This window comes from Ambystoma mexicanum, chromosome 4q (genome assembly GCF_040938575.1).
Source record: "Ambystoma mexicanum isolate Mex_15411 chromosome 4q, UKY_AmexF1_1, whole genome shotgun sequence".
Taxonomy (NCBI): Eukaryota; Metazoa; Chordata; class Amphibia; order Caudata; family Ambystomatidae; genus Ambystoma; species Ambystoma mexicanum.
In genome coordinates this window covers 1,240,536,635-1,240,608,723 of record NC_090928.1, presented here as the reverse complement: position 1 = coordinate 1,240,608,723, position 72,089 = coordinate 1,240,536,635, and positions in this window count along the sequence as shown.

Below are 72,089 nucleotides of genomic sequence, written 5' to 3'. Positions count from 1 at the left end.
CTTTCAAGAAACCTTCAAGGCAGAAATCTTAAAACCAGGAAACCAGGCTGAAGAATCCAGCATTGTATGTCAGAGATTCCGAGGGCACTCCCGCATAACTGACAAAGGCGAGGAGGAGCAGCAGACACTGTGGTATCGTCCTTGGCTCCAAGAACAAAAAAGCGACAGAGAACAACACACGTCATGGCTCAAGCCTAATGCCTCACAGGGTTGCCGGTAATCTGGGTCTCAGTGGGGCACATTACGAGTTGGGCGGTAATACAGCAGTGATGCGGCCTCAGCGGAATTACCGTTACCACTGTCCTGTGGAGCCGAATCACTGCTACAACTTGGTCGGAGCGTGCACACACCTTTGGCGGTAACAGTAATTCTGTCAGGCGGAATTACTGCCAAAAACCAGGTCCACAAAAGAAATTGCATCCAAATTTGGCGGAATTACCGTTACCGCCGTTCTATTGGCACTATTTTCGCCTACGGTAATTCCACCGACAGTAATTGCATTTACGGAAATAGTCACATCATGGGAACGGTAAGCATGGCGGTGGCCATCTTTAAAAACCCAATCCACTCTCAATCTCCCATTTCCTGTTGCCATCCAAACACACAGGAGAGGGAAAGATGTTACAAGAGAAAGCAAAGGGCAAGGTGCCTGACCACAGGCTCAGAAAACAAAATCAATGAGGCAGAGCTTCAGGTCCTCATTGACAAGGTGGTGGCCCATGCAGAGGATCTGTATGGCTCCTGGCACCGCAAAACCTTGATGCAGCGTTATGCTGCCATCTGAGCTGACGTCTGAGAGAAAGTGACAGCTGTGGGGAGAACACCGCAGGAAGAGGTGGAATGACCTCAAGGGCAGTGCCCGCCTCCTCCTGTCAGACATCGGCAGGATCCAATTGGCCACAGGAGATGGTAGTATGGAACCCCCGGTCCTGACCCCATGCAAGGAGAAGCCGAGCTCCATCTTCCACATGCGCGGAATCGAGGAAGTCGGTGGTGCAGCCATGTTGGATCTGGTGAATTTGAATGTCTCCCCTTCCCATGACAATGCATAGGCCAAATGACCATCCCAAGCATGTGTCCTTACACACAGATGGGCCCAATGGACATGGAAACATGCCACCACATGCCAATGGGTAGTACACCATCAGCAGACACTACCCCCACCTTGCAGTGACCATATGCATAGGCATGCAATTGTCCATCCCCCTCAGACCACATGTGTAGGATGCCTGTCCACCATGAGACATGTGTGACTAGCAAACCCACGTATGCTTTAATAACAGCAGGAAGCACATCCAAATCCCATAGCAGGGCATCCAGGGCAATGTCAACAGCCACCACCCCTGCACCGCCCAGCGATGGGAAGGGAAAGAACAGGATCACAACACCAGGGCCTAGCAGCACCACATGTGCCAGCACTAGCATGTCTTCTAATGACACTGCTGCAGGTACTCCACCCCAGAACCTGCAACCGCCCCCAACAGCTGGCAACTCAGGATGTCAGAGGGGAGCCAGATGCTGGCCAGCGCATATAGGACACTGTGCATGCACCCACCCACCTGGCACATGATACCCCACATCACCTGAGCGGGACACCCAACCACTTGGCCAGTGTGGCCAGGAGTCAGAGGGTAACAGCAATGGCCGGTCATATGGGGCCCCATGTTTCAGCCCCGCCCCCCACCCCCCATAGCCCTCAACTCATCATCCATCCATAACAGGAAACCATATGGAGGAGGCTTGATGATATGGAGCCGCTCCAGATAAGCTTGGAGACACTTGCGGAAGCACAGGTCCAACATTTACAGGCCATCCGTGACTGTGTATAGGGAGTCTCACTGGGGATAGCGAGGGCCTTGGAACGGGACTGACAGCAGTCAGCCACAAAATCTGCCACCCTGCCTGTTGTCGGACAGAGGGTGAGGGAGATGACAGAGGGCCTTTGAGGAGGCATTGCTGGCCATGCAACACAACCTGGGGCCTGATTCTGATCATTCCACCTCTGTCACCCCACAGAGGGATCCCTGCCCAGCACCCCAAGGCGCCAGTCTGATTGCAATCTGGCTCTGAAGGTGCTGGAGGACACTAGTAAGGGCAAGTGACTGTTCATTTGTATATAATAGGCACAGGGGAGGGGGATGGTGTTGTGGGAATGGGGAAGAGGGGGAGAGAGTTTATTAGGGATGGTGTTGTGGGGAGGGTGTTTGCACATTTCAACATTAAATATGAGTTCACTTGAAGCAATGCTAAGACATTCCTTTTTTGTGTAGCTTTTGTTTCTTTCAGTGACAATATCTACAGTGGCGTGCAGCATGTGGATCTAAATGTGCTAAAAAAGAATTTTCCATGAGTTCTTGATGTACCAGACATCCATCCCTGCCCTCTTCCCGCCCACTGAGTGGCACTGCATCACCCACAGGCAGTGTGTCCTCCTCCTCAGGGGGTGGCATGTCCACATCTGAGGTTAAAGGGACATTCCGCCTGTGGCAGATGTGGTGTAGAATGGCACAAGCAAGCACAATTTGTCCAACCTTTTCAGGCCTGTACATGAATGCCCCTCCAGTCCGGTGTAGGCACCTTCAACAGGACAAAGGTCCGCTCAATACAGAGCCTGGTTCGGACGTGTGCGTCATTGTAGGCCTCCTCCTGTGGCGTATGTGGATCCTGCACAGGTGTTATGAGCCTTGTTAGCTGGAGGTATCCAGAGTCACCTGCAAGGGCAAAGGTCAAAGATGTCAGTCACACAGCATTGTCGATGCGTTGCCTTTTATACAAGCATGATGATGGAAATTCTGTGCATGCATTTGATGGGTATTATTGTGCAACATGTCTGACAATTACAGTATTAGCATGTGAAATCATTCAGTATTTGCATTATCTTGTAACACCATGCACCCAGCTCACAGCCAGCAGTTGTTGCTTTCAGGGTCTGTGATTGTCATGGCAGGTTGCCATGGCGTCTGTTCTGGGCTTGTGCATTGCTCTCAAGCATGTGCCCTGATGGTTGGTGAGTTGTACCTCAGCAGGTTTCTGTTGTCTGCGTCTATTCCATGATGGCGTCATATACCTGAGTACATGGATGGCATTACTACTGCCAGTGTTACATTTTTTTGGGTGCAGTGTTGTACTATGAATAGGGATGTATGATGTTGCATTGTGGTACCTGTAGCCGTGTGTGTGTTGGTAGCCTGTTGGGGGCAATGTGCACTTGCAAATTCATACAGCAATGTCCATCATGTCCAGGTCTTGTGGGTTGTAGGCTGTCATTTGTGTAGTGAGAGGACAGGGCCTTGACAGGGCATGCATTTTTCAATTGTGGCTTTGCAACCCTCCCGCCCCTTCACAGTGCTGCGAGATGAATTTGTGTGATGGCACTTGTACTCACCCAACATCCACGTCCGTTGGCCTCTGTGCCTCCGCATGTATGCAGGCAGTGTGCTGTTACGCAGGACCGCGGCATTGTGGGTGGATTGAGGGAAGCAGGCACAGCAGTATGTGATGCAGAGGTCAGGATTGCAGGTCGCCTAGACATTGAGGGAGTGCTACGGCTTCCTGTTGCAGTACAGCTCTTCAGGTGCCTGGGTGGCCAACAACGCCACATGGGCGTAGTCCTGGGCAGTAATGACGTTGGGCACGTGGGCTACCGCATGAAACTGTGCCTTCATGGCATGCTCCTGTGCTACGGTGGTGGGCAGGGAAATCTACTGGGACACATGGTGCAGGAGGACTTAAAGCACCTGCAGCAACACCTGCAGAATGTGGGCTGCGACATGCCATGCGGCAAGATCACAGAGTGCTGGAAGGTGCCAGTCACCAGGAATTGGAGGACAGACACTAGGTTCAGCAGTGGGGTACGCCTGTTCTTATGTTGATCCAGAACGATCCTTGGTTAAGGTGAGCAACTCAGCACAGGGCGACCAGCTGGTTGTCCGTCGAGGCCCAGGGTGAGGGCCTGACCCAGGTTATGGGCTCTCGCCTTACATGGTGTCTCCTCCTCCTCCTCTCTGCACCCTCTGCCCTGTGCTGTTCTTCCTGCCTCTGTAGGTCAATGCGCAGCGTGTGCAGCTGCATGTCCCAGCTAGCAATGGCTTGCAGCAGCAAGGTGCTGGAAAGTGTGTTTGGGGAAGGCGTGTGGTTTATGTACCATTCTTGAGTGGATTGGGTGCAGCTGTGGCTTCATTCCTGGCACCCGTCTCCATTTACCTTCATATGAAGGGTGGAGGTAACTACACTGTGTTTTGGGAGGTATTACTACCCATTTTCGGCAGTATTTCTACTTATATGGCAGAAAGACCATTTTGGGCTTGTGCGGTAATTCATCCGGCAGTATTAATGCCAGGGTTGCATTACCACCATACCTGCCTAACCTCCGGGTTTTACCCAGAGACTCTGGGTTTTTACACTCTTCTCCGGGTCTCCGGGGAAGAGCGTGGAGTCTCCGGGTTTTCCAGCTGTCCCTGCGTCTCCACTAGATTTGTGTGCTTTGATCCCTTTCCTGCCATGCATGTAATACTGGCATCGCTTCTGATGTGAGTGAATGTTTCTTTGCTGAACACCCCCCCACCCACCTCCAAACGCACTCATGTTTGCCGTCAAAGCGAGTTAACTGTAATGAAGGGCAGACAATACGGCCTCCGCTATGGCGAACGTGTGCGATGCCACATGGGGATTAAATAACAAAGCTATTGTGGGGTGTTCGAGAGATTTCATAGACTCAGTTTACACACACGTTCACATTTGAATATATATATTTGGGATGGATCCTTTAATATGTTTTGCACGTCTGGAGCTTATTACAATCCTGTTAGTTTATTAAACACATACAACAAAGTTAAATATATTGCAACGTGTGGGCGTGACCTTGCGAACGTGTGGGCGGGTCGTTCTGGTGACATAGATCTCTGGGTTTTTCATTTTGGAATATAGGCAGGTATGCTTACCACTGACTCATAATTCGGCGGTACGCAGGGTCGGATTGGCCCCTCGACCTTTCGGCCCGTGGCCAGGCCGAAATCGTCGCTGGGGGTTGTGGGCCGGTTTCTAGCCATGCATGGACCGGTTTGGAAGAAAAAGAAATTGAAACAAAAAAAAAATTCAATTTTTTTTTTCTTTTTTAAAAAGCCTTTCATCCTTCTTAGGTCGAAAAATGAGTACCAACACAGGTTGGGTGATATTGTATGCATATTTGTTCTATAATATACAATAACGTATTATCATTTGGCCTTGGACGTCTGCTTGCATTCACAGTAATTTAGTGTACTTAGGAACAACGCTATTTGATGCCACTTCCTGTTTTGTCAAGGGGTAAAAGGATGTGTTTTATCGCTTCCCGGGATGTCACTTTGGGGTGGGGTCAAATGACACCACTTACGGTGATGTCATCAGAGGTCAAGGTTTGTGAGGCGAGAGGTGGGCCACTTTTTTGAGGCGAGGTGTGGGACACTTTTTTTGGGGTGACCGGGCCTATTTCTTGTCCCAGTCCAACCCTGGCAGTAGGGTAATAGTTACCGCTACTTTTACCATATACCGCCCAACGCGCAATGAGCCCCATTGCCTACTGCAGTGGTAAAATGAGCCCTCACAACGAGGCACATATAGAAACAAATTGTTGTCTAACTTCAGACCATCAAGAACAATGCCTGCCATTAGCAGTGTCGAAGTCGAACATTACTGCTTCCTGATTGGTTCGTCGCAGCTATATAATTAATGACAGTTCCAGCCTGCAAAGTCCACTAGCAATGAAATGCAAATTACCTGCACAAAATGTCTGGTGTCCAAACTGTTCAAAAGCCACATAAAATGGCTTGCTGAACTTGCCGTGAGGGCTATGAGGGCAGGCGCGTGCTGCCCGGCTGCCCGCCACCTCTCCCGAGCGCAGGCGTATCAGTTACCTGGGAGAAAAGAGAAAGCCCTGTTTTCTTATGCGCGCCATCAGATATTAATGGGTAGGCCTTGTCAGCAAGCCGATCCCCGAGAGGAACTTGCTTTCTCAGTGCAGCGAAGCCACCGACCGCCGCCCTGCGGCTCTCTAGAGATGACGTCACATGCATTGCACCGTCTCCTAAACAGGACCCCGCAGTTGGTGTGGTGTTGGGGGAGGGGCTTAGGGTTGAGCTCATTCAAAATGGCTGCCAAAATGTTACATGTGTGAACATTTTTATTCTAACTCAAACACACAATAAATACACACATACATATCTTGAATTTACCCAATACGTGCCAGCAAGGCGTTCGACTGCTACCAGTGCTTTTAGGGGCAGAAGAAATTGAGGGGGGCCCTACTGCGTTGCAAAACAATATTTAGGGGCGAGCCCTAAGAAGTGTTCGGAGTGCCCTCAGACTCCAATGTAGGTCGGGAACCCCTGGAAGGCGCGTGGCCGAACAGACCCGTCAGTTTCTGTACCTCGAATGTAATGGGGGGGTGTGTATTTATTACGAATGGTATGTAATACATAGAATTAATGTGCGGACAAATAAATCCGCTAAATTAAAGATGTGCTACTATAACATTGAAATCAGATAAGTTAATGTACGTCCCAGCGCCGAGTTCTTTTGAGTGAAATCCATTATTAAATCATTCTAATGACAAGTCTTCAATACAATATGTTGCAATAACCAATGATTGCATTCTCTGTATCATGCACCCCCTTCCTATTGCCCATCACTGCCCAGGTCCAACGATGCCAATAAACCACGGGAATTCACCACTTCCCATTGCCCATCACTGCTCCTGTCCATGGATGCCAATAAACCACTGGAATTCACCACTTTCCATTGCCCATCACTGCTCCTGTCCATGGATGCCAATAAACCACGGGAATTCACCACTTCCCATTGCCCATCACTGCTCATGTCCATGGATGCCGATAAACCCTGGGATGTCACCACTTCCTATTGCTCATCACAGCTAATGTTCATGGATACTGATATGATAGGTTATTTATAACCCGCTTAATACCCAGAGGTTTCTAAGCGCGGACTGGGGAATTGAACCAGTGTTGCTCCGTGTTGTCTTGTTTCCAAGGCAAGCACGTTGCCCCTGAGCTATCCTCCTGATCAACCCTGAATCTTCACCACTTCCTGTTGCCCATCACTGCTTGTTTCCATGGATGCCGATAAACCCTGGGCATTCACCACTTCCTATTGCCTATCACTGCTCGTGTCCACGTATACCGATAAACCCTGCGAATTCACCACTGCCTATTGCCCATCACTGCTCGTGGCCACGGATGCGATAAACCCTGGAAATTCATCACTTCCTATTGCCCATCACTGCTCAGGTCCAACAATGCCGATGAACCCTGGGAATTCACCACTTCCTATTGCCCATCAATGCTCATGTCCATAGATGTCGATGTACCCTGAGAATTCAACGCCTTCTTTTACCCATCACTGATCCCCATTACTAATCATGTCCATGGATGCCAATATACTCTCGGAATTCTCCACTTCCTATTGCCCATCACTGCTCATGTCCATGGATGCCGATAAACCCCCAGGAATTCACCACTTCCCATTGCCCATCACTGCTCCTGGCCATGGATGCCAATAAACCACGGGAATTCACCACTTCCCATTGCCCCTCACTGCTCCTGTCCATGGATGCAAATAAACCACGGGAATTCACCACTTCCCATTGCCCATCACTGCTCATGTCCATGGATGCCGATAAACCCTGGGATGTCACCACTTCCTATTGCTCATCACAGCTAATGTTCATGGATACTGATATGATAGGTTATTTATAACCCGCTTAATACCCAGAGGTTTCTAAGCGCGGACTGGGGAATTGAACCAGTGTTGCTCCGTGTTGTCTTGTTTCCAAGGCAAGCACGTTGCCCCTGAGCTATCCTCCTGATCAACCCCGAATCTTCACCACTTCCTGTTGCCCATCACTGCTCGTTTCCATGGATGCCGATAAACCCTGGGAATTCACCACTTCCTATTGCCCATCACTGCTCATGTCCATGGATGCTGATAAACCCCCGGGAATTCACCACTTCCTATTGCCCATCACTGCTCATGTCCATGGATGCCAATAAATCCCCAGTAATTCACCACTTCCCATTGCCCATCACTGCTCATGTCCATGGATGCTGATAAACCCCCGGGAATTCACCACTTCCTATTGACCATCACTGCTCATGTCCATAGATGCCAATAAATCCCCGGTAATTCACCACTTCCTATTGCCCATTACTGTGTGTGTCCATGGATACTAATAAACCCTGAGAATTCACAACTTCCTATTGCCCATCACTGCCCAGGTCCAACGATGCCGATAAACCCTGGGAATTCACCACTTCTTCTTGCCCCCCACTGCTCATGTCCATGGATGTAATTAAACCTGGGACTCACTGCTTCCTATTTCCCATCACTGCTCATGTCCAGGGATGTGGATAAACCCCCGAGAATTCACCACTTCCTATTGCCCATCACTGCTTGTGTCCATGGATGCCAATAAACCTTGGGACTTCACCATTTTCCATTGCCCATCACTGCCAAGTTTCAACGATGCCAATAAACCCTGGGACTTCACCACTTCCTATGGCTGATCAAAGGTCTTGTTCATGGATACCGATAAACCCCACGTCTTCACCGCTTCTTACTGCCCCTCACTGCTCATGTCCCTGGATGCCGATATACCCTGAGTCTTCACCACTTCCCATGGCAGATCAAAGGTCATGTTCATGGATGCCGATAAACCCTGAGTCTTCACCACTTCCTATTGTGCATGGATGCCGATAAATCCCGGGACTTCACCACTTGTCATTGCCTATCACTGCTCATGTTCATGGATGCCGATCAATCCCGGGACTTCACCACTTTCTATTGCCTATCACTGCTCATGTCCATGGATGCTGATAAACCCTGGGACTTCACCACTTTCTATTGCCCATCAAAGCTTATGTCCATGGATGCCGATAAACCCCCAGGAATTCACCACTTCCTATTGCCCATCATTGCTCATGCCCATGGATGCCGATAAAACCTGGGACTTCACCACTTTCTATTGCCTATCACTGCTCATCTCCATGGATGCCGATAAACCCTGGGACTTCACCACTTTCTATTGCCCATCAAAGCTCATGCCCATGGATGCTGATAAACCCCGGGACTTCACCACTTCCTATTGCCCATCATTGCTCATGCCCATGGATGCCCATAAACCCTGAGTCTTCACCACTTGCTATTTCCCATCAATGCTCGTGTCCACGGATGCCGATAAACCCTGAGTCTTCACCGCTTCCTATTGCCCATCACTGCTCGTGTCCACGGATGCTGATAAACCCTGGAAATTCACCACTTCCATTGCCCATCACTGCTCGTGCCCAAGGATGGCGATAAACCCTGAAAATTCACCACTTCCTATTGCCCATCACTGCCCGTGTCCACAGATGCCGATAAATCCTGTAAATTCACCACTTCCATTGCCCATCATTGCTCGTGTCCACGGATGTCGATAAACCCTGGAAATTCACCACTTCCTATTGCCCATCACTGCTCAGGTCCACGGATGCCGATAAACCCTGAGTCTTCACCACTTCCTATTGCCCATCACTGCTCGTGCCACGGATGCCGATTAAACCCTGAGTCTTCACCACTGGCTATTTCCCATCACTGCTCGTGTCCACGGATGCCGATAAACCCTGAGTCTTCACCACTTGCTATTTCCCATCACTGCTCGTGTCCACGCATGCCGATAAACCCTGAGTCTTCACCGCTTCCTATTGCCCATCACTGCTCGTGTCCACGGATGCTGATAAACCCTGTAAATTCACCACTTCCTATTGCCCATCACTGCTCGTGTCCACGGAGGCCGATAAACCCAGAGTCTTCACCACTTGCTATTTCCCATCACTGCTCATGTCCACGGATGCCGATAAACCCTGAGTCTTCACCGCTTCCTATTGCCCATCACTGCTCGTGTCCACGGATGCTGATAAATCCTGGAAATTCACCACTTCCATTGCCCATCACTGCTCGTGCCCAAGGATGCCGATAAACCCTGAAAATTCACCACTTCCTATTGCCCATCACTGCCCGTGTCCACAGATGCCGATAAACCCTGTAAATTTACCACTTCCTATTGCCCATCATTGCTCGTGTCCATGGATGTCGATAAACCCTGGAAATTCACCACTTCCTATTGCCCATCACTGCTTAGGTCCACGGATGCCGATAAACACTGAGTCTTCACCACTTCCTATTGCCCATCACTGCTCGTGCCACGGATGACGATTAAACCCTGTAAATTCACCTCTTCCTATTGCCCATCACTGCTCGTATCCACGGATGTCGATTAACCCTGAGTCTTCACCACTTCCTATTTCCCATCACTGCTCGTGTCCACGGATGCTGATAAACCCTGAGCCTTCACTGCTTCCTATTTCCCATCACTGCTCGTGTCCACGGATGCTGATAAACCCTGGAAATTCACCACTTCCTATTGCCCATCACTGCTCGTGCCCACGGATACCGATAAACCCTGGAAATTCACCACTTCCTATTGCCCATCACTGCCCGTGTCCACGGATGCCGATAAACCCTGTAAATTCACCACTTCCTATTGCCCATCACTGCTCATGTCCACGGATGCCGATAAACCCTGTAAATTCACCACTTCCTATTGCCCATCAGTGCTCGTGTCCCCGGTTGTCAATTAACCCTGAGTCTTCACCACTTCCTATTTCCCATCACTGCTCATGTCCACGGATGCCGATAAACCCTGAGTCTTCACCGCTTCTTAATGCCCATCACTGCTCATGTCCAGGGATGCTGATAAACCCTGGAAATTCACCACTTCCTATTGCCCATCACTGCTCGTGCCAACGGATGACGATAAACCCTGGAAATTCACCACTTCCTATTGCCCATCACTGCCCATGCCCACGGATGTCGATAAACCCTGGAAATGCACCACTTCCTATTGCCCATCACTGCCCGTGTCCACAGAAGCCGATAAACCCTGAGTCTTCACCACTTGCTATTTCCCATCACTGCTCGTGTCCACGGATGCCGATAAACCCTGAGTCTTCACCGCTTCCTATTGCTCATCACTGCTCGTGTCCACGGATGCTGATAAACCCTGGAAATTCACCACTTCCATTGTCCATCACTGCTCGGGTCCACGGATGACGATAAACTCTGTAAATTTACCACTTCCTATTGCCCATCATTGCTCATGTCCACGGATGTCGATAAACCCTGGAAATTCACCACTTCCTATTGCCTATCACTGCTCAGGTCCACGGATGCCGATAAACCCTGAGTCTTCACCACTTCCTATTGCCCATCACTGCTCGTGTCCACGGATGCCGATAAACCCTGTAAATTCACCACTTCCTATTGCCCATCACTGCTCGTGTCCACGGATGTCGATTAACCCTGAGTCTTCACCACTTGCTATTTCCCACCACTGCTCGTGTCCACGGATGCCGATAAACCCTGAGTCTTCACCGCTTCCTATTGCCCATCACTGCTCGTGTCCACGGATGCTGATAAATCCTGGAAATTCACCACTTCCATTGCCCATCACTGCTCGTGCCCAAGGATGCCGATAAACCCTGAAAATTCACCACTTCCTATTGCCCATCACTGCCCGTGTCCACAGATGCCGATAAACCCTGTAAATTTACCACTTCCTATTGCCCATCATTGCTCGTGTCCACGGATGTCGATAAACCCTGGAAATTCACCACTTCCTATTGCCCATCACTGCTCAGGTCCACGGATGCCGATAAACACTGAGTCTTCACCACTTCCTATTGCCCATCACTGCTCGTGCCACGGATGACGATTAAACCCTGTAAATTCACCACTTCCTATTGCCCATCACTGCTCGTATCCACGGATGTCGATTAACCCTGAGTCTTCACCACTTCCTATTTCCCATCACTGCTCGTGTCCACGGATGCTGATAAACCCTGAGCCTTCACCGCTTCCTATTTCCCATCACTGCTCGTGTCCACGGATGCTGAAAAACCCTGGAAATTCACCACTTCCTATTGCCCATCACTGCTCGTGCCCACGGATGCCGATAAACCCTGGAAATTCACCACTTCCTATTGCCCATCACTGCCCGTGTCCACGGATGCCGATAAACCCTGTAAATTCACCACTTCCTATTGCCCATCACTGCTCATGTCCAGGGATGCCGATAAACCCTGTAAATTCACCACTTCCTATTGCCCATCAGTGCTCGTGTCCCCGGTTGTCAATTAACCCTGAGTCTTCACCACTTCCTATTTCCCATCACTGCTCATGTCCACGGATGCCGATAAACCCTGAGTCTTCACCGCTTCTTATTGCCCATCACTGCTCGTGTCCAGGGATGCTGATAAACCCTGGAAATTCACCACTTCCTATTGCCCATCACTGCTCGTGCCAACGGATGACGATAAACCCTGGAAATTCACCACTTCCTATTGCCCATCACTGCCCGTGCCCACGGATGTCGATAAACCCTGGAAATGCACCACTTCCTATTGCCCATCACTGCCCGTGTCCACAGATGCCGATAAACCTTGAGTCTTCACCACTTGCTATTTCCCATCACTGCTCGTGTCCACGGATGCCGATAAACCCTGAGTCTTCACCGCTTCCTATTGCTCATCACTGCTCGTGTCCACGGGTGCTGATAAACCCTGGAAATTCACCACTTCCATTGTCCATCACTGCTCGGGTCCACGGATGCTGATAAACCCTGTAAATTCACCACTTTCTATTGCCCATCACTGCTCATGTCCAGGATGCCGATAAACCCTGAGTCTTCACCGCTTCCTATTGCCCATCACTGCTCGTGTCCACGGATGCTGATAAACCCTGGAAATTCACCACTTCCATTGCCCATCACTGCTCGTGCCCAAGGATGCCGATAAACCCTGAAAATTCACCACTTCCTATTGCCCATCACTGCCCGTGTCCACAGATGCCGATAAACCCTGTAAATTCACCACTTCCATTGCCCATCATTGCTCGTGTCCACGGATGTCGATAAACCCTGGAAATTCACCACTTCCTATTGCCCATCACTGCTCAGGTCCACAGATGCCGATAAACCCTGAGTCTTCACCACTTCCTATTGCCCATCACTGCTCGTGCCACGGATGCCGATTAAACCCTGAGTCTTCACCACTTGCTATTTCCCATCACTGCTCGTGTCCACGGATGCCGATAAACCCTGAGTCTTCACCACTTGCTATTTCCCATCACTGCTCGTGTCCACGCATGTCGATAAACCCTGAGTCTTCACCGCTTCCTATTGCCCATCACTGCTCGTGTCCACGGATGCTGATAAACCCTGTAAATTCACCACTTCCTATTGCCCATCACTGCTCGTGCCCACGGAGGCCGATAAACCCTGAGTCTTCACCACTTGCTATTTCCCATCACTGCTCATGTCCATGGATGCCGATAAACCCTGAGTCTTCACCGCTTCCTATTGCCCATCACTGCTCGTGTTCACGGATGCTGATAAATCCTGGAAATTCACCACTTCCATTGCCCATCACTGCTCGTGCCCAAGGATGCCGATAAACCCTGAAAATTCACCACTTCCTGTTGCCCATCACTGCCCGTGTCCGCAGATGCCGATAAACCCTGTAAATTTACCACTTCCTATTGCCCATCATTGCTCGTGTCCACGGATGTCGATAAACCCTGGAAATTCACCACTTCCTATTGCCCATCACTGCTCAGGTCCACGGATGCCGATAAACCCTGAGTCTTCACCACTTCCTATTGCCCATCACTGCTTGTGCCACGGATGCCGATTAAACCCTGTAAATTCACCACTTCCTATTGCCCATCACTGCTCGTGTCCACGGATGTCGATTAACCCTGAGTCTTCACCACTTCCTATTTCCCATCACTGCTCGTGTCCACGGATGCTGATAAACCCTGAGCCTTCACCGCTTCCTATTGCCCATCACTGCTCGTGTCCACGGATGCTGATAAACCCTGGAAATTCACCACTTCCTATTGCCCATCACTGCTCGTGTCCACGGATGTCGATTAACCCTGAGTCTTCACCACTTCCTATTTCCTATCACTGCTCGTGTCCACGGATGCCGATAAACCCTGAGTCTTCACTGCTTCCTATTGCCCATGACTGCTCGTGTCCACTTATGCTGATAAACCCTGGAAATGCACCACTTCCTATTGCCCATCACTGCTCAGGTCCACGGATGCCGATAAACCCTGAGTCTTCACCACTTCCTATTGACATCACTGCTCGTGTCCACGGATGCCGATAAACCCTGCAAATTCACCACTTCCTATTTGCCCATCACTGCTCGTGCCCATGAATGCTGATAAACCCTGTAAATTCACCACTTCCTATTGCCCATCACTGCTCGTGCCCACTGATGCCGATAAACCCTGTAAATTCACCACTTCCTATTGCCCATCACTACACGTGTCCACGGATGCCGATAAACCCCGAGTCTTCACCACTTCCTACTGCCCATCAAAGCTCATGTCCCTGGATGCCAATGAACCCTGGGAATTCACCACTTCCTATTGCCCATCACTGCTCATGTCCACAGATGCTGATAAACCCTGGGACATCACTACTTCCTATTGCCCTTCACTGCTCCTGTCCATGGATGCAATTAAACCTGGGACTTCACAACTTCCCATTGCCCATCACTACTTGTGTCCACGGATGCCGATGAACCCTGAGTCTTCACCACTTCCTACTGCATATCACTGCTCGTGTCCACGGATGCCGATAAACCCTGGAAATTCGCCACTACCTATTGCCCATCAAAGCTCATGTCCATAGATGTCAATGTACCCTGAGAATTCACCGCCTTCTTTTACCCATCACTGATCCCCATCACTAATCATGTCCATGGATGCCAATATACTCTCGGAATTCTCCACTTCCTATTGCCCATCACTGCTCGTATCCACGGATGCCGATAAACCCAGGAATTCACGACTTCATATTGCCCCTCACTGCTCATGTCAATGGATGCCAATTAACCCCTGGAAATTCACCACTGCCTATTGCCCATCACTGCTCATGTCCATGGATGCCGATAAACCCCCGGAAATTCACCACTGCCTATTGCCCATCACTGCTCGTGTCCACGTATACCGATAAATCCTGGGAATTCACCACTGCCTATTGCCCATCACTGCTCGTGGCCACAGATGCGATAAACCCTGGAAATTCATCACTTCCTATTGCCCATCACTGCTCAGGTCCAACGATGCCGATGAACCCTGGGAATTCACCACTTCCTATTGCCCATCAAAGCTCATGTCCATAGATGTCAATGTACCCTGAGAATTCACCGCCTTCTTTTACCCATCACTGATCCCCATCACTAATCATGTCCATGGATGCCAATATACTCTCGGAATTCTCCACTTCCTATTGCCCATCACTGCTCGTTTCCATGGATGCCGATGAACCCTGTAAATTCACCACTTCCTATTGCCCATCACTGCTCATGTCCATGGATGCCGATAAACCCCCAGGAATTCACCACTTCCCATTGCCCATCACTGCTCCTGGCCATGGATGCCAATAAACCACCGGGAATTCACCACTTCCCATTGCCCATCACTGCTCCTGGCCATGGATGCCAATAAACCACCGGGAATTCACCACTTCCTATTGCCCATCACTGTGCGTGTCCATGGATGCCGATAAACCCAGGAATTCACGACTTCATATTGCCCCTCACTGCTCATGTCAATGGATGCCAATTAACCCCTTGAAATTCACCACTGCCTATTGCCCATCACTGCTCATGTCCATGGATGCCGATAAACCCCCGGAAATTCACCACTGCCTATTGCCCATCACTGCTCGTGTCCACGTATACCGATAAATCCTGGGAATTCACCACTGCCTATTGCCCATCACTGCTCGTGGCCACAGATGCGATAAACCCTGGAAATTCATCACTTCCTATTGCCCATCACTGCTCAGGTCCAACGATGCCGATGAACCCTGGGAATTCACCACTTCCTATTGCCCATCAAAGCTCATGTCCATAGATGTCGATGTACCCTGAGAATTCACCGCCTTCTTTTACCCATCACTGATCCCCATCACTAATCATGTCCATGGATGCCAATATACTCTCGGAATTCTCCACTTCCTATTGCCCATCACTGCTCGTTTCCATGGATGCCGATGAACCCTGTAAATTCACCACTTCCTATTGCCCATCACTGCTCATGTCCATGGATGCCGATAAACCCCCAGGAATTCACCACTTCCCATTGCCCATCACTGCTCCTGGCCATGGATGCCAATAAACCACCGGGAATTCACCACTTCCCATTGCCCATCACTGCTCCTGTCCGTGGATGCCAATAAACCACCGGGAATTCACCACTTCCTATTGCCCATCACTGTGCGTGTCCATGGATGCTGATAAACTCTGAGAATTCACAACTTCCTATTGCCCATCACTGCCCAGGTCCAACAATGCCGATAAACCACGGGAATTCACCACTTCCCATTGCCCATCACTGCTCCTGTCCATGGATGCCAATAAACCACGGGAATTCACCTCTTCCCATTGCCCATCACTGCTCCTGTCCATGGATGCCAATAAACCACGGGAATTCACCACTTCTCATTGCCCATCACTGCTCATGTCCATGGATGCCGATAAACCCTGGGATGTCAGCACTTCCTATTGCTCATCACAGCTAATGTTCATGGATACTGATATGATAGGTTATTTATAACCCGCTTAATACCCAGAGGTTTCTAAGCGCGGACCGGGGAATTGAACCAGTGTTGCTCCATGTTGTCTTGTTTCCAAGGCAAGCACGTTGCCCCTGAGCTATCCTCCTGATCAACCCTGAATCTTCACCGCTTCCTGTTGCCCATCACTGCTTGTTTCCATGGTTGCCGATAAACCCTGGGCATTCACCACTTCCTATTGCCCATCACTGCTCGTGTCCACGTATACCGATAAACACTGGAAATTCACCACTGCCTATTGCCCATCACTGCTCATGGCCACGGATGCGATAAACCCTGGAAATTCATCACTTCCTATTGCCCATCACTGCTCGTTTCCATGGATGCCGATGAACCCTGTAAATTCACCACTTCCTATTGCCCATCACTGCTCATGTCCATGGATGCCGATAAACCCCCAGGAATTCACCACTTCCCATTGCCCATCACTGCTCCTGGCCATGGATGCCAATAAACCACCGGGAATTCACCACTTCCCATTGCCCATCACTGCTCCTGTCCATGGATGCCAATAAACCACCGGGAATTCACCACTTCCTATTGCCCATCACTGTGCTTGTCCATGGATGCTGATAAATTCTGAGAATTCACAACTTCCTATTGCCCATCACTGCCCAGGTCCAACGATGCCGATAAACCACGGGAATGCACCACTTCACATTGCCCATCACTGCTCCTGTCCATGGATGCCAATAAACCACCGGGAATTCACCACTTCCTATTGCCCATCACTGTGCGTGTCCATGGATGCAAATAAACCACGGGAATTCACCACTTCCCATTGCCCATCACTGCTCATGTCCATGGATGCTGATAAATCCCCGGGAATTCACCACTTCCTATTGACCATCACTGCTCATGTCCATGGATGCCAATAAATACCCGGTAATTCACCACTTCCTATTGCCCATCACTGCCCAGGTCCAACGATGCCGATAAACCCTGGGAATTCACCACTTCCTCTTGCCCCCCACTGCTCATGTCCATGGATGTAATTAAACCTGGGACTCACTGCTTCCTATTTCCCATCACTGCTCATTTCCATGGATTCAGATGAACCCCGGGACTTCACCACTGCCTATTGCCTATCACCGCTCATGTCCAGGGATGTGGATAAACCCCCGGGAATTCACCACTTCCTATTGCCCATCACTGCTCATGTCCATGGATGCCGATATACCCTGAGTCTTCACCACTTCCCATGGCTGATCAAAGGTGATGTTCATGGATGCCGATAAACCCTGAGTCTTCACCACTTCCTATTTTGCATGGATGCTGATAAACCCCGGGACTTCACCACTTCCTATTGCCCATCAAAGCTCATGTCCACAAACACCGAAAAAACCTGGACTGCACTTCCTATTGTGCATGGATGCCGATAAATCCCGGGACTTCACCACTTGCCATTGCCTATCACTGCTCATGTTCATGGATGCCGATAAATCCCGGGACTTCACCACTTTCTATTGCCTATCACTGCTCATGTCCATGGATGCTGATAAACCCTGGGACTTCACCACTTTCTATTGCCCATCAAAGCTCATGTCCATGGATGCCGATAAACCCCCAGGAATTCACGACTTCCTATTGCCCATCATTGCTCATGCCCATGGATGCCGATAAAACCTGGGACTTCACCACTTTCTATTGCCTATCACTGCTCATCTCCATGGATGCCGATAAACCCTGGGACTTCACCACTTTCTATTGCCCATCAAAGCTCATGCCCATGGATGCTGATAAACCCCGGGACTTCACCACTTCCTATTGCCCATCATTGCTCATGCCCATGGATGCCCATAAACCCTGAGTCTTCACCACTTGCTATTTCCCATCACTGCTCGTGTCCACGGATGCCGATAAACCCTGAGTCTTCACTGCTTCCTATTGCCCATCACTGCTCGTGTCCACGGATGCTGATAAACCCTGGAAATTCACCACTTCCATTGCCCATCACTGCTCGTGTCCACGGATGCTGATAAACCCTGTAAATTTACCACTTCCTATTGCCCATCATTGCTCATGTCCACGGATGTCGATAAACCCTGGAAATTCACCACTTCCTATTGCCTATCACTGCTCAGGTCCACGGATGCCGATAAACCCTGAGTCTTCACCACTTCCTATTGCCCATCACTGCTCGTGTCCACGGATGCCGATAAACACTGTAAATTCACCACTTCCTATTGCCCATCACTGCTCGTGTCCACGGATGTCGATTAACCCTGAGTCTTCACCACTTGCTATTTCCCACCACTGCTCGTGTCCACGGATGCCGATAAACCCTGAGTCTTCACCGCTTCCTATTGCCCATCACTGCTCGTGTCCACGGATGCTGATAAACCCTGTAAATTCACCACTTCCTATTGCCTATCACTGCTCATGTCCAGGATGCCGATAAACCCTGAGTCTTCACCGCTTCCTATTGCCCATCACTGCTCGTGTCCACGGATGCTGATAAACCCTGGAAATTCACCACTTCCATTGCCCATCACTGCTCGTGCCCAAGGATGCCAATAAACCCTGAAAATTCACCACTTCCTATTGCCCATCACCGCCCGTGTCCACAGATGCCGATAAACCCTGTAAATTCACCACTTCCATTGCCCATCATTGCTCGTGTCCACGGATGTCGATAAACCCTGGAAATTCACCACTTCCTATTGCCCATCACTGCTCAGGTCCACGGATGCCGATAAACCCTGAGTCTTCACCACTTCCTATTGCCCATCACTGCTCGTGCCACGGATGCCGATTAAACCCTGTAAATTCACCACTTCCTATTGCCCATCACTGCTCGTGCCCACTGATGCCGATAAATCCTGAGTCTTCACCACTTGCTATTTCCCATCACTGCTCGTGTCCACGGATGTCGATTAACCCTGAGTCTTCACCACTTCCTATTTCCTATCACTGTTCGTGTCCACGGATGCCGATAAACCCTGAGTCTTCACCGCTTCCTATTGCCCATCACTGCTCGTGTCCACTTATGCTGATAAACCCTGGAAATGCACCACTTCCTATTGCCCATCACTGCTCGTGCCCACTGATGCCGATAAATCCTGGAAATTCACCACTTCCATTGCCCATCACTGCTCGTGTCCACGGATGCTGATAAACCCTGTAAATTTACCACTTCCTATTGCCCATCATTGCTCATGTCCACGGATGTCGATAAACCCTGGAAATTCACCACTTCCTATTGCCCATCACTGCTCAGGTCCACGGATGCCGATAAACCCTGAGTCTTCACCACTTCCTATTGCCCATCACTGCTCGTGCCACGGATGCCGATTAAACCCTGTAAATTCACCACTTCCTATTGCCCATCACTGCTCGTGCCCACTGATGCCGATAAATCCTGAGTCTTCACCACTTGCTATTTCCCACCACTGCGCGTGTCCACGGATGCCGATAAACCCTGAGTCTTCACCGCTTCCTATTGCCCATCACTGCTCGTGTCCACGGATGCTGATAAACCCTGTAAATTCACCACTTCCTATTGCCTATCACTGCTCATGTCCAGGATGCCGATAAACCCTGAGTCTTCACCGCTTCCTATTGCCCATCACTGCTCGTGTCCACGGATGCTGATAAACCCTGGAAATTCACCACTTCCATTGCCCATCACTGCTCGTGCCCAAGGATGCCAATAAACCCTGAAAATTCACCACTTCCTATTGCCCATCACCGCCCGTGTCCACAGATGCCGATAAACCCTGTAAATTCACCACTTCCATTGCCCATCATTGCTCGTGTCCACGGATGTCGATAAACCCTGGAAATTCACCACTTCCTATTGCCCATCACTGCTCAGGTCCACGGATGCCGATAAACCCTGAGTCTTCACCACTTCCTATTGCCCATCACTGCTCGTGCCACGGATGCCGATTAAACCCTGTAAATTCACCACTTCCTATTGCCCATCACTGCTCGTGCCCACTGATGCCGATAAATCCTGAGTCTTCACCACTTGCTATTTCCCATCACTGCTCGTGTCCACGGATGTCGATTAACCCTGAGTCTTCACCACTTCCTATTTCCTATCACTGTTCGTGTCCACGGATGCCGATAAACCCTGAGTCTTCACCGCTTCCTATTGCCCATCACTGCTCGTGTCCACTTATGCTGATAAACCCTGGAAATGCACCACTTCCTATTGCCCATCACTGCTCGTGCCCACGGATGCCGATAAACCTTGTAAATTCACCACTTCCTATTGCCCATCACTGCTCGTGTCCACGATGTTGATAAACCCTGGAAATTCACCACTTCCTATTGCCCATCACTGCTCAGGTCCACGGATGCCGATAAACCCTGAGTCTTCACCACTTCCTATTGACATCACTGCTCGTGTCCACGGATGCCGATAAACCCTGCAAATTCACCACTTCCTATTTGCCCATCACTGCTCGTGCCCACGGATGCCGATAAACCCTGTAAATTCACCACTTCCTATTGCCCATCACTACACGTGTCCACGGATGCCTATAAACCGCGAGTCTTCACCACTTCCTACTGCCCATCAAAGCTCATGCCCCTGGATGCCAATGAACCCTGGGAATTCACCACTTCCTATTGCCCATCACTGCTCATGTCCACGGATGCTGATAAACCCTGGGACATCACTACTTCCTATTGCCCTTCACTGCTCCTGTCCATGGATGCAATTAAACCTGGGACTTCACAACTTCCCATTGCCCATCACTACTTGTGTCCACGGATGCCGATGAACCCTGAGTCTTCACCACTTCCTACTGCATATCACTGCTCGTGTCCACGGATTCCGATAAACCCTGGAAATTCGCCACTACCTATTGCCCATCACTGCTCGTATCCACGGATGCCGATAAACCCTGGAAATTCACCACTTCCTATTGCCCATCACTGCTTGTATCCACGGATGCCGATAAACTCAGGGATTCACCACTTCATATTGCCCCTCACTGCTCATGTCCATGGATGCCAATTAACCCCTGGAAATTCACCACTGCCTATTGCCCATCACTGCTCATGTCCATGGATGCCGATAAACCCCCGGAAATTCACCACTGCCTATTGCCCATCACTGCTCGTGTCCACGTATACCGATAAACCCTGGGAATTCACCACTGCCTATTGCCCATCACTGCTCGTGGCCACGGATGCGATAAACCATGGAAATTCATCACTTCCTATTGCCCATCACTGCTCAGGTCCAACAATGCCGATGAACCCTGGGAATTCACCACTTCCTATTGCCCATCAATGCTCATGTCCATAGATGTCGATGTACCCTGAGAATTCAACGCCTTCTTTTACCCATCACTGATCCCCATCACTAATCATGTCCATGGATGCCAATATACTCTCGGAATTCTCCACTTCCTATTGCCCATCACTGCTCGTTTCCATGGATGCCGATGAACCCTGTAAATTCACCACTTCCTATTGCCCATCACTGCTCATGTCGATGGATGCTGATAAACCCCCAGGAATTCACCACTTCCCATTGCCCATCACTGCTCCTGGCCATGGATGCCAATAAACCACCGGGAATTCACCACTTCCCATTGCCCATCACTGCTCCTGTCCATGGATGCCAATAAACCACCGGGAATTCACCACTTCCTATTGCCCATCACTGTGCGTGTCCATGGATGCTGTTAAATTCTGAGAATTCCCAACTTCTTATTGCCCATCACTGCCCAGATCCAACGATGCCGATAAACCCTGGGAATTCACCACTTCCCATTGCCCATCACTGCTCCTGTCCATGTATGCCAATAAACCACCGGGAATTCACCACTTCCTATTGCCCATCACTGCTCCTGTCCATGGATGCCAATAAACCACGGGAATTCACCACTTCCCATTGCCCATCACTGCTCATGTCCATGGATGCCGATAAACCCTGGGATGTCAGCACTTCCTATTGCTCATCACAGCTAATGTTCATGGATACTGATATGATAGGTTATTTATAACCCGCTTAATACCCAGAGGTTTCTAAACGCGGACCGGGGAATTGAACCAGTGTTGCTCCGTGTTGTCTTGTTTCCAAGGCAAGCACGTTGCACCTGAGCTATCCTCCTGATCAACCCTGAATCTTCACCACTTCCTGTTGCCCATCACTGCTTGTTTCCATGGATGCAGATAAACCCTGGGCATTCACCACTTCCTATTGCCCATCACTGCTCGTGTCCACGTATACCGATAAACCCTGGAAATTCACCACTGCCTATTGCCCATCACTGCTCGTGGCCACGGATGCGATAAACCCTGGAAATTCATCACTTCCTATTGCCCATCACTGCTCAGGTCCAACAATGCCGATGAACCCTGGGAATTCACCACTTCCTATTGCCCATCAAAGCTCATGTCCATGGATGTCGATGTACCCTGAGAATTCACCGCCTTCTTTTACCCATCACTGATCCCCATCACTAATCATGTCCATGGATGCCAATATACTCTCGGAATTCTCCACTTCCTATTGCCCATCACTGCTCGTTTCCATGGATGCCGATGAACCCTGTAAATTCACCACTTCCTATTGCCCATCACTGCTCATGTCCATGGATGCCGATAAACCCCCAGGAATTCACCACTTCCCATTGCCCATCACTGCTCCTGGCCATGGATGCCAATAAGCCACCGGGAATTCACCACTTCCCATTGCCCATCACTGCTCCTGTCCATGGATGCCAATAAACCACCGGGAATTCACCACTTCCTATTGCCCATCACTGTGCGTGTCCATGGATGCTGATAAATTCTGAGAATTCACAACTTCCTATTGCCCATCACTGCCCAGGTCCAACGATGCCGATAAACCCTGGGAATTCACCACTTCCCATTGCCCATCACTGCTCCTGTCCATGGATGCCAATAAACCACCGGGAATTCACCACTTCCTATTGCCCATCACTGTGCGTGTCCATGGATGCTGATAAACTCTGAGAATTCACAACTTCCTATTGCCTATCACTGCCCAGGTCCAACAATGCCGATAAACCACGGGAATTCACCACTTCACATTGCCCATCACTGCTCCTGTCCATGGATGCCGATAAACCCTGGGATGTCACCACTTCCTATTGCCCATCACTGCTCATGTCCATGGATTCCAATAAATCCCCGGTAATTCACCACTTCCCATTGCCCATCACTGCTCATGTCCATGGATGCTGATAAACCCCCGGGAATTCACCACTTCCTATTGACCATCACTGCTCATGTCCATGGATGTCAATAAATCCCCCGTAATTCACCACTTCCTATTGCCCATTACTGTGCGTGTCCATGGATGCTAATAAACCCTGAGAATTCACAACTTCCTATTGCCCATCACTGCCCAGGTCCAACGATGCCGATAAACCCTGGGAATTCACCACTTCCTCTTGCCCCCCACTGCTCATGTCCATGGATGTAATTAAACCTGGGACTCACTGCTTCCTATTTCCCATCACTGCTCATTTCCATGGATGCAGATGAACCCCGGGACTTCACCACTGCCTATTGCCTATCACCGCTCATGTCCAGGGATGTGGATAAACCCCCGGGAATTCACCACTTCCTATTGCCCATCACTGCTTGTGTCCATGGATGCCAATAAACCTTGGGACTTCACCATTTTCCATTGCCCATCACTGCCAAGTTTCAACGATGCCAATAAACCCTGGGACTTCACCACTTCCTATGGCTGATCAAAGGTCTTGTTCATGGATACCGATAAACCCCACATATTCGCCACTTCCTATTGCCCATCACTGCTCATGTCCATGGATGCCGATATACCCTGAGTCTTCACCACTTCCCATGGCAGATCAAAGGTCATGTTCATGGATGCCGATAAACCCTGAGTCTTCACCACTTCCTATTTTGCATGGATGCTGATAAACCCCGGGACTTCACCACTTCCTATTGCCCATCAAAGCTCATGTCCACAAACACCGAAAAAACCTGGACTGCACTTCCTATTGTGCATGGATGCCGATAAATCCCGGGACTTCACCACTTGCCATTGCCTATCACTGCTCATGTTCATGGATGCCGATAAATCCCGGGACTTCACCACTTTCTATTGCCTATCACTGCTCATGTCCATGGATGCTGATAAACCCTGGGACTTCACCACTTTCTATTGCCCATCAAAGCTCATGTCCATGGATGCCGATAAACCCCCAGGAATTCACCACTTCCTATTGCCCATCATTGCTCATGCCCATGGATGCCGATAAAACCTGGGACTTCACCACTTTCTATTGCCTATCACTGCTCATCTCCATGGATGCCGATAAACCCTGGGACTTCACCACTTTCTATTGCCCATCAAAGCTCATGCCCATGGATGCTGATAAACCCCGGGACTTCACCACTTCCTATTGCCCATAATTGCTCATGCCCATGGATGCCCATAAACCCTGAGTCTTCACCACTTGCTATTTCCCATCACTGCTCGTGTCCACGGATGCCGATAAACCCTGAGTCTTCACCGCTTCCTATTGCCCATCACTGCTCGTGTCCACGGATGCTGATAAACCCTGGAAATTCACCACTTCCATTGCCCATCACTGCTCGTGTCCACGGATGCCGATAAACCCTATAAATTTACCACTTCCTATTGCGCATCATTGCTCATGTCCACGGATGTCGATAAACCCTGGAAATTCACCACTTCCTATTGCCTATCACTGCTCAGGTCCACGGATGCCGATAAACCCTGAGTCTTCACCACTTCCTATTGCCCATCACTGCTCGTGTCCACGGATGCCGATAAACCCTGTAAATTCACCACTTGCTATTTCCCACCACTGCTCGTGTCCACGGATGCCGATAAACCCTGAGTCTTCATCGCTTCCTATTGCCCATCACTGCTCGTGTCCACGGATGTCAATAAACCCTGGAAATTCACCACTTCCTATTGCCCATCACTGCTCAGGTCCACGGATGCCGATAAACCCTGAGTCTTCACCACTTCCTATTGCCCATCACTGCTCGTGCCACGAATGCCGATTAAACCCTGTAAATTCACCACTTCCTATTGCCCATCACTGCTCGTGCCCACTGATGCCGATAAACCCTGAGTCTTCACCACTTGCTATTTCCCATCACTGCTCGTGTCCACGGATGCTGATAAACCCTGAGTCTTCACCACTTGCTATTTCCCATCACTGCTCGTGTCCACGCATGCCGATAAACCCTGAGTCTTCACCGCTTCCTATTGCCCATCACTGCTCGTGTCCACGGATGCTGATAAACCCTGTAAATTCACCACTTCCTATTGCCCATCACTGCTCGTGCCCACGGAGGCCGATAAACCCTGAGTCTTCACCACTTGCTATTTCCCATCACTGCTCATGTCCACGGATGCCGATAAACCCTGAAAATTCACCACTTCCTATTGCCCATCACTGCCCGTGTCCAAAGATGCTGATAAACCCTGTAAATGTACCACTTCCTATTGCCAATCATTGCTCGTGTCCACGGATGTCGATAAACCCTGGAAATTCACCACTTCCCATTGCCCATCACTGCTCAGGTCCACGGATGCCGATAAACCCTGAGTCTTCACCACTTCCTATTGCCCATCACTACTCGTGCCACGGATGCCGATTAAACCCTGTAAATTCACCACTTCCTATTGCCCATCACTGCTCGTGCCCACTGATGCCGATGAACCCTGAGTCTTCACCACTTGCTATTTCCCATCACTGCTCGTGTCCACGGATGCCGATAAACCCTGAGTCTTCACCGCTTCCTATTGCCCATCACTGCTCGTGTCCACGGATGCTGATAAACCCTGTAAATTCACCACTTCCTATTGCCCATCACTGTTCGTGCCCACGGATGCCGATAAACCCTGAGTCTTCACCACTTGCTATTTCCCATCACTGCTCGTGTCCACGGATGCCGATAAACCCTGAGAATTCACAACTTCCTATTGCCCATCACTGCCCAGGTCCAACGATGCCGATAAACCCTGGGAATTCACCACTTACTCTTGCCCCCCACTACTCATGTCCATGGATGTAATTAAACCTGGGACTCACTGCTTCCTATTTCCCATCACTGCTCATTTCCATGGATGCAGATGAACCCCGGGACTTCACCACTGCCTATTGCCTATCACCGCTCATGTCCAGGGATGTGGATAAACCCCCGGGAATTCACCACTTCCTATTGCCCATCACTGCTTGTGTCCATGGATGCCAATAAACCTTGGGACTTCACCATTTTCCATTGCCCATCACTGCCAAGTTTCAACGATGCCAATAAACCCTGGGACATCACCACTTCCTATGGCTGATCAAAGGTCTTGTTCATGGATACCGATAAACCCCACGTCTTCACCACTTCCTATTGCCCATCACTGCTCATGTCCATGGATGCCAATATACCCTGAATCTTCACCACTTCCCATGGCAGATCAAAGGTCATGTTCATGGATGCCGATAAACCCTGAGTCTTCACCACTTCCTATTTTGCATGGATGCTGATAAACCCCGGGACTTCACCACTTCCTATTGCCCATCAAAGCTCATGTCCACAAACACCGAAAAAACCTGGACTGCACTTCCTATTGTGCATGGATGCCGATAAATCCCGGGACTTCACCACTTGCCATTGCCTATCACTGCTCATGTTCATGGATGCCGATAAATCCCGGGACTTCACCACTTTCTATTGCCTATCACTGCTCATGTCCATGGATGCTGATAAACCCTGGGACTTCACCACTTTCTATTGCCCATCAAAGCTCATGTCCATGGATGCCGATAAACCCCCAGGAATTCACGACTTCCTATTGCCCATCATTGCTCATGCCCATGGATGCCGATAAAACCTGGGACTTCACCACTTTCTATTGCCTATAACTGCTCATCTCCATGGATGCCGATAAACCCTGGGACTTCACCACTTTCTATTGCCCATCAAAGCTCATGCCCATGGATGCTGATAAACCCCGGGACTTCCCACTTCCTATTGCCCATCATTGCTCATGCCCATGGATGCCCATAAACCCTGAGTCTTCACCACTTGCTATTTCCCATCACTGCTCGTGTCCACGGATGCCGATAAACCCTGAGTCTTCACCGCTTCCTATTGCCCATCACTGCTCGTGTCCACGGATGCTGATAAACCCTGGAAATTCACCACTTCCATTGCCCATCACTGCTCGTGTGCACGGATGCCGATAAACACTGTAAATTTACCACTTCCTATTGCCCATCATTGCTCATGTCCACGGATGTCGATAAACCCTGGAAATTCACCACTTCCTATTGCCTATCACTGCTCAGGTCCACGGATGCTGATAAACCCCGGGACTTCCCACTTCCTATTGCCCATCATTGCTCATGCCCATGGATGCCCATAAACCCTGAGTCTTCACCACTTGCTATTTCCCATCACTGCTCGTGTCCACGGATGCCGATAAACCCTGAGTCTTCATCGCTTCCTATTGCCCATCACTGCTCGTGTCCACGGATGTCAATAAACCCTGGAAATTCACCACTTCCTATTGCCCATCACTGCTCAGGTCCACGGATGCCGATAAACCCTGAGTCTTCACCACTTCCTATTGCCCATCACTGCTCGTGCCACGAATGCCGATTAAACCCTGTAAATTCACCACTTCCTATTGCCCATCACTGCTCGTGCCCACTGATGCCGATAAACCCTGAGTCTTCACCACTTGCTATTTCCCATCACTGCTCGTGTCCACGGATGCTGATAAACCCTGAGTCTTCACCACTTGCTATTTCCCATCACTGCTCGTGTCCACGCATGCCGATAAACCCTGAGTCTTCACCGCTTCCTATTGCCCATCACTGCTCGTGTCCACGGATGCTGATAAACCCTGTAAATTCACCACTTCCTATTGCCCATCACTGCTCGTGCCCACGGAGGCCGATAAACCCTGAGTCTTCACCACTTGCTATTTCCCATCACTGCTCGTGTCCACGCATGCCGATAAACCCTGAGTCTTCACCGCTTCCTATTGCCCATCACTGCTCGTGTCCACGGATGCTGATAAACCCTGTAAATTCACCACTTCCTATTGCCCATCACTGCTCGTGCCCACGGAGGCCGATAAACCCTGAGTCTTCACCACTTGCTATTTCCCATCACTGCTCATGTCCACGGATGCCGATAAACCCTAAGTCTTCACCGCTTCCTATTGCCCATCACTGCTCGTGTCCACGGATGCTGATAAATCCTGGAAATTCACCACTTCCATTGCCCATCACTGCTCGTGCCCAAGGATGCCGATAAACCCTGAAAATTCACCACTTCCTATTGCCCATCACTGCCCGTGTCCACAGATGCCGATAAACCCTGTAAATTTACCACTTCCATTGCCCATCACTGCTCGTGCCCAAGGATGCCGATAAACCCTGAAAATTCACCACTTCCTATTGCCCATCACTGCCCGTGTCCACAGATGCTGATAAACCCTGTAAATTTACCACTTCCTATTGCCCATCACTGCTCGTGCCCACGGATGCCGATAAACCCTGAGTCTTCACCACTTGCTATTTCCCATCACTGCTCGTGTCCACGGATGCCGATAAACCCTGAGTCTTCACTGCTTCCATTGCCCATCACTGCTCGTGCCCAAGGATGCCGATAAACCCTGAAAATTCACCACTTCCTATTGCCCATCACTGCCCGTGTCCACAGATGCCGATAAACCCTGTAAATTTACCACTTCCATTGCCCATCACTGCTCGTGCCCAAGGATGCCGATAAACCCTGTAAATTTACCACTTCCTATTGCCCATCACTGCTCGTGCCCACGGATGCCGATAAACCCTGAGTCTTCACCACTTGTTATTTCCCATCACTGCTCGTGTCCACGGATGCTGATAAACCCTGGAAATTCACCACTTCCATTGCCCATCACTGCTCGTGCCCACGGATGCCGATAAACCCTGTAAATTTACCACTTCCTATTGCCCATCATTGCTCGTGTCCACGGATGTCGATAAACCCTGGAAATTCACCACTTCCTATTGCCTATCACTGCTCAGGTCCACGGATGCCGATAAACCCTGAGTCTTCACCACTTCCTATTGCCCATCACTGCTTGTGTCCACGGATGCCGATAAACCCTGTAAATTCACCACTTCCTATTGCCCATCACTGCTCGTGTCCACGGATGTCGATTAACCCTGAGTCTTCACCACTTCCTATTTCCCATCACTGCTCGTGTCCACGGATGCTGATAAACCCTGAGCCTTCACCGCTTCCTATTGCCCATCACTGCTCGTGTCCACGGATGCTGATAAACCCTGGAAATTCACCACTTCCTATTGCCCATCACTGCTCGTGCCCACGGATGCCGATAAACCCTGGAAATTCACCACTTCCTATTGCCCATCACTGCCCGTGTCCACAGATGCCGATAAACCCTGTAAATTCACCACTTCCTATTGCCCATCACTGCTTATGTCCACGGATGCCGATAAACCCTGTAAATTCACCACTTCCTATTGCCCATCAGTGCTCGTGTCCACGGTTGTCAATTAACCCTGAGTCTTCACCACGTCCTATTTCCCATCACTGCTCATGTCCACGGATGCCGATAAACCCTGAGTCTTCACCGTTTCTTATTGCCCATTACTGCTCGTGTCCAGGGATGCTGATAAACCCTGGAAATTCACCACTTCCTATTGCCCATCACTGCCCGTGCCCACGGATGTCGCTAAACCCTGTAAATTCACCACTTCCTATTGCCCATCACTGCTCGTGTCCACGGATGTCGATTAACCCTGAGTCTTCACCAGTTCCTATTTCCCATCTCTGCTTGTGTCCACGGATGCCGATAAACCCTGAGTCTTCACCACTTCCTATTGCCCATCACTGCTCGTGTCCACTTATTCTGATAAACCCTGGAAATGCACCACTTCCTATTGCCCATCACTGCTCGTGCCCACGGATGCCGATAAACCTTGTAAATTCACCACTTCCTATTGCCCATCACTGCCCGTGTCCACAGATGGCGATAAACCCTGTAAATTCACCACTTCCTATTGCCCATCACTGCTCGTGTCCACGATGTTGATAAACCCTGGAAATTCACCACTTCTTATGCCCATCACTGCTCAGGTCCACGGATGCCGATAAACCCTGAGTCTTCACCACTTCCTATTGACATCACTGCTCGTGTCCACGGATGCCGATAAACCCTGCAAATTCACCACTTCCTATTTGCCCATCACTGCTCGTGCTCATGAATGCTGATAAACCCTGTAAATTCACCACTTCCTATTGCCCATCACTGCTCGTGCCCACGGATGCCGATAAACCCTGTAAATTCACCACTTCCTATTGCCCATCACTGCTCGTGGCCACGGATGTCGATTAACCCTGAGTCTTCACCACTTCCTATTTCCCATCACTGCTCGTGTCCACGGATGCTGATAAACCCTGAGCCTTCACCGCTTCCTATTGCCCATCACTGCTCGTGTCCACGGATGCTGATAAACCCTGGAAATTCACCACTTCCTATTGCCCATCACTGCTCGTGCCCACGGATGCCGATAAACCCTGGAAATTCACCACTTCCTATTGCCCATCACTGCCCGTGTCCACAGATGCCGATAAACCCTGTAAATTCACCACTTCCTATTGCCCATCACTGCTCATGTCCACGGATGCCGATAAACCCTGTAAATTCACCACTTCCTATTGCCCATCAGTGCTCGTGTCCACAGTTGTCAATTAACCCTGAGTCTTCACCACTTCCTATTTCCCATCACTGCTCATGTCCACGGATGCCGATAAACCCTGAGTCTTCACCGCTTCTTATTGCCCATCACTGCTCGTGTCCAGGGATGCTGATAAACTCTGGAAATTCACCACTTCCTATTGCCCATCACTGCTCGTGCCCACGGATGACGATAAACCCTGGAAATTCACCACTTCCTATTGCCCATCACTGCCCGTGCCCACGGATGTCGATAAACCCTGTAAATTCACCACTTCCTATTGCCCATCACTGCTCGTGTCCACAGATGTCGATTAACCCTGACTCTTCACCACTTCCTATTTCCCATCACTGCTCGTGTCGACGGATGCCGATAAACCCTGAGTCTTCACCGCTTCCTATTGCCCATCACTGCTCGTGTCCACTTATGCTGATAAACCCTGGAAATGCACCACTTCCTATTGCCCATCACTGCTCGTGCCCACGGATGCCGATAAACCCTTAAATTCACCACTTCCTATTGCCCATCACTGCTCGTGTCCACGATGTTGATAAACCCTGGAAATTCACCACTTCCTATTGCCCATCACTGCTCAGGTCCACGGATGACAATAAACCCTGAGTCTTCACCACTTCCTATTGACATCACTGCTCGTGTCCACGGATGCCGATAAACCCTGCAAATTCACCACTTCCTATTTGCCCATCACTGCTCGTGCCCATGAATGCTTATAAACCCTGTAAATTCACCACTTCCTATTGCCCATCACTGCTCGTGCCCACGGATGCCGATAAACCCTGTAAATTCACCACTTCCTATTGCCCATCACCACACGTGTCCACGGATGCCGATAAACCCCGAGTCTTCACCACTTCCTACTGCCCATCAAAGCTCATGTCCCTTGATGCCAATGAACCCTGGGAATTCACCACTTCCTATTGCCCATCACTGCTCATGTCCACGGATGCTGATAAACCCTGGGACATCACTACTCCCTATTGCCCTTCACTGCTCCTGTCCATGGATGCAATTAAACCTGGGACTTCACAACTTCCCATTGCCCATCACTACTTGTGTCCACGGATGCCGATGAACCCTGAGTCTTCACCACTTCCTATTGCCCATCATTGCTCATGCCCATGGATGCCGATAAAACCTGGGACTTCACCACTTTCTATTGCCTATAACTGCTCATCTCCATGGATGCAGATAAACCCTGGGACTTCACCACTTTCTATTGCCCATCAAAGCTCATGCCCATGGATGCTGATAAACCCCGGGACTTCCCACTTCCTATTTCCCATCATTGCTCATGCCCATGGATGCCCATAAACCCTGAGTCTTCACCACTTGCTATTTCCCATCACTGCTCGTGTCCACGGATGCCGATAAACCCTGAGTCTTCACCGCTTCCTATTGCCCATCACTGCTCGTGTCCACGGATGCTGATAAACCCTGGAAATTCACCACTTCCATTGCCCATCACTGCTCGTGTCCACGGATGCCGATAAACCCTGTAAATTTACCACTTCCTATTGCCCATCATTGCTCATGTCCACGGATGTCGATAAACCCTGGAAATTCACCACTTCCTATTGCCTATCACTGCTCAGGTCCACGGATGCCGATAAACCCTGAGTCTTCACCACTTCCTATTGCCCATCACTGCTCGTGTCCATGGATGTCGATAAACCCTGTAAATTCACCACTTCCTATTGCCCATCACTGCTCGTGTCCACGGATGTCGATTAACCCTGAGTCTTCACCACTTGCTATTTCCCACCACTGCTCGTGTCCACGGATGCCGATAAACCCTGAGTCTTCACCGCTTCCTATTGCCCATCACTGCTCGTGTCCACGGATGCTGATAAACCCTGGAAATTCACCACTTCCATTGCCCATCACTGCTCGTGCCCAAGGATGCCGATAAACCCTGAAAATTCACCACTTCCTATTGCCCATCACTGTCCGTGTCCACAGATGCCGATAAACCCTGTAAATTCACCACTTCCATTGCCCATCATTGCTCGTGTCCACGGATGTCGATAAACCCTGGATATTCACCACTTCCTATTGCCCATCACTGCTCAGGTCCACGGATGCTGATAAACCCTGAGTCTTCACCACTTCCTATTGCCCATCACTGCTCGTGCTACGGATGCCGATTAAACCCTGTAAATTCACCACTTCCTATTGCCCATCACTGCTCGTGCCCACTGATGCCGATAAACCCTGTAAATTTACCACTTCCTATTGCCCATCACTGCTCGTGTCCACGCATGCCGATAAACCCTGAGTCTTCACCGCTTCCTATTGCCCATCACTGCTCGTGTCCACGGATGCTGATAAACCCTCTAAATTCGCCACTTCCTATTGCCCATCACTGCTCGTGCCCACGGAGGCCGATAAACCCTGAGTCTTCACCACTTGCTATTTCCCATCACTGCTCATGTCCAAGGATGCCGATAAACCCTAAGTCTTCACCGCTTCCTATTGCCCATCACTGCTCGTGTCCACGGATGCTGATAAATCCTGGAAATTCACCACTTCCATTGCCCATCACTGCTCGTGCCCAAGGATGCCGATAAACCCTGAAAATTCACCACTTCCTATTGCCCATCACTGCCCGTGTCCACAGATGCCGGTAAACCCTGTAAATTTACCACTTCCATTGCCCATCACTGCTCGTGCCCAAGGATGCCGATAAACGCTGAAAATTCACCACTTCCTATTGGCCATCACTGCCCGTGTCCACAGATGCCGATAAACCCTGTAAATTTACCACTTCCTATTGCCCATCACTGCTCGTGCCCACGGATGCCGATAAACCCTGAGTCTTCACTGCTTCCTATTGCCCATCACTGCTCGTGCCCACGGATGCTGATAAACCCTGGAAATTCACCACTTCCATTGCCCATCACTGCTCGTGCCCACGGATGCCGATAAACCCTGTAAATTTACCACTTCCTATTGCCCATCATTGCTCGTGTCCACGGATGTCGATAAACCCTGGAAATTCACCACTTCCTATTGCCTATCACTGCTCAGGTCCACGGATGCCGATAAACCCTGAGTCTTCACCACTTCCTATTGCCCATCACTGCTCGTGTCCACGGATGTCGATTAACCCTGAGTCTTCACCACTTCCTATTTCCCATCACTGCTCGTGTCCACGGATGCTGATAAACCCTGAGCCTTCACCGCTTCCTATTGCCCATCACTGCTCGTGTCCACGGATGCTGATAAACCCTGGAAATTCACCACTTCCTATTGTCCATCACTGCTCGTGCCCACGGATGCCGATAAACCCTGGAAATTCACCACTTCCTATTGCCCATCACTGCCCGTGTCCACAGATGCCGATAAACCCTGTAAATTCACCACTTCCTATTGCCCATCACTGCTTATGTCCACGGATGCCGATCAACCCTGTAAATTCACCACTTCCTATTGCCCATCAGTGCTCGTGTCCACGGTTGTCAATTAACCCTGAGTCTTCACCACGTCCTATTTCCCATCACTGCTCATGTCCACGGATGCCGATAAACCCTGAGTCTTCACCGTTTCTTATTGCCCATTACTGCTCGTGTCCAGGGATGTCGATTAACCCTGAGTCTTCACCAGTTCCTATTTCCCATCTCTGCTTGTGTCCACGGATGCCGATAAACCCTGAGTCTTCACCACTTCCTATTGCCCATCACTGCTCGTGTCCACTTATTCTGATAAACCCTGGAAATGCACCACTTCCTATTGCCCATCACTGCTCGTGCCCACGGATGCCGATAAACCTTGTAAATTCACAACTTCCTATTGCCCATCACTGCCCGTGTCCACAGATGCTGATAAACCCTGTAAATTCACCACTTCCTATTGCCCATCACTGCTCGTGTCCACGATGTTGATAAACCCTGGAAATTCACCACTTCTTATTGCCCATCACTGCTCAGGTCCACGGATGCCGATAAACCCTGAGTCTTCACCACTTACTATTGACTTCACTGCTCGTGTCCACGGATGCCGATAAACCCTGCAAATTCACCACTTCCTATTTGCCCATCACTGCTCGTGCTCATGAATGCTGATAAACCCTGTAAATTCACCACTTCCTATTGCCCATCACTGCTCGTGCCCACGGATGCCGATAAACCCTGTAAATTCACCACTTCCTATTGCCCATCACTGCTCGTGTCCACGGATGTCGATTAACCCTGAGTCTTCACCACTTCCTATTTCCCATCACTGCTTGTGTCCACGGATGCTGATAAACCCTGAGCCTTCACCGCTTCCTATTGCCCATCACTGCTCGTGTCCACGGATGCTGATAAACCCTGGAAATTCACCACTTCCTATTGCCCATCACTGCTCGTGCCCACGGATGCCGATAAACCCTGGAAATTCACCACTTCCTATTGCCCATCACTGCCCGTGTCCACAGATGCCGATAAATACTGTAAATTCACCACTTCCTATTGCCCATCACTGCTCATGTCCACGGATGCCGATAAACCCTGTAAATTCACCACTTCCTATTGCCCATCACTGCTCGTGTCCACAGTTGTCAATTAACCCTGAGTCTTCACCACTTCCTATTTCCCATCACTGCTCATGTCCACGGATGCCGATAAACCCTGAGTCTTTACCGCTTCTTATTGCCCATCACTGCTCGTGTCCAGGGATGCTGATAAACCCTGGAAATTCACCACTTCCTATTGCCCATCACTGCTCGTGCCCACGGATGACGATAAACCCTGGAAATTCACCACTTCCTATTGCCCATCACTGCCCGTGCCCACGGATGTCGATAAACCCTGTAAATTCACCACTTCCTATTGCCCATCACTGCTCGTGTCCACGGATGTCGATTAACCCTGAGTCTTCACCACTTCCTATTTCCCATCACTGCTCGTGTCGACGGATGCCGATAAACCCTGAGTCTTCACCGCTTCCTATTGCCCATCACTGCTCGTGTCCACTTATGCTGATAAACCCTGGAAATGCACCACTTCCTATTGCCCATCACTGCTCGTGCCCACGGATACCAATAAACCTTGTAAATTCACCACTTCATGTTGCCTATCACTGCCCGTGTCCACAGATGCCGATAAACCCTTAAATTCACCACTTCCTATTGCCCATCACTGCTCGTGTCCACGATGTTGATAAACCCTGGAAATTCACCACTTCCTATTGCCCATCACTGCTCAGGTCCACGGATGCCAATAAACCCTGAGTCTTCACCACTTCCTATTGACATCACTGCTCGTGTCCACGGATGCCGATAAACCCTGCAAATTCACCACTTCCTATTTGCCCATCACTGCTCGTGCCCATGAATGCTGATAAACCCTGTAAATTCACCACTTCCTATTGCCCATCACTGCTCGTGCCCACGGATGCCGATAAACCCTGTAAATTCACCACTTCCTATTGCCCATCACCACACGTGTCCACGGATGCCGATAAACCCCGAGTCTTCACCACTTCCTACTGCCCATCAAAGCTCATGTCCCTTGATGCCAATGAACCCTGGGAATTCACCACTTCCTATTGCCCATCACTGCTCATGTCCACGGATGCTGATAAACCCTGGGACATCACTACTCCCTATTGCCCTTCACTGCTCCTGTCCATGGATGCAATTAAACCTGGGACTTCACAACTTCCAATTGCCCATCACTACTTGTGTCCACGGATGCCGATGAACCCTGAGTCTTCACCACTTCCTACTGCATGTCACTGCTCGTGTCCACGGATGCTGATAAACCCTGGAAATTCACCACTTCCATTGCCCATCACTGCTCGTGTCCACGGATGCTGATAAACCCTGTAAATTTACCACTTCCTATTGCCCATCATTGCTCATGTCCACGGATGTCGATAAACCCTGGAAATTCACCACTTCCTATTGCCTATCACTGCTCAGGTCCACGGATGCCGATAAACCCTGAGTCTTCACCACTTCCTATTGCCCATCACTGCTCGTGTCCACGGATGCCGATAAACACTGTAAATTCACCACTTCCTATTGCCCATCACTGCTCGTGTCCACGGATGTCGATTAACCCTGAGTCTTCACCACTTGCTATTTCCCACCACTGCTCGTGTCCACGGATGCCGATAAACCCTGAGTCTTCACCGCTTCCTATTGCCCATCACTGCTCGTGTCCACGGATGCTGATAAACCCTGTAAATTCACCACTTCCTATTGCCTATCACTGCTCATGTCCAGGATGCCGATAAACCCTGAGTCTTCACCGCTTCCTATTGCCCATCACTGCTCGTGTCCACGGATGCTGATAAACCCTGGAAATTCACCACTTCCATTGCCCATCACTGCTCGTGCCCAAGGATGCCAATAAACCCTGAAAATTCACCACTTCCTATTGCCCATCACCGCCCGTGTCCACAGATGCCGATAAACCCTGTAAATTCACCACTTCCATTGCCCATCATTGCTCGTGTCCACGGATGTCGATAAACCCTGGAAATTCACCACTTCCTATTGCCCATCACTGCTCAGGTCCACGGATGCCGATAAACCCTGAGTCTTCACCACTTCCTATTGCCCATCACTGCTCGTGCCACGGATGCCGATTAAACCCTGTAAATTCACCACTTCCTATTGCCCATCACTGCTCGTGCCCACTGATGCCGATAAATCCTGAGTCTTCACCACTTGCTATTTCCCATCACTGCTCGTGTCCACGGATGTCGATTAACCCTGAGTCTTCACCACTTCCTATTTCCTATCACTGTTCGTGTCCACGGATGCCGATAAACCCTGAGTCTTCACCGCTTCCTATTGCCCATCACTGCTCGTGTCCACTTATGCTGATAAACCCTGGAAATGCACCACTTCCTATTGCCCATCACTGCTCGTGCCCACTGATGCCGATAAATCCTGGAAATTCACCACTTCCATTGCCCATCACTGCTCGTGTCCACGGATGCTGATAAACCCTGTAAATTTACCACTTCCTATTGCCCATCATTGCTCCTGTCCACGGATGTCGATAAACCCTGGAAATTCACCACTTCCTATTGCCCATCACTGCTCAGGTCCACGGATGCCGATAAACCCTGAGTCTTCACCACTTCCTATTGCCCATCACTGCTCGTGCCACGGATGCCGATTAAACCCTGTAAATTCACCACTTCCTATTGCCCATCACTGCTCGTGCCCACTGATGCCGATAAATCCTGAGTCTTCACCACTTGCTATTTCCCACCACTGCTCGTGTCCACGGATGCCGATAAACCCTGAGTCTTCACCGCTTCCTATTGCCCATCACTGCTCGTGTCCACGGATGCTGATAAACCCTATAAATTCACCACTTCCTATTGCCTATCACTGCTCATGTCCAGGATGCTGATAAACCCTGAGTCTTCACCGCTTCCTATTGCCCATCACTGCTCGTGTCCACGGATGCTGATAAACCCTGGAAATTCACCACTTCCATTGCCCATCACTGCTCGTGCCCAAGGATGCCAATAAACCCTGAAAATTCACCACTTCCTATTGCCCATCACCGCCCGTGTCCACAGATGCCGATAAACCCTGTAAATTCACCACTTCCATTGCCCATCATTGCTCGTGTCCACGGATGTCGATAAACCCTGGAAATTCACCACTTCCTATTGCCCATCACTGCTCAGGTCCACGGATGCCGATAAACCCTGAGTCTTCACCACTTCCTATTGCCCATCACTGCTCGTGCCACGGATGCCGATTAAACCCTGTAAATTCACCACTTCCTATTGCCCATCACTGCTCGTGCCCACTGATGCCGATAAATCCTGAGTCTTCACCACTTGCTATTTCCCATCACTGCTCGTGTCCACGGATGTCGATTAACCCTGAGTCTTCACCACTTCCTATTTCCTATCACTGTTCGTGTCCACGGATGCCGATAAACCCTGAGTCTTCACCGCTTCCTATTGCCCATCACTGCTCGTGTCCACTTATGCTGATAAACCCTGGAAATGCACCACTTCCTATTGCCCATCACTGCTCGTGCCCACGGATGCCGATAAACCTTGTAAATTCACCACTTCCTATTGCCCATCACTGCTCGTGTCCACGATGTTGATAAACCCTGGAAATTCACCACTTCCTATTGCCCATCACTGCTCAGGTCCACGGATGCCGATAAACCCTGAGTCTTCACCACTTCCTATTGACATCACTGCTCGTGTCCACGGATGCCGATAAACCCTGCAAATTCACCACTTCCTATTTGCCCATCACTGCTTGTGCCCACGGATGCCGATAAACCCTGTAAATTCACCACTTCCTATTGCCCATCACTACACGTGTCCACGGATGCCTATAAACCGCGAGTCTTCACCACTTCCTACTGCCCATCAAAGCTCATGCCCCTGGATGCCAATGAACCCTGGGAATTCACCACTTCCTATTGCCCATCACTGCTCATGTCCACGGATGCTGATAAACCCTGGGACATCACTACTTCCTATTGCCCTTCACTGCTCCTGTCCATGGATGCAATTAAACCTGGGACTTCACAACTTCCCATTGCCCATCACTACTTGTGTCCACGGATGCCGATGAACCCTGAGTCTTCACCACTTCCTACTGCATATCACTGCTCGTGTCCACGGATTCCGATAAACCCTGGAAATTCGCCACTACCTATTGCCCATCACTGCTCGTATCCACGGATGCCGATAAACCCTGGAAATTCACCACTTCCTATTGCCCATCACTGCTTGTATCCACGGATGCCGATAAACTCAGGAATTCACCACTTCATATTGCCCCTCACTGCTCATGTCCATGGATGCCAATTAACCCCTGGAAATTCACCACTGCCTATTGCCCATCACTGCTCATGTCCATGGATGCCGATAAACCCCCGGAAATTCACCACTGCCTATTGCCCATCACTGCTCGTGTCCACGTATACCGATAAACCCTGGGAATTCACCACTGCCTATTGCCCATCACTGCTCGTGGCCACGGATGCGATAAACCATGGAAATTCATCACTTCCTATTGCCCATCACTGCTCAGGTCCAACAATGCCGATGAACCCTGGGAATTCACCACTTCCTATTGCCCATCAATGCTCATGTCCATAGATGTCGATGTACCCTGAGAATTCAACGCCTTCTTTTACCCATCACTGATCCCCATCACTAATCATGTCCATGGATGCCAATATACTCTCGGAATTCTCCACTTCCTATTGCCCATCACTGCTCGTTTCCATGGATGCCGATGAACCCTGTAAATTCACCACTTCCTATTGCCCATCACTGCTCATGTCGATGGATGCTGATAAACCCCCAGGAATTCACCACTTCCCATTGCCCATCACTGCTCCTGGCCATGGATGCCAATAAACCACCGGGAATTCACCACTTCCCATTGCCCATCACTGCTCCTGTCCATGGATGCCAATAAACCACCGGGAATTCACCACTTCCTATTGCCCATCACTGTGCGTGTCCATGGATGCTGTTAAATTCTGAGAATTCCCAACTTCTTATTGCCCATCACTGCCCAGATCCAACGATGCCGATAAACCCTGGGAATTCACCACTTCCCATTGCCCATCACTGCTCCTGTCCATGTATGCCAATAAACCACCGGGAATTCACCACTTCCTATTGCCCATCACTGCTCCTGTCCATGGATGCCAATAAACCACGGGAATTCACCACTTCCCATTGCCCATCACTGCTCATGTCCATGGATGCCGATAAACCCTGGGATGTCAGCACTTCCTATTGCTCATCACAGCTAATGTTCATGGATACTGATATGATAGGTTATTTATAACCCGCTTAATACCCAGAGGTTTCTAAACGCGGACCGGGGAATTGAACCAGTGTTGCTCCGTGTTGTCTTGTTTCCAAGGCAAGCACGTTGCACCTGAGCTATCCTCCTGATCAACCCTGAATCTTCACCACTTCCTGTTGCCCATCACTGCTTGTTTCCATGGATGCAGATAAACCCTGGGCATTCACCACTTCCTATTGCCCATCACTGCTCGTGTCCACGTATACCGATAAACCCTGGAAATTCACCACTGCCTATTGCCCATCACTGCTCGTGGCCACGGATGCGATAAACCCTGGAAATTCATCACTTCCTATTGCCCATCACTGCTCAGGTCCAACAATGCCGATGAACCCTGGGAATTCACCACTTCCTATTGCCCATCAAAGCTCATGTCCATGGATGTCGATGTACCCTGAGAATTCACCGCCTTCTTTTACCCATCACTGATCCCCATCACTAATCATGTCCATGGATGCCAATATACTCTCGGAATTCTCCACTTCCTATTGCCCATCACTGCTCGTTTCCATGGATGCCGATGAACCCTGTAAATTCACCACTTCCTATTGCCCATCACTGCTCATGTCCATGGATGCCGATAAACCCCCAGGAATTCACCACTTCCCATTGCCCATCACTGCTCCTGGCCATGGATGCCAATAAGCCACCGGGAATTCACCACTTCCCATTGCCCATCACTGCTCCTGTCCATGGAGGCCAATAAACCACCGGGAATTCACCACTTCCTATTGCCCATCACTGTGCGTGTCCATGGATGCTGATAAATTCTGAGAATTCACAACTTCCTATTGCCCATCACTGCCCAGGTCCAACGATGCCGATAAACCCTGGGAATTCACCACTTCCCATTGCCCATCACTGCTCCTGTCCATGGATGCCAATAAACCACCGGGAATTCACCACTTCCTATTGCCCATCACTGTGCGTGTCCATGGATGCTGATAAACTCTGAGAATTCACAACTTCCTATTGCCTATCACTGCCCAGGTCCAACAATGCCGATAAACCACGGGAATTCACCACTTCACATTGCCCATCACTGCTCCTGTCCATGGATGCCGATAAACCCTGGGATGTCACCACTTCCTATTGCCCATCACTGCTCATGTCCATGGATTCCAATAAATCCCCGGTAATTCACCACTTCCCATTGCCCATCACTGCTCATGTCCATGGATGCTGATAAACCCCCGGGAATTCACCACTTCCTATTGACCATCACTGCTCATGTCCATGGATGTCAATAAATCCCCGGTAATTCACCACTTCCTATTGCCCATTACTGTGCGTGTCCATGGATGCTAATAAACCCTGAGAATTCACAACTTCCTATTGCCCATCACTGCCCAGGTCCAACGATGCCGATAAACCCTGGGAATTCACCACTTCCTCTTGCCCCCCACTGCTCATGTCCATGGATGTAATTAAACCTGGGACTCACTGCTTCCTATTTCCCATCACTGCTCATTTCCATGGATGCAGATGAACCCCGGGACTTCACCACTGCCTATTGCCTATCACCGCTCATGTCCAGGGATGTGGATAAACCCCCGGGAATTCACCACTTCCTATTGCCCATCACTGCTTGTGTCCATGGATGCCAATAAACCTTGGGACTTCACCATTTTCCATTGCCCATCACTGCCAAGTTTCAACGATGCCAATAAACCCTGGGACTTCACCACTTCCTATGGCTGATCAAAGGTCTTGTTCATGGATACCGATAAACCCCACATATTCGCCACTTCCTATTGCCCATCACTGCTCATGTCCATGGATGCCGATATACCCTGAGTCTTCACCACTTCCCATGGCAGATCAAAGGTCATGTTCATGGATGCCGATAAACCCTGAGTCTTCACCACTTCCTATTTTGCATGGATGCTGATAAACCCCGGGACTTCACCACTTCCTATTGCCCATCAAAGCTCATGTCCACAAACACCGAAAAAACCTGGACTGCACTTCCTATTGTGCATGGATGCCGATAAATCCCGGGACTTCACCACTTGCCATTGCCTATCACTGCTCATGTTCATGGATGCCGATAAATCCCGGGACTTCACCACTTTCTATTGCCTATCACTGCTCATGTCCATGGATGCTGATAAACCCTGGGACTTCACCACTTTCTATTGCCCATCAAAGCTCATGTCCATGGATGCCGATAAACCCCCAGGAATTCACCACTTCCTATTGCCCATCATTGCTCATGCCCATGGATGCCGATAAAACCTGGGACTTCACCACTTTCTATTGCCTATCACTGCTCATCTCCATGGATGCCGATAAACCCTGGGACTTCACCACTTTCTATTGCCCATCAAAGCTCATGCCCATGGATGCTGATAAACCCCGGGACTTCACCACTTCCTATTGCCCATAATTGCTCATGCCCATGGATGCCCATAAACCCTGAGTCTTCACCACTTGCTATTTCCCATCACTGCTCGTGTCCAAGGATGCCGATAAACCCTGAGTCTTCACCGCTTCCTATTGCCCATCACTGCTCGTGTCCACGGATGCTGATAAACCCTGGAAATTCACCACTTCCATTGCCCATCACTGCTCGTGTCCACGGATGCCGATAAACCCTATAAATTTACCACTTCCTATTGCGCATCATTGCTCATGTCCACGGATGTCGATAAACCCTGGAAATTCACCACTTCCTATTGACTATCACTGCTCAGGTCCACGGATGCCGATAAACCCTGAGTCTTCACCACTTCCTATTGCCCATCACTGCTCGTGTCCACGGATGCCGATAAACCCTGTAAATTCACCACTTGCTATTTCCCACCACTGCTCGTGTCCACGGATGCCGATAAACCCTGAGTCTTCATCGCTTCCTATTGCCCATCACTGCTCGTGTCCACGGATGTCAATAAACCCTGGAAATTCACCACTTCCTATTGCCCATCACTGCTCAGGTCCACGGATGCCGATAAACCCTGAGTCTTCACCACTTCCTATTGCCCATCACTGCTCGTGCCACGAATGCCGATTAAACCCTGTAAATTCACCACTTCCTATTGCCCATCACTGCTCGTGCCCACTGATGCCGATAAACCCTGAGTCTTCACCACTTGCTATTTCCCATCACTGCTCGTGTCCACGGATGCTTATAAACCCTGAGTCTTCACCACTTGCTATTTCCCATCACTGCTCGTGTCCACGCATGCCGATAAACCCTGAGTCTTCACCGCTTCCTATTGCCCATCACTGCTCGTGTCCACGGATGCTGATAAACCCTGTAAATTCACCACTTCCTATTGCCCATCACTGCTCGTGCCCACGGAGGCCGATAAACCCTGAGTCTTCACCACTTGCTATTTCCCATCACTGCTCATGTCCACGGATGCCGATAAACCCTGAAAATTCACCACTTCCTATTGCCCATCACTGCCCGTGTCCAAAGATGCTGATAAACCCTGTAAATGTACCACTTCCTATTGCCAATCATTGCTCGTGTCCACGGATGTCGATAAACCCTGGAAATTCACCACTTCCCATTGCCCATCACTGCTCAGGTCCACGGATGCCGATAAACCCTGAGTCTTCACCACTTCCTATTGCCCATCACTACTCGTGCCACGGATGCCGATTAAACCCTGTAAATTCACCACTTCCTATTGCCCATCACTGCTCGTGCCCACTGATGCCGATGAACCCTGAGTCTTCACCACTTGCTATTTCCCATCACTGCTCGTGTCCACGGATGCCGATAAACCCTGAGTCTTCACCGCTTCCTATTGCCCATCACTGCTCGTGTCCACGGATGCTGATAAACCCTGTAAATTCACCACTTCCTATTGCCCATCACTGTTCGTGCCCACGGATGCCGATAAACCCTGAGTCTTCACCACTTGCTATTTCCCATCACTGCTCGTGTCCACGGATGCCGATAAACCCTGAGAATTCACAACTTCCTATTGCCCATCACTGCCCAGGTCCAACGATGCCGATAAACCCTGGGAATTCACCACTTACTCTTGCCCCCCACTACTCATGTCCATGGATGTAATTAAACCTGGGACTCACTGCTTCCTATTTCCCATCACTGCTCATTTCCATGGATGCAGATGAACCCCGGGACTTCACCACTGCCTATTGCCTATCACCGCTCATGTCCAGGGATGTGGATAAACCCCCGGGAATTCACCACTTCCTATTGCCCATCACTGCTTGTGTCCATGGATGCCAATAAACCTTGGGACTTCACCATTTTCCATTGCCCATCACTGCCAAGTTTCAACGATGCCAATAAACCCTGGGACATCACCACTTCCTATGGCTGATCAAAGGTCTTGTTCATGGATACCGATAAACCCCACGTCTTCACCACTTCCTATTGCCCATCACTGCTCATGTCCATGGATGCCAATATACCCTGAATCTTCACCACTTCCCATGGCAGATCAAAGGTCATGTTCATGGATGCCGATAAACCCTGAGTCTTCACCACTTCCTATTTTGCATGGATGCTGATAAACCCCGGGACTTCACCACTTCCTATTGCCCATCAAAGCTCATGTCCACAAACACCGAAAAAACCTGGACTGCACTTCCTATTGTGCATGGATGCCGATAAATCCCGGGACTTCACCACTTGCCATTGCCTATCACTGCTCATGTTCATGGATGCCGATAAATCCCGGGACTTCACCACTTTCTATTGCCTATCACTGCTCATGTCCATGGATGCTGATAAACCCTGGGACTTCACCACTTTCTATTGCCCATCAAAGCTCATGTCCATGGATGCCGATAAACCCCCAGGAATTCACGACTTCCTATTGCCCATCATTGCTCATGCCCATGGATGCCGATAAAACCTGGGACTTCACCACTTTCTATTGCCTATAACTGCTCATCTCCATGGATGCCGATAAACCCTGGGACTTCACCACTTTCTATTGCCCATCAAAGCTCATGCCCATGGATGCTGATAAACCCCGGGACTTCCCACTTCCTATTGCCCATCATTGCTCATGCCCATGGATGCCCATAAACCCTGAGTCTTCACCACTTGCTATTTCCCATCACTGCTCGTGTCCACGGATGCCGATAAACCCTGAGTCTTCACCGCTTCCTATTGCCCATCACTGCTCGTGTCCACGGATGCTGATAAACCCTGGAAATTCACCACTTCCATTGCCCATCACTGCTCGTGTGCACGGATGCCGATAAACACTGTAAATTTACCACTTCCTATTGCCCATCATTGCTCATGTCCACGGATGTCGATAAACCCTGGAAATTCACCACTTCCTATTGCCTATCACTGCTCAGGTCCACGGATGCCGATAAACCCTGAGTCTTCACCACTTCCTATTGCCCATCACTGCTCGTGTCCATGGATGTCGATACACCCTGTAAATTCACCACTTCCTATTGCCCATCACTGCTCGTGTCCACGGATGTCGATTAACCCTGAGTCTTCACCACTTGCTATTTCCCACCACTGCTCGTGTCCACGGATGCCGATAAACCTTGAGTCTTCACCGCTTCCTATTGCCCATCACTGCTCGTGTCCACGGATGCTGATAAACTCTGGAAATTCACCACTTCCATTGCCCATCACTGCTCGTGCCCAAGGATGCCGATAAACCCTGAAAATTCACCACTTCCTATTGCCCATCACTGTCCGTGTCCACAGATGCCGATAAACCCTGTAAATTCACCACTTCCATTGCCCATCATTGCTCGTGTCCACGGATGTCGATAAACCCTGGAAATTCACCACTTCCTATTGCCCATCACTGCTCAGGTCCACGGATGCTGATAAACCCTGAGTCTTCACTACTTCCTATTGCCCATCACTGCTCGTGCTACGGATGCCGATTAAACCCTGTAAATTCACCACTTCCTATTGCCCATCACTGCTCGTGCCCACTGATGCCGATAAACCCTGAGTCTTCACCACTTGCTATTTCCCATCACTGCTCGTGTCCACGCATGCCGATAAACCCTGAGTCTTCACCGCTTCCTATTGCCCATCACTGCTCGTGTCCACGGATGCTGATAAACCCTGTAAATTCACCACTTCCTATTGCCCATCACTGCTCGTGCCCACGGAGGCCGATAAACCCTGAGTCTTCACCACTTGCTATTTCCCATCACTGCTCATGTCCACGGATGCCGATAAACCCTAAGTCTTCACCGCTTCCTATTGCCCATCACTGCTCGTGTCCACGGATGCTGATAAATCCTGGAAATTCACCACTTCCATTGCCCATCACTGCTCGTGCCCAAGGATGCCGATAAACCCTGAAAATTCACCACTTCCTATTGCCCATCACTGCCCGTGTCCACAGATGCCGATAAACCCTGTAAATTTACCACTTCCATTGCCCATCACTGCTCGTGCCCAAGGATGCCGATAAACCCTGAAAATTCACCACTTCCTATTGCCCATCACTGCCCGTGTCCACAGATGCTGATAAACCCTGTAAATTTACCACTTCCTATTGCCCATCACTGCTCGTGCCCACGGATGCCGATAAACCCTGAGTCTTCACCACTTGCTATTTCCCATCACTGCTCGTGTCCACGGATGCCGATAAACCCTGAGTCTTCACTGCTTCCATTGCCCATCACTGCTCGTGCCCAAGGATGCCGATAAACCCTGAAAATTCACCACTTCCTATTGCCCATCACTGCCCGTGTCCACAGATGCCGATAAACCCTGTAAATTTACCACTTCCATTGCCCATCACTGCTCGTGCCCAAGGATGCCGATAAACCCTGTAAATTTACCACTTCCTATTGCCCATCACTGCTCGTGCCCACGGATGCCGATAAACCCTGAGTCTTCACCACTTGTTATTTCCCATCACTGCTCGTGTCCACGGATGCTGATAAACCCTGGAAATTCACCACTTCCATTGCCCATCACTGCTCGTGCCCACGGATGCCGATAAACCCTGTAAATTTACCACTTCCTATTGCCCATCATTGCTCGTGTCCACGGATGTCGATAAACCCTGGAAATTCACCACTTCCTATTGCCTATCACTGCTCAGGTCCACGGATGCCGATAAACCCTGAGTCTTCACCACTTCCTATTGCCCATCACTGCTTGTGTCCACGGATGCCGATAAACCCTGTAAATTCACCACTTCCTATTGCCCATCACTGCTCGTGTCCACGGATGTCGATTAACCCTGAGTCTTCACCACTTCCTATTTCCCATCACTGCTCGTGTCCACGGATGCTGATAAACCCTGAGCCTTCACCGCTTCCTATTGCCCATCACTGCTCGTGTCCACGGATGCTGATAAACCCTGGAAATTCACCACTTCCTATTGCCCATCACTGCTCGTGCCCACGGATGCCGATAAACCCTGGAAATTCACCACTTCCTATTGCCCATCACTGCCCGTGTCCACAGATGCCGATAAACCCTGTAAATTCACCACTTCCTATTGCCCATCACTGCTTATGTCCACGGATGCCGATAAACCCTGTAAATTCACCACTTCCTATTGCCCATCAGTGCTCGTGTCCACGGTTGTCAATTAACCCTGAGTCTTCACCACGTCCTATTTCCCATCACTGCTCATGTCCACGGATGCCGATAAACCCTGAGTCTTCACCGTTTCTTATTGCCCATTACTGCTCGTGTCCAGGGATGCTGATAAACCCTGGAAATTCACCACTTCCTATTGCCCATCACTGCCCGTGCCCACGGATGTCGCTAAACCCTGTAAATTCACCACTTCCTATTGCCCATCACTGCTCGTGTCCACGGATGTCGATTAACCCTGAGTCTTCACCAGTTCCTATTTCCCATCTCTGCTTGTGTCCACGGATGCCGATAAACCCTGAGTCTTCACCACTTCCTATTGCCCATCACTGCTCGTGTCCACTTATTCTGATAAACCCTGGAAATGCACCACTTCCTATTGCCCATCACTGCTCGTGCCCACGGATGCCGATAAACCTTGTAAATTCACCACTTCCTATTGCCCATCACTGCCCGTGTCCACAGATGGCGATAAACCCTGTAAATTCACCACTTCCTATTGCCCATCACTGCTCGTGTCCACGATGTTGATAAACCCTGGAAATTCACCACTTCTTATTGCCCATCACTGCTCAGGTCCACGGATGCCGATAAACCCTGAGTCTTCACCACTTCCTATTGACATCACTGCTCGTGTCCACGGATGCCGATAAACCCTGCAAATTCACCACTTCCTATTTGCCCATCACTGCTCGTGCTCATGAATGCTGATAAACCCTGTAAATTCACCACTTCCTATTGCCCATCACTGCTCGTGCCCACGGATGCCGATAAACCCTGTAAATTCACCACTTCCTATTGCCCATCACTGCTCGTGGCCACGGATGTCGATTAACCCTGAGTCTTCACCACTTCCTATTTCCCATCACTGCTCGTGTCCACGGATGCTGATAAACCCTGAGCCTTCACCGCTTCCTATTGCCCATCACTGCTCGTGTCCACGGATGCTGATAAACCCTGGAAATTCACCACTTCCTATTGCCCATCACTGCTCGTGCCCACGGATGCCGATAAACCCTGGAAATTCACCACTTCCTATTGCCCATCACTGCCCGTGTCCACAGATGCCGATAAACCCTGTAAATTCACCACTTCCTATTGCCCATCACTGCTCATGTCCACGGATGCCGATAAACCCTGTAAATTCACCACTTCCTATTGCCCATCAGTGCTCGTGTCCACAGTTGTCAATTAACCCTGAGTCTTCACCACTTCCTATTTCCCATCACTGCTCATGTCCACGGATGCCGATAAACCCTGAGTCTTCACCGCTTCTTATTGCCCATCACTGCTCGTGTCCAGGGATGCTGATAAACCCTGGAAATTCACCACTTCCTATTGCCCATCACTGCTCGTGCCCACGGATGACGATAAACCCTGGAAATTCACCACTTCCTATTGCCCATCACTGCCCGTGCCCACGGATGTCGATAAACCCTGTAAATTCACCACTTCCTATTGCCCATCACTGCTCGTGTCCACAGATGTCGATTAACCCTGACTCTTCACCACTTCCTATTTCCCATCACTGCTCGTGTCGACGGATGCCGATAAACCCTGAGTCTTCACCGCTTCCTATTGCCCATCACTGCTCGTGTCCACTTATGCTGATAAACCCTGGAAATGCACCACTTCCTATTGCCCATCACTGCTCGTGCCCACGGATGCCGATAAACCTTGTAAATTCACCACTTCATATTGCCCATCACTGCCCGTGTCCACAGATGCCGATAAACCCTTAAATTCACCACTTCCTATTGCCCATCACTGCTCGTGTCCACGATGTTGATAAACCCTGGAAATTCACCACTTCCTATTGCCCATCACTGCTCAGGTCCACGGATGACAATAAACCCTGAGTCTTCACCACTTCCTATTGACATCACTGCTCGTGTCCACGGATGCCGATAAACCCTGCAAATTCACCACTTCCTATTTGCCCATCACTGCTCGTGCCCATGAATGCTGATAAACCCTGTAAATTCACCACTTCCTATTGCCCATCACTGCTCGTGCCCACGGATGCCGATAAACCCTGTAAATTCACCACTTCCTATTGCCCATCACCACACGTGTCCACGGATGCCGATAAACCCCGAGTCTTCACCACTTCCTACTGCCCATCAAAGCTCATGTCCCTTGATGCCAATGAACCCTGGGAATTCACCACTTCCTATTGCCCATCACTGCTCATGTCCACGGATGCTGATAAACCCTGGGACATCACTACTCCCTATTGCCCTTCACTGCTCCTGTCCATGGATGCAATTAAACCTGGGACTTCACAACTTCCCATTGCCCATCACTACTTGTGTCCACGGATGCCGATGAACCCTGAGTCTTCACCACTTCCTATTGCCCATCATTGCTCATGCCCATGGATGCCGATAAAACCTGGGACTTCACCACTTTCTATTGCCTATAACTGCTCATCTCCATGGATGCAGATAAACCCTGGGACTTCACCACTTTCTATTGCCCATCAAAGCTCATGCCCATGGATGCTGATAAACCCCGGGACTTCCCACTTCCTATTTCCCATCATTGCTCATGCCCATGGATGCCCATAAACCCTGAGTCTTCACCACTTGCTATTTCCCATCACTGCTCGTGTCCACGGATGCCGATAAACCCTGAGTCTTCACCGCTTCCTATTGCCCATCACTGCTCGTGTCCACGGATGCTGATAAACCCTGGAAATTCACCACTTCCATTGCCCATCACTGCTCGTGTCCACGGATGCCGATAAACCCTGTAAATTTACCACTTCCTATTGCCCATCATTGCTCATGTCCACGGATGTCGATAAACCCTGGAAATTCACCACTTCCTATTGCCTATCACTGCTCAGGTCCACGGATGCCGATAAACCCTGAGTCTTCACCACTTCCTATTGCCCATCACTGCTCGTGTCCATGGATGTCGATAAACCCTGTAAATTCACCACTTCCTATTGCCCATCACTGCTCGTGTCCACGGATGTCGATTAACCCTGAGTCTTCACCACTTGCTATTTCCCACCACTGCTCGTGTCCACGGATGCCGATAAACCCTGAGTCTTCACCGCTTCCTATTGCCCATCACTGCTCGTGTCCACGGATGCTGATAAACCCTGGAAATTCACCACTTCCATTGCCCATCACTGCTCGTGCCCAAGGATGCCGATAAACCCTGAAAATTCACCACTTCCTATTGCCCATCACTGTCCGTGTCCACAGATGCCGATAAACCCTGTAAATTCACCACTTCCATTGCCCATCATTGCTCGTGTCCACGGATGTCGATAAACCCTGGATATTCACCACTTCCTATTGCCCATCACTGCTCAGGTCCACGGATGCTGATAAACCCTGAGTCTTCACCACTTCCTATTGCCCATCACTGCTCGTGCTACGGATGCCGATTAAACCCTGTAAATTCACCACTTCCTATTGCCCATCACTGCTCGTGCCCACTGATGCCGATAAACCCTGTAAATTTACCACTTCCTATTGCCCATCACTGCTCGTGTCCACGCATGCCGATAAACCCTGAGTCTTCACCGCTTCCTATTGCCCATCACTGCTCGTGTCCACGGATGCTGATAAACCCTCTAAATTCGCCACTTCCTATTGCCCATCACTGCTCGTGCCCACGGAGGCCGATAAACCCTGAGTCTTCACCACTTGCTATTTCCCATCACTGCTCATGTCCAAGGATGCCGATAAACCCTAAGTCTTCACCGCTTCCTATTGCCCATCACTGCTCGTGTCCACGGATGCTGATAAATCCTGGAAATTCACCACTTCCATTGCCCATCACTGCTCGTGCCCAAGGATGCCGATAAACCCTGAAAATTCACCACTTCCTATTGCCCATCACTGCCCGTGTCCACAGATGCCGGTAAACCCTGTAAATTTACCACTTCCATTGCCCATCACTGCTCGTGCCCAAGGATGCCGATAAACCCTGAAAATTCACCACTTCCTATTGGCCATCACTGCCCGTGTCCACAGATGCCGATAAACCCTGTAAATTTACCACTTCCTATTGCCCATCACTGCTCGTGCCCACGGATGCCGATAAACCCTGAGTCTTCACTGCTTCCTATTGCCCATCACTGCTCGTGCCCACGGATGCTGATAAACCCTGGAAATTCACCACTTCCATTGCCCATCACTGCTCGTGCCCACGGATGCCGATAAACCCTGTAAATTTACCACTTCCTATTGCCCATCATTGCTCGTGTCCACGGATGTCGATAAACCCTGGAAATTCACCACTTCCTATTGCCTATCACTGCTCAGGTCCACGGATGCCGATAAACCCTGAGTCTTCACCACTTCCTATTGCCCATCACTGCTCGTGTCCACGGATGTCGATTAACCCTGAGTCTTCACCACTTCCTATTTCCCATCACTGCTCGTGTCCACGGATGCTGATAAACCCTGAGCCTTCACCGCTTCCTATTGCCCATCACTGCTCGTGTCCACGGATGCTGATAAACCCTGGAAATTCACCACTTCCTATTGTCCATCACTGCTCGTGCCCACGGATGCCGATAAACCCTGGAAATTCACCACTTCCTATTGCCCATCACTGCCCGTGTCCACAGATGCCGATAAACCCTGTAAATTCACCACTTCCTATTGCCCATCACTGCTTATGTCCACGGATGCCGATCAACCCTGTAAATTCACCACTTCCTATTGCCCATCAGTGCTCGTGTCCACGGTTGTCAATTAACCCTGAGTCTTCACCACGTCCTATTTCCCATCACTGCTCATGTCCACGGATGCCGATAAACCCTGAGTCTTCACCGTTTCTTATTGCCCATTACTGCTCGTGTCCAGGGATGTCGATTAACCCTGAGTCTTCACCAGTTCCTATTTCCCATCTCTGCTTGTGTCCACGGATGCCGATAAACCCTGAGTCTTCACCACTTCCTATTGCCCATCACTGCTCGTGTCCACTTATTCTGATAAACCCTGGAAATGCACCACTTCCTATTGCCCATCACTGCTCGTGCCCACGGATGCCGATAAACCTTGTAAATTCACAACTTCCTATTGCCCATCACTGCCCGTGTCCACAGATGCTGATAAACCCTGTAAATTCACCACTTCCTATTGCCCATCACTGCTCGTGTCCACGATGTTGATAAACCCTGGAAATTCACCACTTCTTATTGCCCATCACTGCTCAGGTCCACGGATGCCGATAAACCCTGAGTCTTCACCACTTACTATTGACTTCACTGCTCGTGTCCACGGATGCCGATAAACCCTGCAAATTCACCACTTCCTATTTGCCCATCACTGCTCGTGCTCATGAATGCTGATAAACCCTGTAAATTCACCACTTCCTATTGCCCATCACTGCTCGTGCCCACGGATGCCGATAAACCCTGTAAATTCACCACTTCCTATTGCCCATCACTGCTCGTGTCCACGGATGTCGATTAACCCTGAGTCTTCACCACTTCCTATTTCCCATCACTGCTTGTGTCCACGGATGCTGATAAACCCTGAGCCTTCACCGCTTCCTATTGCCCATCACTGCTCGTGTCCACGGATGCTGATAAACCCTGGAAATTCACCACTTCCTATTGCCCATCACTGCTCGTGCCCACGGATGCCGATAAACCCTGGAAATTCACCACTTCCTATTGCCCATCACTGCCCGTGTCCACAGATGCCGATAAATACTGTAAATTCACCACTTCCTATTGCCCATCACTGCTCATGTCCACGGATGCCGATAAACCCTGTAAATTCACCACTTCCTATTGCCCATCACTGCTCGTGTCCACAGTTGTCAATTAACCCTGAGTCTTCACCACTTCCTATTTCCCATCACTGCTCATGTCCACGGATGCCGATAAACCCTGAGTCTTTACCGCTTCTTATTGCCCATCACTGCTCGTGTCCAGGGATGCTGATAAACCCTGGAAATTCACCACTTCCTATTGCCCATCACTGCTCGTGCCCACGGATGACGATAAACCCTGGAAATTCACCACTTCCTATTGCCCATCACTGCCCGTGCCCACGGATGTCGATAAACCCTGTAAATTCACCACTTCCTATTGCCCATCACTGCTCGTGTCCACGGATGTCGATTAACCCTGAGTCTTCACCACTTCCTATTTCCCATCACTGCTCGTGTCGACGGATGCCGATAAACCCTGAGTCTTCACCGCTTCCTATTGCCCATCACTGCTCGTGTCCACTTATGCTGATAAACCCTGGAAATGCACCACTTCCTATTGCCCATCACTGCTCGTGCCCACGGATACCAATAAACCTTGTAAATTCACCACTTCATGTTGCCCATCACTGCCCGTGTCCACAGATGCCGATAAACCCTTAAATTCACCACTTCCTATTGCCCATCACTGCTCGTGTCCACGATGTTGATAAACCCTGGAAATTCACCACTTCCTATTGCCCATCACTGCTCAGGTCCACGGATGCCAATAAACCCTGAGTCTTCACCACTTCCTATTGACATCACTGCTCGTGTCCACGGATGCCGATAAACCCTGCAAATTCACCACTTCCTATTTGCCCATCACTGCTCGTGCCCATGAATGCTGATAAACCCTGTAAATTCACCACTTCCTATTGCCCATCACTGCTCGTGCCCACGGATGCCGATAAACCCTGTAAATTCACCACTTCCTATTGCCCATCACCACACGTGTCCACGGATGCCGATAAACCCCGAGTCTTCACCACTTCCTACTGCCCATCAAAGCTCATGTCCCTTGATGCCAATGAACCCTGGGAATTCACCACTTCCTATTGCCCATCACTGCTCATGTCCACGGATGCTGATAAACCCTGGGACATCACTACTCCCTATTGCCCTTCACTGCTCCTGTCCATGGATGCAATTAAACCTGGGACTTCACAACTTCCAATTGCCCATCACTACTTGTGTCCACGGATGCCGATGAACCCTGAGTCTTCACCACTTCCTACTGCATGTCACTGCTCGTGTCCACGGATGCCGATAAACCCTGGAAATTCGCCACTACCTATTGCCCATCACTGCTCGTACCCACGGATGCCGATAAACCCTGGAAATTCACCACTTCCTATTGCCCATCACTGCTCGTATCCACGGATGCCGATAAACCCAGGAATTCACCACTTCATATTGCCCCTCACTGCTCATGTCCATGGATGCCAATTAACCCCTGGAAATTCACCACTGCCTATTGCCCATCACTGCTCATGTCCATGGATGCCGATAAACCCCTGGAAATTCACCACTGCCTATTGCCCATCACTGCTCGTGTCCACGTATACCGATAAACCCTGGAAATTCACCACTTCCTATTGCCCATCATTGCTCATGTCCAACGATGCCGATGAACCCTGGGAATTCTCCACTTCTTATTGCCCATCACTGCTCGTTTCCATGGATGCCGATGAACCCTGTAAATTCACCACTTCCTATTGCCCATCACTGCTCATGTCCATGGATGCCGATAAACCCCCAGGAATTCACCACTTCCCATTGCCCATCACTGCTCCTGTCCATGGATGCCAATAAACCACGGGAATTCACCACTTCCTATTGCCCATCACTGTGCGTTCCCATGGATGCTGATAAACTCTGAGAATTCACAACTTCCTATTGCCCATCACTGCTCGTGTCCACGGATGCTGATAAATCCTGGAAATTCACCACTTCCATTGCCCATCACTGCTCGTGCCCAAGGATGCCGATAAACCCTGAAAATTCACCACTTCCTATTGCCCATCACTGCCCGTGTCCACAGATGCCGGTAAACCCTGTAAATTTACCACTTCCATTGCCCATCACTGCTCGTGCCCAAGGATGCCGATAAACCCTGAAAATTCACCACTTCCTATTGGCCATCACTGCCCGTGTCCACAGATGCCGATAAACCCTGTAAATTTACCACTTCCTATTGCCCATCACTGCTCGTGCCCACGGATGCCGATAAACCCTGAGTCTTCACTGCTTCCTATTGCCCATCACTGCTCGTGTCCACGGATGCTGATAAACCCTGGAAATTCACCACTTCCATTGCCCATCACTGCTCGTGCCCACGGATGCCGATAAACCCTGTAAATTTACCACTTCCTATTGCCCATCATTGCTCGTGTCCACGGATGTCGATAAACCCTGGAAATTCACCACTTCCTATTGCCCATCACTGCTCGTGTCCACGGATGTCGATTAACCCTGAGTCTTCACCACTTCCTATTTCCCATCACTGCTCGTGTCCACGGATGCTGATAAACACTGAGCCTTCACCGCTTCCTATTGCCCATCACTGCTCGTGTCCACGGATGCTGATAAACCCTGGAAATTCACCACTTCCTATTGTCCATCACTGCTCGTGCCCACGGATGCCGATAAACCCTGGAAATTCACCACTTCCTATTGCCCATCACTGCCCGTGCCCACAGATGCCGATAAACCCTGTAAATTCACCACTTCCTATTGCCCATCACTGCTTATGTCCACGGATGCCGATAAACCCTGTAAATTCACCACTTCCTATTGCCCATCAGTGCTCGTGTCCACGGTTGTCAATTAACCCTGAGTCTTCACCACGTCCTATTTCCCATCACTGCTCATGTCCACGGATGCCGATAAACCCTGAGTCTTCACCGTTTTTTTTTGCCCATTACTGCTCGTGTCCAGGGATGTCGATTAACCCTGAGTCTTCACCAGTTCCTATTTCCCATCTCTGCTTGTGTCCACGGATGCCGATAAACCCTGAGTCTTCACCGCTTCCTATTGCCCATCACTGCTCGTGTCCACGGATGCTGATAAACCCTGGAAATTCACCACTTCCTATTGCCCATCACTGCTCGTGCCCACGGATGCCGATAAACCCTGGAAATTCACCACTTCCTATTGCCCATCACTGCCCGTGTCCACAGATGTCGATAAACCCTGTAAATTCACCACTTCCTATTGCCCATCACTGCTCATGTCCACGGATGCCGATAAACCCTGTAAATTCACCACTTCCTATTGCCCATCAGTGCTCGTGTCCACAGTTGTCAATTAACCCTGAGTCTTCACCACTTCCTATTTCCCATCACTGCTCATGTCCACGGATGCCGATAAACCCTGAGTCTTTACCGCTTCTTATTGCCCATCACTGCTCGTGTCCAGGGATGCTGATAAACCCTGGAAATTCACCACTTCCTATTGCCCATCACTGCTCGTGCCCACGGATGACGATAAACCCTGGAAATTCACCACTTCCTATTGCCCATCACTGCCCGTGCCCACGGATGTCGATAAACCCTGTAAATTCACCACTTCCTATTGCCCATCACTGCTCGTGTCCACGGATGTCGATTAACCCTGAGTCTTCACCACTTCCTATTTCCCATCACTGCTCGTGTCGACGGATGCCGATAAACCCTGAGTCTTCACCGCTTCCTATTGCCCATCACTGCTCGTGTCCACTTATGCTGATAAACCCTGGAAATGCACCACTTCCTATTGCCCATCACTGCTCGTGCCCACGGATACCAATAAACCTTGTAAATTCACCACTTCATATTGCCCATCACTGCCCGTGTCCACAGATGCCGATAAACCCTTAAATTCACCACTTCCTATTGCCCATCACTGCTCGTGTCCACGATGTTGATAAACCCTGGAAATTCACCACTTCCTATTGCCCATCACTGCTCAGGTCCACGGATGCCAATAAACCCTGAGTCTTCACCACTTCCTATTGACATCACTGCTCGTGTCCACGGATGCCGATAAACCCTGCAAATTCACCACTTCCTATTTGCCCATCACTGCTCGTGCCCATGAATGCTGATAAACCCTGTAAATTCACCACTTCCTATTGCCCATCACTGCTCGTGCCCACAGATGCCGATAAACCCTGTAAATTCACCACTTCCTATTGCCCATCACCACACGTGTCCACGGATGCCGATAAACCCCGAGTCTTCACCACTTCCTACTGCCCATCAAAGCTCATGTCCCTTGATGCCAATGAACCCTGGGAATTCACCACTTCCTATTGCCCATCACTGCTCATGTCCACGGATGCTGATAAACCCTGGGACATCACTACTCCCTATTGCCCTTCACTGCTCCTGTCCATGGATGCAATTAAACCTGGGACTTCACAACTTCCAATTGCCCATCACTACTTGTGTCCACGGATGCCGATGAACCCTGAGTCTTCCCCACTTCCTACTGCATGTCACTGCTCGTGTCCACGGATGCCGATAAACCCTGGAAATTCGCCACTACCTATTGCCCATCACTGCTCGTACCCACGGATGCCGATAAACCCTGGAAATTCACCACTTCCTATTGCCCATCACTGCTCGTATCCACGGATGCCGATAAACCCAGGAATTCACCACTTCATATTGCCCCTCACTGCTCATGTCCATGGATGCCAATTAACCCCTGGAAATTCACCACTGCCTATTGCCCATCACTGCTCATGTCCATGGATGCCGATAAACCCCTGGAAATTCACCACTGCCTATTGCCCATCACTGCTCGTGTCCACGTATACCGATAAACCCTGGAAATTCACCACTTCCTATTGCCCATCATTGCTCATGTCCAACGATGCCGATGAACCCTGGGAATTCTCCACTTCTTATTGCCCATCACTGCTCGTTTCCATGGATGCCGATGAACCCTGTAAATTCACCACTTCCTATTGCCCATCACTGCTCATGTCCATGGATGCCGATAAACCCCCAGGAATTCACCACTTCCCATTGCCCATCACTGCTCCTGTCCATGGATGCCAATAAACCACGGGAATTCACCACTTCCTATTGCCCATCACTGTGCGTTCCCATGGATGCTGATAAACTCTGAGAATTCACAACTTCCTATTGCCCATCACTGCTCGTGTCCACGGATGCTGATAAATCCTGGAAATTCACCACTTCCATTGCCCATCACTGCTCGTGCCCAAGGATGCCGATAAACCCTGAAAATTCACCACTTCCTATTGCCCATCACTGCCCGTGTCCACAGATGCCGGTAAACCCTGTAAATTTACCACTTCCATTGCCCATCACTGCTCGTGCCCAAGGATGCCGATAAACCCTGAAAATTCACCACTTCCTATTGGCCATCACTGCCCGTGTCCACAGATGCCGATAAACCCTGTAAATTTACCACTTCCTATTGCCCATCACTGCTCGTGCCCACGGATGCCGATAAACCCTGAGTCTTCACTGCTTCCTATTGCCCATCACTGCTCGTGTCCACGGATGCTGATAAACCCTGGAAATTCACCACTTCCATTGCCCATCACTGCTCGTGCCCACGGATGCCGATAAACCCTGTAAATTTACCACTTCCTATTGCCCATCATTGCTCGTGTCCACGGATGTCGATAAACCCTGGAAATTCACCACTTCCTATTGCCTATCACTGCTCAGGTCCACGGATGCCGATAAACCCTGAGTCTTCACCACTTCCTATTGCCCATCACTGCTCGTGTCCACGGATGTCGATTAACCCTGAGTCTTCACCACTTCCTATTTCCCATCACTGCTCGTGTCCACGGATGCTGATAAACACTGAGCCTTCACCGCTTCCTATTGCCCATCACTGCTCGTGTCCACGGATGCTGATAAACCCTGGAAATTCACCACTTCCTATTGTCCATCACTGCTCGTGCCCACGGATGCCGATAAACCCTGGAAATTCACCACTTCCTATTGCCCATCACTGCCCGTGCCCACAGATGCCGATAAACCCTGTAAATTCACCACTTCCTATTGCCCATCACTGCTTATGTCCACGGATGCCGATAAACCCTGTAAATTCACCACTTCCTATTGCCCATCAGTGCTCGTGTCCACAGTTGTCAATTAACCCTGAGTCTTCACCACGTCCTATTTCCCATCACTGCTCATGTCCACGGATGCCGATAAACCCTGAGTCTTCACCGTTTTTTATTGCCCATTACTGCTCGTGTCCAGGGATGTCGATTAACCCTGAGTCTTCACCAGTTCCTATTTCCCATCTCTGCTCATGTCCAACGATGCCGATGAACCCTGGGAATTCTCCACTTCTTATTGCCCATCACTGCTCGTTTCCATGGATGCCGATGAACCCTGTAAATTCACCACTTCCTATTGCCCATCACTGCTCATGTCCATGGATGCCGATAAACCCCCAGGAATTCACCACTTCCCATTGCCCATCACTGCTCCTGTCCATGGATGCCAATAAACCACGGGAATTCACCACTTCCTATTGCCCATCACTGTGCGTTCCCATGGATGCTGATAAACTCTGAGAATTCACAACTTCCTATTGCCCATCACTGCTCGTGTCCACGGATGCTGATAAATCCTGGAAATTCACCACTTCCATTGCCCATCACTGCTCGTGCCCAAGGATGCCGATAAACCCTGAAAATTCACCACTTCCTATTGCCCATCACTGCCCGTGTCCACAGATGCCGGTAAACCCTGTAAATTTACCACTTCCATTGCCCATCACTGCTCGTGCCCAAGGATGCCGATAAACCCTGAAAATTCACCACTTCCTATTGGCCATCACTGCCCGTGTCCACAGATGCCGATAAACCCTGTAAATTTACCACTTCCTATTGCCCATCACTGCTCGTGCCCACGGATGCCGATAAACCCTGAGTCTTCACTGCTTCCTATTGCCCATCACTGCTCGTGTCCACGGATGCTGATAAACCCTGGAAATTCACCACTTCCATTGCCCATCACTGCTCGTGCCCACGGATGCCGATAAACCCTGTAAATTTACCACTTCCTATTGCCCATCATTGCTCGTGTCCACGGATGTCGATAAACCCTGGAAATTCACCACTTCCTATTGCCTATCACTGCTCAGGTCCACGGATGCCGATAAACCCTGAGTCTTCACCACTTCCTATTGCCCATCACTGCTCGTGTCCACGGATGTCGATTAACCCTGAGTCTTCACCACTTCCTATTTCCCATCACTGCTCGTGTCCACGGATGCTGATAAACACTGAGCCTTCACCGCTTCCTATTGCCCATCACTGCTCGTGTCCACGGATGCTGATAAACCCTGGAAATTCACCACTTCCTATTGTCCATCACTGCTCGTGCCCACGGATGCCGATAAACCCTGGAAATTCACCACTTCCTATTGCCCATCACTGCCCGTGCCCACAGATGCCGATAAACCCTGTAAATTCACCACTTCCTATTGCCCATCACTGCTTATGTCCACGGATGCCGATAAACCCTGTAAATTCACCACTTCCTATTGCCCATCAGTGCTCGTGTCCACAGTTGTCAATTAACCCTGAGTCTTCACCACGTCCTATTTCCCATCACTGCTCATGTCCACGGATGCCGATAAACCCTGAGTCTTCACCGTTTTTTATTGCCCATTACTGCTCGTGTCCAGGGATGTCGATTAACCCTGAGTCTTCACCAGTTCCTATTTCCCATCTCTGCTTGTGTCCACGGATGCCGATAAACCCTGAGTCTTCACCACTTCCTATTGCCCATCACTGCTCGTGTCCACTTATTCTGATAAACCCTGGAAATGCACCACTTCCTATTGCCCATCACTGCTCGTGCCCACGGATGCCGATAAACCTTGTAAATTCACAACTTCCTATTGCCCATCACTGCCCGTGTCCACAGATGCCGATAAACCCTGTAAATTCACCACTTCCTATTGCCCATCACTGCTCGTGTCCACGATGTTGATAAACCCTGGAAATTCACCACTTCTTATTGCCCATCACTGCTCAGGTCCACGGATGCCGATAAACCCTGAGTCTTCACCACTTACTATTGACTTCACTGCTCGTGTCCACGGATGCCGATAAACCCTGCAAATTCACCACTTCCTATTTGCCCATCACTGCTCGTGCTCATGAATGCTGATAAACCCTGTAAATTCACCACTTCCTACTGCCCATCACTGCTCGTGCCCACGGATGCCGATAAACCCTGTAAATTCACCACTTCCTATTGCCCATCACTGCTCGTGTCCACGGATGTCGATTAACCCTGAGTCTTCACCACTTCCTATTTCCCATCACTGCTTGTGTCCACGGATGCTGATAAACCCTGAGCCTTCACCACTTCCTATTGCCCATCACTGCTCGTGTCCACGGATGCTGATAAACCCTGGAAATTCACCACTTCCTATTGCCCATCACTGCTCGTGCCCACGGATGCCGATAAACCCTGGAAATTCACCACTTCCTATTGCCCATCACTGCCCGTGTCCACAGATGCCGATAAACCCTGTAAATTCACCACTTCCTATTGCCCATCACTGCTCATGTCCACGGATGCCGATAAACCCTGTAAATTCACCACTTCCTATTGCCCATCAGTGCTCGTGTCCACAGTTGTCAATTAACCCTGAGTCTTCACCACTTCCTATTTCCCATCACTGCTCATGTCCACGGATGCCGATAAACCCTGAGTCTTTACCGCTTCTTATTGCCCATCACTGCTCGTGTCCAGGGATGCTGATAAACCCTGGAAATTCACCACTTCCTATTGCCCATCACTGCTCGTGCCCACGGATGACGATAAACCCTGGAAATTCACCACTTCCTATTGCCCATCACTGCCCGTGCCCACGGATGTCGATAAACCCTGTAAATTCACCACTTCCTATTGCCCATCACTGCTCGTGTCCACGGATGTCGATTAACCCTGAGTCTTCACCACTTCCTATTTCCCATCACTGCTCGTGTCGACGGATGCCGATAAACCCTGAGTCTTCACCGCTTCCTATTGCCCATCACTGCTCGTGTCCACTTATGCTGATAAACCCTGGAAATGCACCACTTCCTATTGCCCATCACTGCTCGTGCCCACGGATACCAATAAACCTTGTAAATTCACCACTTCATATTGCCCATCACTGCCCGTGTCCACAGATGCCGATAAACCCTTAAGTTCACCACTTCCTATTGCCCATCACTGCTCGTGTCCACGATGTTGATAAACCCTGGAAATTCACCACTTCCTATTGCCCATCACTGCTCAGGTCCACAGATGCCAATAAACCCTGAGTCTTCACCACTTCCTATTGACATCACTGCTCGTGTCCACGGATGCCGATAAACCCTGCAAATTCACCACTTCCTATTGCCCATCACTGCTCGTGCCCATGAATGCTGATAAACCCTGTAAATTCACCACTTCCTATTGCCCATCACTGCTCGTGCCCACGGATGCCGATAAACCCTGTAAATTCACCACTTCCTATTGCCCATCACCACACGTGTCCACGGATGCCGATAAACCCCGAGTCTTCACCACTTCCTACTGCCCATCAAAGCTCATGTCCCTTGATGCCAATTAACCCTGGGAATTCACCACTTCCTATTGCCCATCACTGCTCATGTCCACGGATGCTGATAAACCCTGGGACATCACTACTCCCTATTGCCCTTCACTGCTCCTGTCCATGGATGCAATTAAACCTGGGACTTCACAACTTCCCATTGCCCATCACTACTTGTGTCCACGGATGCCGATGAACCCTGAGTCTTCACCACTTCCTACTGCATGTCACTGCTCGTGTCCACGGATGCCGATAAACCCTGGAAATTCGCCACTACCTATTGCCCATCACTGCTCGTACCCACGGATGCCGATAAACCCTGGAAATTCACCACTTCCTATTGCCCATCACTGCTCGTATCCATGGATGCCGATAAACCCAGGAATTCACCACTTCATATTGCCCCTCACTGCTCATGTCCATGGATGCCAATTAACCCCTGGAAATTCACCACTGCCTATTGCCCATCACTGCTCATGTCCATGGATGCCGATAAACCCCTGGAAATTCACCACTGCCTATTGCCCATCACTGCTCGTGTCCACGTATACCGATAAACCCTGGAAATTCACCACTTCCTATTGCCCATCATTGCTCATGTCCAACGATGCCGATGAACCCTGGGAATTCTCCACTTCTTATTGCCCATCACTGCTCGTTTCCATGGATGCCGATGAACCCTGTAAATTCACCACTTCCTATTGCCCATCACTGCTCAGGTCCATGGATGCCGATAAACCCCCAGGAATTCACCACTTCCCATTGCCCATCACTGCTCCTGTCCATGGATGCCAATAAACCACGGGAATTCACCACTTCCTATTGCCCATCACTGTGCGTTCCCATGGATGCTGATAAACTCTGAGAATTCACAACTTCCTATTGCACATCACTGCCCAGGTCCAACGATGCCGATAAACCACGGGAATTCACCACTTCCCATTGCCTATCACTGCTCATTTCCATGGATGCCGATAAACCCTGGGATGTCACCACTTACTATTGCTCATCACAGCTAATGTTCATGGATACTGATATGATAGGTTATTTATAACCCGCTTAATACCCAGAGGTTTCTAAGCGCGGACCAGGGAATTGAACCAGTGTTGCTCCATGTTGTCTTGTTTCCAAGGCAAGCACGTTGCCCCTGAGCTATCCTCCTGATCAACCCTGAATCTTCACCGCTTCCTGTTGCCCATCACTGCTTGTTTCCATGGTGGCCGATAAACCCTGGGCATTCACCACTTCCTATTGCCCATCACTGCTCGTGTCCACGTATACCGATAAACACTGGAAATTCACCACTGCCTATTGCCCATCACTGCTCGTGGCCACGGATGCGATAAACCCTGGAAATTCATCACTTCCTATTGCCCATCACTGCTCGTTTCCATGGATGCCGATGAACCCTGTAAATTCACCACTTCCTATTGCCCATCACTGCTCATGTCCATGGATGCCGATAAACCCCCAGGAATTCACCACTTCCCATTGCCCATCACTGCTCCTGGCCATGGATGCCAATAAACCACCGGGAATTCACCACTTCCCATTGCCCATCACTGCTCCTGTCCATGGATGCCAATAAACCACCGGGAATTCACCACTTCCTATTGCCCATCACTGTGCGTGTCCATGGATGCTGATAAATTCTGAGAATTCACAACTTCCTATTGCCCATCACTGCCCAGGTCCAACGATGCCGATAAACCACGGGAATGCACCACTTCACATTGCCCATCACTGCTCCTGTCCATGGATGCCAATAAACCACCGGGAATTCACCACTTCCTATTGCCCATCACTGTGCGTGTCCATGGATGCAAATAAACCACAAGAATTCACCACTTCCCATTGCCCATCACTGCTCATGTCCATGGATGCTGATAAATCCCCGGGAATTCACCACTTCCTATTGACCATCACTGCTCATGTCCATGGATGCCAATAAATACCCGGTAATTCACCACTTCCTATTGCCCATCACTGCCCAGGTCCAACGATGCCGATAAACCCTGGGAATTCACCACTTCCTCTTGCCCCCCACTGCTCATGTCCATGGATGTAATTAAACCTGGGACTCACTGCTTCCTATTTCCCATCACTGCTCATTTCCATGGATTCAGATGAACCCCGGGACTTCACCACTGCCTATTGCCTATCACCGCTCATGTCCAGGGATGTGGATAAACCCCCGGGAATTCACCACTTCCTATTGCCCATCACTGCTCATGTCCATGGATGCCGATATACCCTGAGTCTTCACCACTTCCCATGGCTGATCAAAGGTGATGTTCATGGATGCCGATAAACCCTGAGTCTTCACCACTTCCTATTTTGCATGGATGCTGATAAACCCCGGGACTTCACCACTTCCTATTGCCCATCAAAGCTCATGTCCACAAACACCGAAAAAACCTGGACTGCACTTCCTATTGTGCATGGATGCCGATAAATCCCGGGACTTCACCACTTGCCATTGCCTATCACTGCTCATGTTCATGGATGCCGATAAATCCCGGGACTTCACCACTTTCTATTGCCTATCACTGCTCATGTCCATGGATGCTGATAAACCCTGGGACTTCACCACTTTCTATTGCCCATCAAAGCTCATGTCCATGGATGCCGATAAACCCCCAGGAATTCACGACTTCCTATTGCCCATCATTGCTCATGCCCATGGATGCCGATAAAACCTGGGACTTCACCACTTTCTATTGCCTATCACTGCTCATCTCCATGGATGCCGATAAACCCTGGGACTTCACCACTTTCTATTGCCCATCAAAGCTCATGCCCATGGATGCTGATAAACCCCGGGACTTCACCACTTCCTATTGCCCATCATTGCTCATGCCCATGGATGCCCATAAACCCTGAGTCTTCACCACTTGCTATTTCCCATCACTGCTCGTGTCCACGGATGCCGATAAACCCTGAGTCTTCACTGCTTCCTATTGCCCATCACTGCTCGTGTCCACGGATGCTGATAAACCCTGGAAATTCACCACTTCCATTGCCCATCACTGCTCGTGTCCACGGATGCCGATAAACCCTGTAAATTTACCACTTCCTATTGCCCATCATTGCTCATGTCCACGGATGTCGATAAACCCTGGAAATTCACCACTTCCTATTGCCTATCACTGCTCAGGTCCACGGATGCCGATAAACCCTGAGTCTTCACCACTTCCTATTGCCCATCACTGCTCGTGTCCACGGATGCCGATAAACACTGTAAATTCACCACTTCCTATTGCCCATCACTGCTCGTGTCCACGGATGTCGATTAACCCTGAGTCTTCACCACTTGCTATTTCCCACCACTGCTCGTGTCCACGGATGCCGATAAACCCTGAGTCTTCACCGCTTCCTATTGCCCATCACTGCTCGTGTCCACGGATGCTGATAAACCCTGTAAATTCACCACTTCCTATTGCCCATCACTGCTCATGTCCAGGATGCCGATAAACCCTGAGTCTTCACCGCTTCCTATTGCCCATCACTGCTCGTGTCCACGGATGCTGATAAACCCTGGAAATTCACCACTTCCATTGCCCATCACTGCTCGTGCCCAAGGATGCCAATAAACCCTGAAAATTCACCACTTCCTATTGCCCATCACCGCCCGTGTCCACAGATGCCGATAAACCCTGTAAATTCACCACTTCCATTGCCCATCATTGCTCGTGTCCACGGATGTCGATAAACCCTGGAAATTCACCACTTCCTATTGCCCATCACTGCTCAGGTCCACGGATGCCGATAAACCCTGAGTCTTCACCACTTCCTATTGCCCATCACTGCTCGTGCCACGGATGCCGATTAAACCCTGTAAATTCACCACTTCCTATTGCCCATCACTGCTCGTGCCCACTGATGCCGATAAATCCTGAGTCTTCACCACTTGCTATTTCCCATCACTGCTCGTGTCCACGGATGTCGATTAACCCTGAGTCTTCACCACTTCCTATTTCCTATCACTGTTCGTGTCCACGGATGCCGATAAACCCTGAGTCTTCACCGCTTCCTATTGCCCATCACTGCTCGTGTCCACAGATGCTGATAAACCCTGGAAATGCACCACTTCCTATTGCCCATCACTGCTCGTGCCCACGGATGCCGATAAACCTTGTAAATTCACCACTTCCTATTGCCCATCACTGCCCGTGTCCACAGATGCCGATGAACCCTTAAATTCACCACTTCCTATTTCCCATCACTGCTCTTGTCCACGATGTTGATAAACCCTGGAAATTCACCACTTCCTATTGCCCATCACTGCTCAGGTCCACGGATGCCGATAAACCCTGAGTCTTCACCACTTCCTATTGACATCACTGCTCGTGTCCACGGATGCCGATAAACCCTGCAAATTCACCACTTCCTATTTGCCCATCACTGCTCTTGCCCACGGATGCCGATAAACCCTGTAAATTCACCACTTCCTATTGCCCATCACTACACGTGTCCACGGATGCCTATAAACCCCGAGTCTTCACCACTTCCTACTGCCCATCAAAGCTCATGCCCCTGGATGCCAATGAACCGTGGGAATTCACCACTTCCTATTGCCCATCACTGCTCATGTCCACGGATGCTGATAAACCCTGGGACATCACTACTTCCTATTGCCCTTCACTGCTCCTGTCCATGGATGCAATTAAACCTGGGACTTCACAACTTCCCATTGCCCATCACTACTTGTGTCCACGGATGCCGATAAACCCTGAGTCTTCACCACTTCCTACTGCATATCACTGCTCGTGTCCACGTATTCCGATAAACCCTGGAAATTCGCCACTACCTATTGCCCATCACTGCTCGTATCCACGGATGCCGATAAACCCTGGAAATTCACCACTTCCTATTGCCCATCACTGCTTGTATCCACGGATGCCGATAAACTCAGGAATTCACCACTTCATATTGCCCCTCACTGCTCATGTCCATGGATGCCAATTAACCCCTGGAAATTCACCACTGCCTATTGCCCATCACTGCTCATGTCCATGGATGCCGATAAACCCCCGGAAATTCACCACTGCCTATTGCCCATCACTGCTCGTGTCCACGATGTTGATAAACCCTGGAAATTCACCACTTCCTATTGCCCATCACTGCTCAGGTCCACGGATGCCAATAAACCCTGAGTCTTCACCACTTCCTATTGACATCACTGCTCGTGTCCACGGATGCCGATAAACCCTGCAAATTCACCACTTCCTATTTGCCCATCACTGCTCGTGCCCATGAATGCTGATAAACCCTGTAAATTCACCACTTCCTATTGCCCATCACTGCTCGTGCCCACGGATGCCGATAAACCCTGTAAATTCACCACTTCCTATTGCCCATCACCACACGTGTCCACGGATGCCGATAAACCCCGAGTCTTCACCACTTCCTACTGCCCATCAAAGCTCATGTACCTTGATGCCAATGAACCCTGGGAATTCACCACTTCCTATTGCCCATCACTGCTCATGTCCACGGATGCTGATAAACCCTGGGACATCACTACTCCCTATTGCCCTTCACTGCTCCTGTCCATGGATGCAATTAAACCTGGGACTTCACAACTTCCAATTGCCCATCACTACTTGTGTCCACGGATGCCGATGAACCCTGAGTCTTCACCACTTCCTACTGCATGTCACTGCTCATGTCCACGGATGCCGATAAACCCTGGAAATTCGCCACTACCTATTGCCCATCACTGCTCGTACCCACGGATGCCGATAAACCCTGGAAATTCACCACTTCCTATTGCCCATCACTGCTCGTATCCACGGATGCCGATAAACCCAGGAATTCACCACTTCATATTGCCCCTCACTGCTCATGTCCATGGATGCCAATTAACCCCTGGAAATTCACCACTGCCTATTGCCCATCACTGCTCATGTCCATGGATGCCGATAAACCCCTGGAAATTCACCACTGCCTATTGCCCATCACTGCTCGTGTCCACGTATACCGATAAACCCTGGAAATTCACCACTTCCTATTGCCCATCATTGCTCATGTCCAACGATGCCGATGAACCCTGGGAATTCTCCACTTCTTATTGCCCATCACTGCTCGTTTCCATGGATGCCGATGAACCCTGTAAATTCACCACTTCCTATTGCCCATCACTGCTCATGTCCATGGATGCCGATAAACCCCCAGGAATTCACCACTTCCCATTGCCCATCACTGCTCCTGTTCACCACTTCCTATTGCCCATCACTGTGCGTTCCCATGGATGCTGATAAACTCTGAGAATTCACAACTTCCTATTGCCCATCACTGCTCGTGTCCACGGATGCTGATAAATCCTGGAAATTCACCACTTCCATTGCCCATCACTGCTCGTGCCCAAGGATGCCGATAAACCCTGAAAATTCACCACTTCCTATTGCCCATCACTGCCCGTGTCCACAGATGCCGGTAAACCCTGTAAATTTACCACTTCCATTGCCCATCACTGCTCGTGCCCAAGGATGCCGATAAACCCTGAAAATTCACCACTTCCTATTGGCCATCACTGCCCGTGTCCACAGATGCCGATAAACCCTGTAAATTTACCACTTCCTATTGCCCATCACTGCTCGTGCCCACGGATGCCGATAAACCCTGAGTCTTCACTGCTTCCTATTGCCCATCACTGCTCGTGTCCACGGATGCTGATAAACCCTGGAAATTCACCACTTCCATTGCCCATCACTGCTCGTGCCCACGGATGCCGATAAACCCTGTAAATTTACCACTTCCTATTGCCCATCATTGCTCGTGTCCACGGATGTCGATAAACCCTGGAAATTCACCACTTCCTATTGCCTATCACTGCTCAGGTCCACGGATGCCGATAAACCCTGAGTCTTCACCACTTCCTATTGCCCATCACTGCTCGTGTCCACGGATGTCGATTAACCCTGAGTCTTCACCACTTCCTATTTCCCATCACTGCTCGTGTCCACGGATGCTGATAAACACTGAGCCTTCACCGCTTCCTATTGCCCATCACTGCTCGTGTCCACGGATGCTGATAAACCCTGGAAATTCACCACTTCCTATTGTCCATCACTGCTCGTGCCCACGGATGCCGATAAACCCTGGAAATTCACCACTTCCTATTGCCCATCACTGCCCGTGCCCACAGATGCCGATAAACCCTGTAAATTCACCACTTCCTATTGCCCATCACTGCTTATGTCCACGGATGCCGATAAACCCTGTAAATTCACCACTTCCTATTGCCCATCAGTGCTCGTGTCCACGGTTGTCAATTAACCCTGAGTCTTCACCACGTCCTATTTCCCATCACTGCTCATGTCCACGGATGCCGATAAACCCTGAGTCTTCACCGTTTTTTATTGCCCATTACTGCTCGTGTCCAGGGATGTCGATTAACCCTGAGTCTTCACCAGTTCCTATTTCCCATCTCTGCTTGTGTCCACGGATGCCGATAAACCCTGAGTCTTCACCGCTTCCTATTGCCCATCACTGCTCGTGTCCACGGATGCTGATAAACCCTGGAAATTCACCACTTCCTATTGCCCATCACTGCTCGTGCCCACGGATGCCGATAAACCCTGGAAATTCACCACTTCCTATTGCCCATCACTGCCCGTGTCCACAGATGTCGATAAACCCTGTAAATTCACCACTTCCTATTGCCCATCACTGCTCATGTCCACGGATGCCGATAAACCCTGTAAATTCACCACTTCCTATTGCCCATCAGTGCTCGTGTCCACAGTTGTCAATTAACCCTGAGTCTTCACCACTTCCTATTTCCCATCACTGCTCATGTCCACGGATGCCGATAAACCCTGAGTCTTTACCGCTTCTTATTGCCCATCACTGCTCGTGTCCAGGGATGCTGATAAACCCTGGAAATTCACCACTTCCTATTGCCCATCACTGCTCGTGCCCACGGATGACGATAAACCCTGGAAATTCACCACTTCCTATTGCCCATCACTGCCC